This window comes from Eubalaena glacialis, chromosome 5 (assembly GCF_028564815.1).
Source record: "Eubalaena glacialis isolate mEubGla1 chromosome 5, mEubGla1.1.hap2.+ XY, whole genome shotgun sequence".
Taxonomy (NCBI): domain Eukaryota; kingdom Metazoa; phylum Chordata; class Mammalia; order Artiodactyla; family Balaenidae; genus Eubalaena; species Eubalaena glacialis.
Genome location: NC_083720.1, coordinates 105,651,812 through 105,723,900, shown reverse-complemented (window position 1 = coordinate 105,723,900; position 72,089 = coordinate 105,651,812). Strand labels below are relative to the sequence as shown.

At 39.8% G+C, this 72,089-nt stretch overlaps 1 protein-coding gene across 5 annotated transcripts; it reads right to left on the bottom strand.

Annotated features, from left to right (window-relative positions):
* Window positions 1-14,004: 14,004 nt before the first annotated feature.
* Window positions 14,005-70,857, bottom strand: GPAT3 (glycerol-3-phosphate acyltransferase 3). 5 transcript variants are annotated; one of them, XM_061191546.1, is made up of 13 exons: window positions 70,793-70,857; window positions 69,569-69,855; window positions 61,873-61,939; window positions 33,495-33,765; window positions 30,384-30,458; window positions 29,764-29,853; window positions 27,019-27,112; window positions 22,455-22,570; window positions 21,540-21,595; window positions 20,906-20,991; window positions 19,904-20,032; window positions 19,322-19,401; window positions 14,005-14,952 (listed from the first exon to the last, which is right to left on the bottom strand). In XM_061191546.1, the coding sequence occupies exons 2-13, from the start codon at window positions 69,707-69,709 to the stop codon at window positions 14,841-14,843; spliced, it is 1,317 nt and encodes a 438-aa protein (XP_061047529.1). In that variant the 5' UTR covers window positions 69,710-69,855; window positions 70,793-70,857; the 3' UTR covers window positions 14,005-14,840. The 5 variants fall into 5 exon arrangements, with proteins under 5 accessions (XP_061047529.1, XP_061047525.1, XP_061047530.1 ...); XM_061191542.1 differs by lacking the exon at window positions 70,793-70,857 and adding an exon at window positions 70,450-70,597; XM_061191547.1 differs by lacking the exon at window positions 70,793-70,857 and adding an exon at window positions 70,470-70,597.
* Window positions 70,858-72,089: the final 1,232 nt, after the last annotated feature.

The following is a 72,089-nucleotide window of genomic DNA, read 5'->3' as shown; positions in this document are numbered from 1 at the left end:
AAAAGAAATGAAATTGAGTTATTTGTAGCAAGGTGGATGGACCTAGAGACTGTCACACAGAGTGAAGTAAGTCAGAAAGAGAAAAACAAATGCCATATGCTAACACATATATATGGAATCTAAAAATAAAAAATAAAAAAAGTTCTGAAGAACCTAGGGGCAGGACAGGAATAAAGACACAGACATAGAGAATGGACTTGAGGACACAGGGAGGGGGAAGGGGAAGCTGGGACGAAGTGAGAGATGGCATGGACGTATATACACTGCCAAATGTAAAATAGCTAGCTAGTGAGAAGCAGCCACATAGCACAGGGAGATCAGCTCAGTGCTTTGTGACCACCTAGAGGGGTGGGATAGGGAGGGTGGGAGGGAGACACAAGAGGGAGAAGATATGGGGATATATGTATATGTATAGCTGATTCACTTTGTTATACAGCAGAAACTAACACACCATGGTAAAACAATTATACTCCAATAAAGATGTTAAAAAAAAAAAAAAGAAATGTAATCAGGATTAAAAAAAAAAGAAATAATTCCTTCCCTATTTACATCTTAGAGTTTTCTGTGAAGATACTATTAACACCTCACATTAGCATAATATTTTACAATTTAGTAAATGTTACAAACATATTATTTCATTCACAACAAATTTATGCCCATTTTATAGATAAGAAAATTGATGCTGTATTAGGGGAAAGGCAGGGCTATAATAAATAAGCTGCAAAAAGTCAGTGGCTTAACACAGTAAGGTTTGTTTCACATTCATGTAACAGTGTAAGGCAGGTGTTCCTGGTCACTGATTAGTTTTCCAGCATGAGATGATTGAAGAGCCTGGGCTCCTTCTGTCTTGTGGCTCTATAAAGCCCTAGGACCTTGGAGTCTCCTGCCTCCAGCTAGCAGACAGACAAGGAGAGAAAGGAGAAACTCACCCCCTTCTAAGCAACCTCTTCCTGGCAGTGACTCAAAGGAGTTCCACTCATATCTCATAGGTGAGAACCAGTTAATGGCTCCACCTAGAAGCAAGGGGTCACTGAGCAATGTAGCTCCTGGCTGGCAGCCGCTTCTCAGTGATGATGCCATTCGGTGGAAGAGAGAGCATAACTTTATGGAGAATAATCATCTCTACCATGAGAGAGAGGTTATGTATTTACCTCAAGGCTGCACAGCTAGTAGGTAAGTGCATTAGCTATCTATTTCTGCACAACACACTACAACAAACTCAGTAGCTTAAAGCAACACCCATTAGTTTTCTCACAGTTAACTCTGGGTAAGGAATCTGATCATGGGTTAACTGGTCTCTGCTTCAGAGTCTCACTAGGCTACAGTCAAGATGTCAGTCTGGGCTGTGGGCTCATCTGGAGGCTCAACTCGGGAAGGATCCACTTTCCCACTCACATGGTTCTTAGCAGCAATTGGTTGCTTCCAGCTGCAGGATTCATGGCAGCTTCCTTCTTCAAAGCCAGCAATGAAGAAAGACTCTAGAGTAAGTCAGCTAGCAAGACAGAGTGATATACAATGTAATGTAATCATGGGAGTAAAATCTCATCACCTTTGCTATATCCTACTGGTTAGAAGCAAGTCACAGGTCCACCTACACTCAAGGGGAGGGGATTACACAAAAACATGAATATCAGGAAAGGGAACATGGGGGCTACCTTAAAATTTGTCCATCACAAAAAGAAACTCAAGCCCAGATTTCCTGACTACGAATCTAGTGCTCCTTCCATTTAATTATGTGTCCAGCTTTGGATTCCAAAGTTATTATCTATGATAATGTGGATAATATTTGCATATAACATACCCAGCTGTTATGAGGAACAAATGAAATAGTGGATGTGAATACACTCTATAAGCTATAAAGTACTCTGTAAATTTAATGGGTATTTATTACTATTTTATCCCCTTGACTGTGACGTTTCTTTGCTCTTCTTATCTGTTTAAATCCTACTCTTCCTTCAAAGACCCTCTAAATGCTACCCTATGTCTTCCACAAAGCATGCGTATCAGTTGGTACTGGGTTCAGTTTCACATAACAAAAGAACAAAATGATGGCTCAAATAACATTGAAAGCTGAGCTCATACTATAGATCCACAAAGTCACTGGAGATCCAGATTCCTTCCAGATCTCTGGTCTGCCTGGTCTAGAGTGTGGCTCTTGTCCTCAAGGTCCAAGATGGTTACTAGAGCTCCAGGCATCACATCCCCAAACTAGGCAGCTAGAAAGAAAAAATTTCTTTTATAGGTGCTTCCCAGAAGTCCCACCCAACACTTGGATTGATGTCCTCTTAACAAGAACTCAGTCCCATAGCTATACGTGGTTACAACAGAGCCTGGGAGTTACAGTTTTCAGTTGAGTATGCTGACATCTTGAATAAAAGTGGGGTTCTGTCACTAAGAAGGAGGAAGAAAATGAATGTGGGGACAATAAATAGTTTTTGCTGTGGGATGTTTTGGGAACATCAAGTATACACATCCACCCAGAGGAAAGACGATAAATAAGAATTTTGGTAGTTTGGAACCATATTGTGGGGAGCCTAGAATTTCAGGCTAAGGAACTGGTCTTCATTTGGCATCTAATAAGGAACAAGGACACGATGAATAGGGTATTTTAGGAAGCTGAATCTAATGGTGACTTCATATTTGGAGAATTTTATTTCTAAGACTGTTGTAATCTAGCAACAGAGTGAAAAGGTCTGAACGCTCCCTGAATGGTGATGACAGAGAAGAAGAAAATAAGGGAGTGATCTTAAAGGAAGGATCCAGTTGTGTGTAGAGGGCAGGAGAGGGTAAAGAAGGTTCAGATGTTGCCAGCCAAGTTGATGGGGAGACAAAGGTGAGACAGAAGAACCAAAGGACATACAGTATCAATAAATTAGAAAAGCAATTAGAACTCCAAGGCAAACCACCAGAATTAAGGAAAACAAATGATGAGGAGGGTAGCAAATCTGAAAAATAAAGCAGTTAAATATGTATGAGAGAAATATCTTAAATGTATACCGTCTCTCTAGCTGTGGGGCCTTAGATAGGCCCCCTAGCCTCTGTGGACCTCACTTTTCTTCACCTGAAAATAAGGATAATAATTCTTACATTGCAGGGTTAGAGTTCCTGGTATACAGAATTCACAGTAGCAATGACACCTACTTTTTCAATTCAAAAGGTTAAGAGAGGCACATCTGGCAGGTGACCACATGCCTGGCTGTGTGGCTCAAACAGACACCTGGCGAAGCAGGTCAAGTTCCTTTCTCTTCCAGGAAATTAATGAATCTAGTGGCTTTAGCGGGAAACCCAACACTGGGGGACAAGCAAAGAGAAACACAGTCTCCCTCACCCCTGTTTGAACTCAGGAGTCTTCCAAAGCCAACCACTTCCACTGGCCCCCGACAAACATGTCAGTGTGTGTCGGCCAACCACCAGCATGGCTGGGGCCGCATCCAGTCCCTCCATGAGAACACTACTAGCCAGACTCACAGAACATGCTCCAACCACCACAGTGAGGGGCTGGGGACATCTAGCCCAAGACCAGAAAAAGATCTGCAGGCAACCTTAACTCCTACCCCAAGGCCACACCCACAGACCAACAGGTGAGACACCCAACGTGGAAAATTAACATTTGTTTCTGTCCAATCAGAGGGTTGTCAGGAAAAGTTCTACTTCAGTGACCACTGAGTGAATGAATGAATCAATGTCTCCAAGCTTTTGTTCAGAAAGTTGAGCTATAGATATAGGACAGGTGATTAATCCACAAAGTATTTTGAACTGTCACAAAATGATCCACTCTCTCAATTTCATCTGTAAATATAACATGACAACAGCAGAATAAAATCTCCTGAATTGGAATTTATTAGGAGTCGAGAGAAGGAAGAAATTTAAAACCTTTTGGCCATGTTGCAATTTCCCATTATTTAAAAAAAAGGAAGTTGCTTATATGACATTACTTACTTTCTTAGTAGAAGACGAAGTTGAACTTTTGGCCTCAGACTTTGGCTTGTGTCTATGAAACTGGATTTTCTTCTAATGATGTAAGCAATTATTTGATGAGACCACTTTAGAAGGAAATGAGATCAGTACTAGGAAATAAATGCTTCTTGCTCCAAAGCAAATCTCACTAGAATTCACATAACCGCTTGGAAAACGCTACACTTAAAAAAAAAAAAAAAAACTGACTTGGCGTCATTTCAGTGATGACTATGCCTTTTGTTAGCTGAATGACTTGTGCTGCCAAGACACATGATTTCCATCCAAAACTACCTCAACGATGTGCTAAAAATAGCGAAGCAAAATGAACTGAGCACAGGCAACCAAAGCCAGACTGAGTGTTGGGGTCACACTATAAATAGAAGAAAGAAAAGATGGAGAGAAAACAAGGTCAAAGAGAAAACCAAAATGTTTTTCTTTAATACAGACTGAGATTCCCAGGGTACAGTGAGGAAAAGGATTACTTCTTACATTGCTTTATGGAAAGCTGTCATGGTTTACACATTCTGAGATTTTCTGAGAGTTGTATTCTTGCAGATCAGCATTCTCTCCTAACAATAGGGGTTTGTTTACAGAAGAAAAGCACTGATACCTGCCTTCTCACTGGTCCCCCTCAAAGTGTAACTACAGCATTGTGGAACCTCTAACTCCCAGTATTATTAAACCCCTTTGAGAGTCTATTCAATCACCCCTTTTATGTTCAGATGTCAGAGTGTTGTGTTCTACCCCAAAATCTGCCACTCTGCAGCATTAGAAAATGTGTGTGTTTACTGTTGAACATGGGGACTTGCCTCAGGCGATAGGGGTGGAATCAGGTATAGATTAACAATGAGGGATATTCGAGGCCTCAAACACTCTTTTACTCCAGCTCACTCCAAAAGGGGAGAGGGAGACTTCTGGAACGTCTTTCTCTACTTCCTGTGAGTTTGCGATAACTCTGCCCTGCCTCAGAATGGCTGGCTGTCTGCCCTGGCCCTGACCAGAGATTTTGTGCTCTGCAGCTGCTGAAAGAATCCATGCCTCGGTGGCCTCCATTGTCTGGGGTAACACCCCACACTGGCTTCTCTACCTCAGACAGGAGTTCTGCATCAAGCAGGAAGCTGCCAGAAGCTCCTGGGCACAATTATCTATCTTAGCTAGACTCAGGTTTAATTATGCTAATATTTAATTAGCTCAACAGTTGATGCTGTCCAAAAAAGTACTCTGAGGGAGACATTTAAATTCTATAAACATTGTCAGCAAGGTTTATTGTACTAGCTTTATTTTATTTATTTATTTTTAATACAGCAGGTTCTTGTTAACTATTTTATACATATTAGTGTATATACGCCAATCCCAAACTTGCTTTATATTTAAACCATTAAAATTAGGCCCTACTTGCAACTATACCCCAATAAAAAATAAAAATAAATTAAAAAAATAAAAATTAGGCCCTACTTAATTGAAGGGGAAATTCCTTAAAAATGCGTATTCAGGGGCTTCCCTGGTGGCGCAGTGGTTAAGAATCCGCCTTCCAATTCAGGGGACACGGGTTCGAGCCCTGGTCCGGGAAGATCCCACATGCCGCGGAGCAACTAAGCCCGTGCACCACAACTACTGACGCCTGCGCGCCTAGAGCCCGTGCACCACAATGAAGAGTAGACCCCGCTCGCCGCAACTAGAGAAAAGCCCGCGTGCAGCAACGAAGACCCAATGCAGCCAAAAATAAAAAAAAATAAAAAAAAATAAAAGCGTATTCATTGCTCCAAGCCTGAGCTTTCCTTTTTGTCTTGCAGAGCCCTAGGGTTTCCCAGGGTTGTCCCAGACTATCAATGGAGGCAAAAGGAGACTGAGTGAATGGGGCTCTGGGTATCTGGAATCCCATCCCTGATCCAATGAAAGTATTATCTTTTGAAGTTCTAAGGGCAATTTCAGTTGGGGGGAAAAAAAAGAATTCCCTAGCTAAAAAAAGAAAAGTGCTTGTGTATGTACATGTATACGTATAAATACTATACATACATTTTTATAAAACCATTTGTTTTAGGACTGTTTCATTTTCAACATACTATAGCTGTAAACTTGAACTCACTCTAAATGTGAACCCATCTAGCTTAAGCAGAAGGAAAAGATTTTATTGACTATTTATCTGGAAATTCATAGGGTTTTCTGGCTTCAGGCATGAGTGAATGAAGGGTATCAAACTATACCATCAGGATGGGTCTCGCTTTTTCTCTCCACTTTCCTCTATGTTCGCTTTATTCTCACAAGGTACTTTCCATGTGGCAGCAAAGAAGATCCCCAAGATCTCTAGATCTGCATGGTTCTTTCTCCAATCTCAGAAAAAATAAGAAGCTATCTCTCTATATCCCTTTTGCTCTTTCAAAAGACTCTCCTTGACACTTGTAGGTCATGTGTCCACCCTGGGAACAAAGGAAGTCCTCTAACTGGCCAGCCTTGGGGGGATGTACAAATCTCTGTGGCAGAAGAAGTCGCTTGCCCTATACTGTAACATGGCAACAACAGGAAAGAATACGGGTAAAAGTAGTAACATTTACCCTCTGCATCGCAGTAATATCAGACCTCAGTTTGTTTCACAGTAATATCAGACCTCAGTTTTCAAAAGAAAGCATAGTCCTAAAACATCTTTAATATTCTTTGTTCATTAAAGCCAAATTAGAATTTATCTAGGAAAGTGACCCAGTTATTTAAAGAGACATGAACTATGTATACTTATGTATGTGTAATTTAAAGAAACATGTAACATTGAAAGTAAAGGTTGAAAAACGATACAATATGCAACCACTAAGCAACCCCCCACCGTCCCAAAATTCAAAAAGATGGGAATGGCTCTTCTACTTCCCCTTTCTCTGCTTCTCCCTTTCCTGAACCCTTCAGTCCTAAAGCCACAGGTGGTGCAGAGTAAGGTGGGCCCCATGCTGGTGGCGGGAAGCCTGCGGTAGACCAGAGCAGGTGTCAGAGCCTGTGCAGGGGCCAGAGAACGTCCATGGAGGAAGGACCCACAGGACTCATTTTAGGGGGAAGTGACATGATTCAATTATGATGCTAAAGGATCAGACCAGCTGCAGTTCATCAAATAGACTATTTTGGAGAGAAGAGCAGAGGCAGATTAATCAGTTGGGAGATTGTTACTGTAGCCCAGGAGAAAGACGATGATGGCTTGGGCTCAGGTAGTAATGGTGGAGAAAGAATACATGGCTCCAAAAATAAGAACAGGAAACGTTTCAGAGGCAAACAATTCTGTGGTTATAAACAACCCTCTCCTATTGAATTTTTTGTTTTGTTTGGGCGGTGGGGAAGGGAGGGCTTGGTGCATGTAGGTGCACATGCGGAACAAGGAATCCAGTCACCTGTATTTTCCCTGATTTCATCAGAGAGCACTTACTCACCCTCCATAGCTCGCTGCTCAAATGTCCTCCCTTCCACACCCCCTTTCATCCCCTGCATTAACCACTTCTTCAGACTCCACAGCATTTTGCTCCTGGGCCAGAAAAAAAAAAAAAAAAAGGCCTTGCCTTGCCACTTCCTCTTGTGGTTAGTGGTGTTCGTCTTCAGTTCCAGATTCTAAGTTCCTGCAGTGTGGATTCCTGTCTTGGGCAGCACAGAGCCTCAGTACCAGCAGAGTGAATCATCATATGCATTTCATAAAGTATGTGTTACATATCTAAACAAAATCACTGTTTAATAGAAGCATTTTCAAAAGAGAGGTATTAAACCAACGGATTTATTGGGCGAAGCTACAGTATCTCATTTGTCACTCTACTGGTTAACCAAATTACTGTAGAACCTGCTGGATAAGTCCTTCCTCTGTCCCATCGTGAACAAAATTCTGGCTCTTCAGGAACAATTTCAGAACCTGCTTTAAACAATCAGCCCTGAAAATTCCTTCCAGTTAGGAAGTTTGGAACTCTTTCACTTGTGCCTGATTTAGTAACAACCAGATGTCAGGGCTGCCTGTATCAGCAGATGGTTGCTATAATAAGCAAGCTTTAACCAAGGTCAAACCTTCAGTCTGCTCAGCACTGAGCACTGTCAGGTGTGCATTCCACAGAGATTAGGCTCCCCCCTTCTCCCAGTCACAGAGCTCGATTGCACTGATGCTATACTCTAGCTGTAAGAGAAGTATACTTTCCTGTAAACTCCTTCTGAAGAACGCTTAGGCATTTACTATCCCAGGCTTATATAAAAAAATTGAAGATCACTCTGAATTCCTTGTGATGGTTATGTCCAAACAGGTTTCTTGATTTTTTTGTTTTCCACCTGCTTTAGTGGATTTCCATAAGCCCAGCAACTCTGTCTTCCTTTGTCATTGCTGTGTCCCCAGACCCAGAACAGCCACACATAGCAGTCACCAAATACAGGTGTTTTACTTTATAAAGCTTGAGAAACAGTAATGTGAATGCTTTCCCAAGAAAGCTTTGGTTCCCAGTTGATTTTTACAATTGGCAAGGACTTAAGGGATACGATTTTCAACCTACTCAAAAAAAAAATAAATTCACTTATTTTTAATAGTAGTATCATATTTCACCTTGCGAAGAGACTGACTCTTTGGTCCCAGTCTTCCAGGCATCTCACACCCTAATCATAGCTTAGAGCTCAAAGGGATTCAAAATATTTTATTTCACCAAGACAGAGTATAAATATTCTATTTTCAAAGCTATCTTGGGCATCTTTTCCAGACATGGAACCAAGAGGCCAACAAGCAGCCAGAACTGCTATATGCTTCCTACAACAGTAGGGGGCACCCATAAGGGGATTTTTGACTCCCATGAAGGGCCATGAAAGGCTTTGATGGGACCTCAGCCCAGGCTGTAACATGGGCAGAGAACTTGCCAGTCACCCAAAAATGCAGAAAATACCACTGCACCTGCTTTCAGCTGCCTTCATGCTGTTAGGCTTTAGCAGTATGGATGCTAAAAACCTCATAACTTTCCCTGTGTTGGTCCATATCTTCCTGTATATCGCGTCATCTTATAAAAAGCCTTCAGCAGAGTATTTAATTTTCAAAGTTATAATTCTAAAGAAGTATTTTCGCTCTTTATATTAAAATAATGACTCAGAGAAACTATATTTTTTTTGAAAGTTGTTGCTTTCTAGAACTTTTATTTCTACCAACATGTACCCACCCTCTTTCTATGTGATAAAAGACAATTATTTTGACGGCTTCCATAAACTAGCAAGAAGGTTATGACTACTCAAGCCGAAGACTGAAGGAAGATAGGTTATCCCAGTAGATAAGCAGAGCAGAGAGGCCAGCTGTTGGTTTTCACCTTGAGGGTGTTGGCTGAGCCAAGCAAACTTCAGTAGTGGCTTCCAGAGCCTCAAGGACCTAAGGGACAAGAGACAAAGTTGAAGGCCAGCCCAAGGTGGGAAGTCTAACTAGAAACCCTTCCCTGAAGGGTGGGATCTCAAAGGGCTACACCCTTTAAGTAAGAAGAAAGTAGAAATCACCCATCCCTCGCTCCCAGATGCCAGCCTGATAAATTGTCTGTGTCAAACCTTAGTGCTAAGTGAAAGGGAAAAATAATTCCCCCTAAGGATTTAAAACCACTTGGCAATTAAAAGGAAAGAACTACTTATAAACATAACAACATGGATGAATCTCAAAAACATTATGCAGAGAATTCAAAACCACCAGATGGCCTCATTTGGGTTTACAGGCTAAATTCTCACTATTTACATGGTTCAATAAACCTCAAGCCAATAAGTTAGTTTAAAGTAGTCCTGGATTGACTGTGCCCTGGTGCAGGGATAGGCGAACTGTGAATAGTTTAGGCTTTGTGGGCCATCCAGTCACTGTTGCAACTACTTAACTCTGCTGCTGTAGCGCAGAAGCAAACACAGACAGTGAGTGAACAAATAAGTGTGGCTGTCTTCAATAAAATCTTACAGAAACAGGCAGAGCACAGGATTTAGCCTATGGGCTGTAGGTTGCTGATCCCTGATCTAAACGCCTGAAGGCAGATAAAATTCCAAAGATGACATCATCATAAAAATTCTCTAACCACACAAAGAAATGACTCCATTAATGAGAAGCCACAGGGGGAAAAAAAGACTCAGACTCGCAAAAGATCGAAGACTTTGGAATAGTAGGAAAAACATATAAAATCAATATATGTAAGATGCTTCAAAACTTATTGAAGAGTAAGCACTTTCGAAAAAGAATCAAATACTCAGGGAACTATATTCAATATCTTGTAATAACCTATAATAGAAAAGAATCTGAGATAGCTATCTATATGTATATAGCTATACTGGGTTGACCAAAAAGTTCATTTGGGTTTTTCTGTAAGATGTTATGGCCAACCCAATATATGAATAACTGAATCACTTTGCTATACACCTGAAACTAACACATTGTAAATCAACTGTACTTCAATTTAGGGAAAAAAAAAAAAAGAATCAAATATAACTCATAGAAATGAGATATATAAAAACTGAAATTAAAGACTCAATGACAGGACAGAACAGTAGATTAGAACTGAAGAATTAGTGAAATGGTACAATCATAAGATTGTCCAGAAAAAAGTCTAGCTAGAGGCAAAGAAATGGAAAATATAAAAAAGAGATGAAGAGCCAGGTAGGATACAGTGAGAAAGTCTAATATTTGTTTAAGCAGACTTCTAGAAAGACAGGAGAGGGCAAATGGGAAAAAGACATCATTGAAAGGGATATCTGAGAATTGATGAAAAATACTAAACCACAGATGAGAAGCCAACAAGTCACAAGCAAGATAAATAACAAGAAATCCACACCTAGATACATCATGGTGAAGTGGTAAAATAACAAAAACAAATAATCTTAAATACACTCAAAGAAATATTACCTTCAATGAAGTAATGCTTATGCCTGGTAGCTGACTTCTCAGTAGAAACTATGGAATGATCCTTAATGTGTTTAGAGAAAAATAACTGTTGATATAAACATAAACTTCTATGTCCAGCAACAACTTTCAAGAATGTATACAAAATAAATAAACTTTCAGAAAACAAAAACTGAATTTGCCACCAGCAGACTCTCAATCAGGAACGTGATCCCAGATGAAAGGATTGAGATAAAAGAGGTAAGGAATAAGAAAGAAAGTGGTCAGCGTGTGGGTAAATGCTGACTATATAAAATAACCAAAATGATGATGATGACAACAATGACTACAATATTTTGTGGGATTATATAAGTAATTAAAATGCATAATATCATATAAATTGGCAGGAGGAATGAATGACTGGAATTCAAGGTCCTTGTATTATTCAGGAGTATAAGGATAGTGATCAATTTTAGACTTTGATAAGTATGCAAGTTGAAATTTATAAAGTAACCACAGAATAAAAACAAATTAAGACCATTAAACTCCAATTTAAGTAGAGAAAATGGATAAAGTAATAAATCCAAAAGAGGGCAAGAAGAAGAGAGAGATTTTTAAAATGGAAGAAAGAGAAAGCACAAAACAAGATTAAAAATAAATCCAGATATGTTATTACACTAAATGTAAATGTTGCTCTCATACACTGCTGCTAGGTTGTGTAAAATGGTACAACCCTTTTGGAAATGTTTGGCTGCTTCTACGCTAAAGGTGAAATGCTCATACCCTATCCTGGAGCAGTCCTAATTCCTCCTATACAAACAACTAGGGAAACTCTTGAGCATGCCTAAAAAGAGATATGCAAGCATATTTACAATAAGCTAAAAGGAACCCTACTGTCCATTGACTGTAAATGGAATAATAGTTTGTGATTTTTCATACCTTCCAGGATCCAGTCATGTTCTACTTATTGGCCTGGTAACAAGCATGCAGGTATCTATTTTTATCATTGCCCTTAAAGTGTACCTGCACACCTTCATATACATTTGTGTGTGTTCCAGAATTTCACAATAAGTAGAAAGAAGACAAGTGAGAATCTGAGAAGTAAGTTGTCAAAGGCTGAAAAGCTGATGAGTGCTAGAGCCACAATTAGAAAATGTCTTTATGACTCTTATCTCATCTTCACCATTACTCCAAAAAAACATCAAACACCAGTAGCATCAATTCGCTAGAAACCAGTGTTAAAAAAACAAAAGCAAGCATATAGCTTTTGTCAAGTTCCTAATAAGGCCCCTAGCTCTCGGTACCAATCCCAGATCCCATCCTCCCCGCCAGCCTCCCAGCACAAGCTACTCAGACACAGCAAGAAGCAGGTTAGATCTGCAGTACCACGTTTAAGAAAGTACCATATTTCAGAAACAATGACTGAGAGCAACTCTGGTCAAGAGGCAGCCCTCATGACCACAGTAAATTTTCTGTAGTCACGAGAAACCAATAGCCCTTATCATGTATTTGCAGGTATCACTAGAATAACCCAAACGCAGCATGTGCACCGAGGGGATGATGGCAAATCACCAAGACAAAGTTGAGTTGGCCTTGGAAAGTCTGCTTATACAAGAAAACTTTCCTTGCCACTGTTCTTTGTCCCAGGCTGTGATCCAGGACTACTCCCCCTATGCTCTGAGTGTATTTGCTGATTCAGACATGGCTGCTCTTCCAGTCCTGGAATGTGCCAGGACATTTCAGAAACCCTTGGCATTCCTGAAACTCGATGTCTATAAATGTCACCAAGACAAAGGGTAGGACTAAAAAAAGGCAACCTCAAGGCTCAGTGAATGAATCTGTACAAGGGTTAGATGAAAGTTCTTATCTAATGGGATTTTTCTACCAAATCCTGCCTACCCTTGATATCCCAATACAGTTACAGAAGACTCAGGAATACACACAATATTTTGGGCACAATATTTCTAAAGTGGGTATAAAATAATATTAGGGAAGGCAAGTCCAAAGAAGGAGTTCTAGGGAGCATAAGCTAAATCTGAGCAGTATTTGCTTTCTAAAAATATGTTTTCAGTAACATTGTAATTCCTAAAACAACCTGAAAACTAGTTGTTAAGTCAAAGACTTACAAGAAGGTTCTGATTAAAATAGCATTAGATTTTCTAGTGAATTCATGACAGCATTATTACTTTCACAGTGCCCTTGGAAAGATACATATTATCAGTGTCCAAACAAAACAGCTGTTAGTTGTTCTATCAGCTTTTCTGAGAACTGACCCAATTAATAAAATGGATTTATGAATTCAAGCTATATTGAATATGAAAAGGAAAAAGGAAAAGGAAATCTTCTGAGAAAAAACAAATAAGACAAAGAGTCACCCCAACATGCATATTTGGATTTGTCAAGCTCACCCTCAGGAGAGTTTTCGTTTGTTTGTTTGTTTGTTTGTTTGTTTGTTTTGGGTGGGGGCAAAGGTTAAAGCAAGAGCAAAGGGAAAAGATGGGAGGAAGTGAGAAGAGAAGGGTAGCTGACCAAGATGGTCACCTGTTTGCAAATCTTCCCTTGGGATCAAACCCCTATAGCTTGATAAGAAGAATACACACTGATAGCGCTGGGGCAGGCCTACCTAGAGTCAGTTAAGAGAGAGTTGCCTGAGTTCACCTGCAAAAGAATGGAATCCAAGGGTCAGAGTCCAGACAACTAGGCTAAAAAAGAAAAAGAAAAAACACACCAAAACCAGCGGTTCATGTTTCTCATTTCCCAGATGTTCCAGTCCCAGAAAATCTAACTCTGTCATTGAAATGAAAAACAAACAATCTTTGTTTGTAATGAGAAAGAATTTAACTTACTCAAAATCAGAAGAGGGTAAGAGGGTGGAGGTGCAGGGAAAATAATGCAACAGACGTTTAGAAATATAGAATTTATTTATATTCACCGTAAGACAGTGTCACATTTTGTACATGGTTACCAGAAGAGGAATAACACTCTGATTGCATTATATTGCTATCAACATTGCTTATGCTGCGGAGTCGGGAAACACTTATTCTCCCCTTTAAAAAATTTAAGGCTCAGTTTCCAAAAGGTAATTTTACCACTTATTTTCCTGTTTAAGGAACTGGGAAGGTTCTGAAATAAAGGACAAAGGGGTGGAGGGGGAAGGACAGTGCCACACACTTCACTCCTCCTACCCCCCCCCCCCCCCCCCCCCCCCCCCCCCCGCTGAAGACACTCAGTGTGATCTGTGGTTTTGTCAAAGGCTCCTCTTATCTGAAATGTGTTTGGTTACAAGATCAAACAAATCAGTAGATGGGAGAGGCCTTAGGTATGTACCTTTAGTAAACAAACGGGAAAACTAAAAACTTTATCACTAGTTGCTGGCTAACATATGTTTATTTGCAAGTTGCCTGCAGATAAGTGTGCACACATAGTCACGTGGACTCACTTTCCTTCGGAAAAGCTCACCAAACAGGATGTCTCTTCTAACACACTAGTAAAAAATATTTAATTTCCTTTCAACTTTCAGATCAGGTGGCCACAAAGCTGTCCTTTCTCCTAAACACTGTCTTCCACTTTCTTTTCAACCTTGTAGTAGAACAAAACCATGATAGTAACTCAAACTGGTGTGTAATCCCTGTTTCAGTGATTAAAGGGAGTGGGAGGAAAGAGCGTGAGAAAGCTAATCATGAACAAAGTTTGGGGTATTTTCTTGAGAATTACCATATCAACGAGTTCCAAACACAACGAGTTCCCAAAGTGTTTTAGAAGCACGTTTTCCTGTACAAATATTTCATTCAATCTACAATGACATAATCATTTTACAAAAGAGAATCTGTTCAAACGCAGTAAACTACCTTACAGTTCATGAGGCTAATGCTATAACAACAACAAAAGCCAAAAAGGGCACCGTGGGTTCTGCCTCTGGCATAAAGAGGTAGAGACAATCACTGGGTAGAAAAGATTAACAATAAAAAACAAAAACGGTAAAACGAAACAACATGCCCTCCCCCCCAAAAAAATACTCCACCACATTCCATTTCTAAGGACTAGTTCTGGAAAGCCTGGGTGGCATTCAGTCTAATTCCGAGTTGAGAGATCCATTGCCCACAATCATCTTGCTGTAATTCTTCTGCTGCTCTTCCTTGTAGGTGTCCTTCACTTTGGCTCTCTTCAGCCCTCCATCCCTGAGAACAGAAAGACAAATAAATAAAAGATACTCCCAGCAGTGATTTAAAAGGGTTACCTATTAATACATGCTGCACGGTGCCATGACATTTAGCAGCTGGTCAGCGATTAGGCAAAAAAAACACTAGATTTGGAAGCAGAAGGAACCAGATTTCAATCTCTGCTCTGCCACTCAACCAGACCTGTGTTACTTTAAGGCAGGAACAATCTCTCTGATGTTTGATTAAAATAAAACAATCTCTCTGCTCAGTTTCTTTTTAGAAGTTAGGGCTGCTATATTCAATATTTGGATACTGTATTAAAACTAGGATTGTTTACCTATCTTTTTCCCCAAGGAAAGTAAAGTACTAGGTATTTTTAATCTAAATCGACCTATATCTTACCAGAAAGCCATATGGAAAATTTTAAATAAACACACAAGAAATGGTGAGGATACTGAGTATGTGTGGGTAAATTCCTTAAAGAGAAATGGGTTCATCATTATTCAAACCTAATCCTACGTATAACAAGTCATGTTTTGATTCAAACCACTATATTTCAAGTATTTATAATCTTCCATATTCCAAAACAGACTCAAAATAAAACAAGCAACAAAAACATAAACTGCATTCAACCAATAATAGTGCCTATGTAAGCAGCATTCCTTAATTCAGAGCCTGTGAATCTTTGAACTCTCTCCAGGGTGGAGAAAACAGACCTGCCTGGGTTATAAGTATTCTGTGTGCCCTTCCTTCTTTGGACAACACAAAGAAACAACAAGCTGGAAGAGCTGGAAGGGGAATGGACTGTCAGGGCCACTCTCTCTCTCCTAATCTCATGTTTCAGATTTTAACTCCTAGGAGAGCGTGGACCAAGAACTTGCTTACTTTATACTCTGCCTGTTTAATTTTAACCCAGCTAAGCATGAATGTTTACTAAGTGCTCTCTAATGATGATGAATGGATCATAGGTTAGCCAGTGAACTCAATGCCATGAAGACAGAACTTGACCTACAAACAGACGGCTGCCTGAGACAACTGCCATGTCCTGGCCTCTAAAGTCAAAACTAAGACACGGCCCACCAGGAGGTCCTCAACTTAAAAACAGACTTCGGTCCACAAATCTTCCAGGGGGTCAGTTGTAGGAAATTTCCATGAAATAAGGTTATAAGTTGTCGTTAGGTCTCCAGAATTGTCCACAAGAGCCTCTTTTATCCACATGAGCTGTCTCTTAACTATCAGAGCATTTATGTGAATTCTGAATAGTAAGAACTAGGGAAGGGAGGGAGAGACAGAAGAAAGGCCATTCCTCCTTTCCTGAGGTCCAGGCCAAAACAGATAAAAATTCACAGTCGGCAACATTTGTCCTTGAGCATCCTGACATTATTTTTACACAATTCTCCCTCCCAAGCATTCCAGTAAACCTCACGCTGCTCTGGGCATCCCAGCTGTGACTTGCCACCCCTAGAGACTTTAAAGTTTTACCCAATTCCCCTTTGCAATGACAGCAGATCTTAGTTCTTAAGGAGGGCAGCAGCCGTATATAAAAGCCACTTTAAGATGACACAATTAAGTTCTCATTTAATCTAGGGGAAAAAAAAAATCTAGACATGTTAATTCATATCCAAATGACAAACACATCTGGAAAGGCAGTGAGCCTATTTTCTTTTTAAAGAAGAGGCCAGGTAATTAAAAGTAACTTTTTATTATAAAACTGCAGATGGCCTGATAAAAGGAAATTTTAAAACTCTGAGGATCATTTCTGCCATTCTGTTCAAGCCAATCTGACTGGGAGTCTGTCCTGGAGCTAACTCCCTTAGGCTATTTTTTTTCCGCAAGGCTTTCCTCCTTTCCTTGGTATCTGAGGCTATAGATCCAAAGCTCTAAGCTTTTCATAATGGCTTCAGGGCAGGAGCAGGGCTGGGATGTCAGGTAAGAGGAAGGGGGATAAAGAGTAGAAAACAATGAACAAGGAAGAGGAAGCCCGATACACATATGAACATGGGTCACTAGGACATCTGTAAACTAGGACATTGGTAAGCCTATCATTTCATGATGGTAGGATGTCTGCAATTTAGTTTCACATATTCCAGTTTAGAGAGTGTAATACAAATATTAGTGTTAACCTGTCTTAACCCTAGTCTTGACTTTAGGGCCCTAAAGTGAGTTGCCCTACATCAAGAACGCATACTCCCGGAGTGGTCAACTAGGCATTTAATCAGAAGGCCACCCTCCAGAGGTGCCACTATAAGGTTTCAGCTATCTTGATCTCCCATCAACTTCCCAAGGTTTGTTAATTAGCATAATGAATTTTAGAAATGGGTTTTCACTGTAGAAATTAGTAGTTTGTTCATTAGCATGACAGATGCCAGAGACAGGCTTTCCTAGGTGAAATTAGTTGTATTCAAGGTATGTGAATGGATAAAATATTTTAGAGACATTCCCCACCCTTGCATTAAAGGGTACATAAGAATCTAGCCAGGGCTTCCCTGGTGGCGCAGTGGTTGAGAGTCTGCCTGCTAATGCAGGGGACGTGGGTTCGAGCCCTGGTCTGGGAAGATCCCACATGCCACGGAGCACCTGGGCCCGTGAGCCACAATTACTGAGGCTGCGGGTCTGGAGCCTGTGCTCTGCAACAAGAGAGGCCACGATAGTGAGAGGCCCACACACCGCGATGAAGAGTGGCCCCCGCTTGCCGCAACTAGAGAAAGCCCTCGCACAGAAACGAAGACCCAACACAGCCATAAATAAATAAATAAATAAATTTTAAAATGAATGAGTCAAGTTTCAAAAAAAAAAAAAAGAATCTAGCCAGCCCTTCTTCCAGAGGCTTAATCCCTAAACAGTCCTGCGTCCCTCTGCGGGTTCAGAAGGCTTTGGTTGCCTGGCTGACAGCCTGACTTGGTAAGCCACATCCTGCTCCTACAACATTGCCAAAATTGCCTCCGATGAACTTTTCATGTCAAGTGTTTTCAAAACACCAAAAAGACAGCAGGGACTTTATTACACTTACAGGACTTGAAGTATGGACTATTTTGTGCCAGTTTGCAAATCCTATGTCTGTGTGTGTGTAAGAATCAATCTCCTATTATAACCCTCACTGATACAGACTAAATGTTTGTGTGCCCCCCGATATTCATGTACTGAAGCCCTAACTCCCAATAATATGGCATTTGGAGATGGGGCCTTTGGGAGCTAATTAGGTTTAGATGAGGTCATCAGGGTTGGGCCCTCAAGATGGGAATAGTACCCTTATAAGAAGACACACCAGGGCTTCCCTGGTGGCACAGTGGTTAAGAATCCGCCTGCCAATGCAGGGGACACGGGTTCGAGCCCTGGTCTGGGAGGATCCCACATGCCGCGGAACAACTAAGCCCGTGTGCCACAACTACTGAGCCTGCACTCTAGAGCCCGTGAGCCACAACTACTGAGCCCATGTGCCACAACTACTGAAGCCCGCACGCCTAGAGCCCGTGCGCCGCAACAAGAGAAGCCACCGCAACGAAGAGTAGCCCCCGCTCGCTGCACCTAAAGAGAAAAGCCCGCGTGCAGCAACGAAGACCCAACGCAGCCAAAAATAAATTAATTAATTAAAAAAAAAAAAAAAAGACACAACAGAGAACTTCCAGCCTTCAGAACTGTGACAAAATAAATTTCTGTTGTTTAAGCCACCCAGTCTATGGTAGCTTGTTATGGCAGCCTGAGCAGACTCATACTCCCATCTACATTCAATCTTGCTCAAAGAAACAAAAAACTGAAGCCATAGATATCCATACCTAAAATATTTCACTTATTTCCTGTCAAGTTTTTAAGTTTTCTTTAATATAGTTATAGCTGGAGTTAAATATGAACAAGTCTGTAAGTTGCCCCTTGCCTCCCAGGGTCCATTCCTCTAAATCCATTCCCACTTTCTTCTTCAGTGAAAGAACCCTAAATTTTAGCTTGACACATGGCCATGCAGAACAAAGACTACATTTCCCAGATTCCTTTGCAGCAAGGTGTCAGTTCAAACAGATACAAGTGGAAGTGGCTTGTCCGACTTCCAGCCTGTGCTCTTAAAGACATGAATGTGCCCTTCTTGTTTTAGTTCTTCCCTGCTAGCCATTTTGCTGTACTCACTAGGTAGAGGTGGAGCAGCCATCTTGGACCCTAAAGTAGAAGCACACGGAGGATGGTAGACAAATACAGAATGAGCTGTTACAGCAGTCTAGACTGCCTATGTTTACGTATGGGAGATGAAATTCTATCTTAGTTAAGCCATCGTTATGCTGTATAAGCCACTGTCAGTGTCAGCTAAACCTCCAGCTAACAAGCCTAATAAATGACATTATTAAAAGCTGAGTTTTTTTAATTTAAAAAAAAGTGATAGTACTTCTGAAAAATTTCTTACCAAGGAAGCTCAGTCAACCCTCCTTGTATGGCAATAGCAGACTTAACCCGGTTAGCAAACTGGACTGCATCTTCTCCTTCCTGGAGAAAAACAATCACAAGTACTTCCTTAAGATAGAGTTTTCAAATAATGCTTTCAAATGTCTCACAATCATTTAGATTTGTTTTAAATATAAGATTCATATTTTAGCTCAAATATGCTCTATTCTGAATCATAGCAAATATCATTTGCTCTATCAAGAAAATGCAGTGCTGTATTGTTTAATATTTTTATCACGTGTATATATGTTTATTATGCTCTATATTAGCCTTATTCAAGATACAAAATTCCACAATATCTGTAGGTTCAAGAAACCAACGGCAATTGTAAAAACTATTATGGAAAAGAGTCTCTGAATATAAAACCAGCTTGATTTTGAAGACAGCTAGGTATATATACTTTTTAATGACTAATGCTGAGAAAGCAGAAAGTCCAACTGTAGCTAATGTAAGGAAGGGAGACACCCAGGTTTTCAGGTAAAGGTTTTCTTGCCTTTATCTGACTAGATAAAGCACCAAAGACCAGCTGTTATCTATGGCATACCTCTCTGGTCATGGGGGGCATGTACCACACATCACAGACAATGGCCCAGCTGGTCATCACTCGAAGCAGGTAGCTCACCATGTTGTATTTACTACTGTTCCAAAATGCGTCACCAAACTGAGGATTATACTGAGAAAAGAGAAAAGAAAATGCATTCCAGTTAGGAATTAAGTGGCAGTTTCTCTTATCCATGTCAATGGATGATAAGCCAAACATCTCTATCAGACCCCCCAAAAAAGAGAAGCTACTTCACTTGACAGAAAGGATCCAAAGAGCAAACCAGATGTAGAAAACAAATTTATGGTTACCAGGGGGTAAGAGGGGGAGAGAGAAATTGGAAGATTAGGGTTGACACATACACACTACTGTATGTAAAAGAGATAACTAATAAGGACCTACTGTATAGCACCGGGAACTCTACTCAATACTCTGTAATGACCTATATGGGAAAAGAATCTAAAAAAGACTGGATATGTGTATTTGTATAACTGATTCACTTTGCTATACACCTGAAACTAACACAACATTGTAAATCAACTATACTCCAATAAAAATTAAAAGAACAATTAAAAAAACTATACTCCATTAAAAATTTAAAAAACAAACAAACAAAAAAAACCCAAAGAGCAAACCAGGCCATATAACTCCCCTGACTAGAGCCAGAGAGCACTGATACAGGAGGGCTATTGACATGACTCTTAAATATCTGTCTCCTCACTTAACTGGAAGGTGGGTGAAAGGAGGAACAGTATCTGTTTTGCTTATCATGGTGTCCTCAGTACTCAGACACTGGTCTGGCACACAGTACCACCCCACATATCTATATACATATCTCAACAGAGAGAAAAAGTGATTAAGCAAATGGGGCAACTGTAAACAATTGGTCAATCTGAGTAAAGAGTACACAAGTATTCCTTATTCTTGCAAATTTTAAGTTTGAAATTATATCAAAATAACATTACCAAGTCACTGCCCTCTTTTGGGGGGGTGAGGGTGTTTTACCTTAATTGCAACTGGATATATGGTTCCTCCAATTTCAAAGCTTCCCTTTTTAAACATCATGACTGAAGTATTGTTGATGCAAGTTCCTATAAGGAAATGGGAGTAGAGGGTGAATATTTTTTAAAGCAGTCATTTTTAAAAGGAATCATTTCGATATAAAATAATTTAAAATATTCAAGTCATATCAAATTACAGATTTTTTTTAAAAAAGAAAAAAAATTACAGATATTTTACTATCATTTTACAAATCAATTCCTGCTTAAGTAGTAGTAATTCGACAGTTCTAAGCAGGTTTAATAACGAACTTTTACTTTATTATTGTCTACTCTAAAGATACAATTTCCTCAAAACAGGTGACAATTTCAGCACATCTTAAAATAAGGACTTTAAAAAGTTATGGACAATACCTTTCTAAGTTCATTACCCAGAAACAACTTCTAAGGTCAAAAAGGTACGAGGACTTCCATCAAATCTCAAAAGAAAGCAGGGAATTACTAGCTCAGAGGCCGTCCCATCCCTACCAGACAGCATAGATCTGAACTAAGAATGCCAATTCTAGAACAATCCAATTCCTCATATACTTTTGGTACTTGTTATCAACTATAGCTTGGTAATAAGCACTGCCCCTTCTTACCTTCAGGAAAGATTAATATGGGTAATTTTTTCTTATCAGCAATATGTTCTCTTAGTCTGTGAAGAAAAATAAAGGATCAAAATTATACCTTAAAAAAGAGAGAGGTGGGAATCCTCTTTGGTATTCTTTACTCTCTACTAACACAGATATACTTGTAAAGCAATAAGGAGGAAAGAAATAAGATACAAGTAAAGAAAATAAACTCAAGTTGGTCCCTTTCTAAAAAAAGTGTAAAGGCTGGTAAAGCTGAGATAGAGAGATCACAGCTGCCAGAGTATATACCGCTGCTCAGTAATCTCAAGATGGGGAAACCATCTTTTAAGTTTTCTAACCTTAAAGAGATTTCAACAGGTACTTTCCATTTTACTTTTACAAGCATGGCCCACCTTCATCTTTACAGCAATGATCAGAGTGCCTTCAGTTAAAGGCCTCAGGCAAAAAGCTGTTTCCAAACAAAGGTTTCTGGTAAGCAACTGTACCCCAAGCCCCAGAAGTTCCTTCTCCTGTTCCATAAATAGCATTAGCTCTGTCTGTCTCTACATGGATTTAAGTGATAACGGTCATTCAGCAAACACTTAATCCACCATCTATTTATTCAGCCAACTGTCACCAGTTATTTACCTTCAAGGTAGTAATTTTCAACTTTAAAAATTCAGTGACTGGACTATATCTAAGTCATGGCAATGTAAATGTATGGGCCTTCTAATCTCATCATCTATCCCACTATGACTACAGAATTCAAAAATTTTTAAATCTAGCTAAGACAGGTGATTCACCAGAAAAGGCCAACCACAAATAGAGCTCCATATGTTTTAGTTTTAACCTTTAGTACTGCTCTGCCTTCTTTGGCAGGAAGACCAAGGCTTAAAAGATTTTATGCTACCCCAATGGATACTGTGTAATGACACTGCTTACCTCTTAGTAACCAGGTGTCGGTCCTTCATTTCTGAGCGTTCAAACCAGACATGTGGACAAGCCTTGACCATAGCTCTCTGAATAATTCCCATCAATCCACCATGAACCTGGCCAACCTAGAAGGACCATGAGAAAAAGGGGAAAATGCAAAGGCATAGCTGTCCAAAGAAAGCCTTTTTTTCTTTTTAGTACCAGTAAGTTCCTATTCCCCACTCAGAGAAAAGATTGGCCTTCTTCTACTGATTGAAGTTCTTAGTCTGTTCAAAGGACATGACTGGCCAAATAAAAGCACAAAGTATTCTTTAGTAGTGCCTTTGAATTTTAAGCTATGTTGCTATACTAGCTTCACTCTAGCTTTAAAAAGTAGAGGTCTTTCAACTCAGTCAAGATAAGGGAAATACAAATTAAAACTACACTGAGGGACTTCCCTGGTGGTGCAGTGGTTAAGACTTCACGCTCCCAATGCAGGGGGCCCAGGTTTGATCCCTGGTCAGGGAACTAGATCCCACATGCATGCCTCAACCAAGAGTTCACATGCCACAACTAAGGAGCCCAAGTGCTGCAACTAAGGAGCCTGCCTGCTGCAACTAAGACCCGGCACTACCAAATAAATAAATAAATATTAAAAAAACAAATAAACTACACTGAAATACGATTTCTGACCCATCAAATCAACAAAGATTCAAAAGCTTGACAATGCTCTCTGAGTCAAGGCTGTGGGAAACAGGCACTCTCATACATTGCTTGGGATGAGGAGATTATAACACCGATAGCAGGAAATTTGGCAAATTTATCAAAACTACATATACATTTATCCTTCAACTCAATAATTCCAGTTCTAGGAATTTACCCTGAAGATATAGCTCCAACAAAATGGAAATATATATGCACAAAGTTATAACTGCATTATTTGTAATTGCAACATATTGGAAAATACCTAAATGTCCAAACATAAGAACTTAGATGAATAAACCATGGTACATGCACACAATGGAGTACTATGCAGCTAGGAAAAGAATAAGGTTGATCTCTATGACTGATAAGGAGTGATTTCTAGGAGATATCATTAAGTGAAAAAAGCAATTGCAAAAGAGCAAATAAAGTATGCCACCTTTCGTGTTAGATGGAAGGGGAAGTATACACATGTATTTGTTTATCTCTACAAAAAAGAAAACATATGCAAAACCAATGTAGTTGGAAACCTACAAGTATAGGAGGGAATGGGGTAGAATGGACATGGGTGGAGTGACTTCTATGAGTGTAGTTTTTTGTCTAGTTTTGACATTTCAAAGCATATTAATGTCTCACAAATTTAAAAAATAAATCAACAAGGATGCAACTAGCAAAGTGAAAGCAAATTTAAACAAATGAACCCAACTGTATTTCAAATGAATAAAAGAACACTGAAGGAAGGGGGAAGAAAAAAAAATCTAAGAAATTTACAAAGATAGTATTTGACCACATCTGCTCCATCTTGGATGGGGTACCAAGAAATGCAAAATACCCTGAATTCTTTTTACAACATTTTTTTCTTTTTGTAGTAAAACAGGTGAAGCAATTCTGAAGCAATTTTAGATGTATTATAGGATTGAGAAAATGAGTAAACATGTTGATATTGTTGGGAAAAAGGGTATTCACTGTGAAGAAAAGGGAGATACAAATATAGGTTGCGGAAAACTAAGAAAGAACTTGATGAATTGAATGAATTGTTACAGACTCAGATTTCTAATATTATATTAGCATTACACATAAATATGACATATAAACATATTAAAAATAGAAATATTTTACACACATTTTTACATAGAGAGAGAGAAAGCAGCACATGAGAATGTAAATAATAAAGCAAATGGCGCAAAATGTTACCAACAGGTAAATGTGGATAAAGGGCATATGGATGTTCCAGGCAACATTCTTATTATTACAATTTCTCTCTAAGTTAGAAAATATTTCTAGATTTTAAAAAAAAGTAGAGAGCTTTCTTTAGGAAGGAAAAAAAAAAAAAAAAACCTCTGAAAAGCCACTAAGAAGAGATCTTGATGTATAGTTTATATTTAGCCAAAAGAGGACAAATACAACCTCTGGAGGTTAGCTGTACAGTTCCTCCCACTTCTGCCCTCTGCTGCCTCTGATTTAAATCTGGTTGGCTTAGAAAGGATGGAGACGGGGGGAGGGAGGGGGGGACAAAATTAGGTGAAGAGGATTAAGAGGTACAAACTTTCAATTATAAAATAAGTAAGTAATGGCATGCAATGTACAGCATAGGGAATATAGTCAATAATGTTGCAATAACTTTATATGGTGGCAGATGGTTACTAAACTTATAGTGGTGATCAATTCATAATGTATATGTGTTGAATCACTATGTTGTACGCCTGAAACTAACATAACATTGTACTCAACTACAATTAAAAAATTAAAACTAAAAAAATAAAGAAAGAAATCCAACTGGCTTTTGGTTTCTATCACTCAACCCATCAGAAAGTTCGCAGGTTCTATGCTTTTCTAAGCCTTGGCTAATACTGTAAATTATACAATTGTATACTGCACCTGTAATTGCAGTTATATACAATCAAGAAGCATGGAAGATGCTAACAAAATTCTGAGGCCCTCAGTCACAAATGAGTTATACTCAACTCTTTGTTGACCAGGACAGGGAATGAATATTGTATCAGAAACACAAAATCATGATTAGGCAAGTTGGTTAAGGTGCTTGAACCTCTGCTTTCTCAACTACAACATCTCAGCCCTAACCCCTTTGGATTACAGGGAAGGTCAAACACAATGGATGTGAAAGTGCTTGTCCACATAAATGCAAGGAATTATTATATACACCCAGAACTGGGTGGGGTCTATCCAGGATTGTTAACATGAGGGCTTTCTGGCGTCTCTGGATGGGCTTTCTGGGATCCATAAACATCTTGAAATTATACACAAAATTTTGTTTGTATGATGCAAATGTATGTTGTTGTTTTTCTTAAAAAAAGGATACATAAATATTAACTAATTGCTAACCTAAAAAAGGTTAAGAACTACCAATTCCCATTAAGTCTTTTCAGAGTGGTGGTTAAAGCTTCCTTAAATTCAGAAAGAGCTCCACAACTTAGAGAAATTTAATAAAGTGTTAAAATGTGGTTGCCCAAGAGTTATACATCTGAACTTGTATCTTAGACAGATTAAATATCTGGCAGTGAGCTAGGAGCTTCTACAAAGGTCTTTAAACCCCCCTCAATGACTGTATAAGCCATGGATTGTCAGCTACCAACACACATGCCAGCATTCCCTACTTGCCTATCTGCAGCAGACACTTAAATCAACAATGGCTCCCTTCATATGCCTTCCTTTCCAGGAAAGCACACCAGAACACGACTATCAGTCATAGGAGGAGGGGACTCAGAGGCACAAACTACTATGTAGAAAATAAATAAGCTACAAAGATACGTTGTACAGCACAGGGAATATAGCCAATATTTTATAATAACTATAAATGGAGTATAACGTTTAAAAACTGTGAATCACTATGTTGTACACCTGAAACTTATATAATACTGTACATCAACTATACCTCAAAATAAATAAGTTAATTAATTAAATAATGGCTCCCTTCAAATGCCTTCCCAGGAAAGCACACCAGACCATGACTATCAGTCACTGGAGCTGACACGTGAAATAAAATTCATCTGTTCTCTCTGAAGCCCAAGCCACCACCATGAGATATGAAAAGAAGATTCCCCAGGATTCCTCTCCCATTATTCTATTCACATGCCAGCTTAGGGCATATTTACCGCCAGCAGGAAAGAACATCTTTAGTGATCCTCCAAATTTTACTTGACATATACATAAAAGAGAGGAAGGAAATCTTGACAAGTTCTTCAGGGTGACAGAAAACACCCTTTGAATTGAAAACATGCCAGAAATGCCACAAAAAGTCTTCTGAGGTGTCTGATTTTTACTGTGGACTTTGTGGTTTGTTGATGGGTTTTTTTTTTTTTCTTTTCTTTTGCGGCTGTAGGCAAGAACTGAGAAAGGCAATGTGGTATAAATATCTGCCTTCCTTGCTTGATCTTCATTAAAGGGACAGGTTTTTTTTCTTTAATTGCATATGACTCCCTGAAGGGAGACAGAACTAATTGGCTGGTAAGGGATTTGTACAGCTCTAAGGAGGAAGACTTTAACATCTCAAAGTGTCATTAAACATTGCAGGGATTTTTTTTTTTTTTTTTACTTTTTTTATTGCTTATTAAACATTGCAGGGATTTTACAAGCAAGATGGAATCAACTTTATAAAGTCCAATCATGCTCAAGTATGTCTATATTTCATTAAGTTAATTTCTTACTACTTTAAATATAATGGCTGTTTTCCTTCTTTTTCTTGCACTATATATTCCTCATGTAAATATATTAATATTGATAACTTATATACTTACATAGTATAACCCCGTCACTTTCTACTATAAAACTAACTTTCTAATTTGTGCCAAAATAAAACAAAAGTTTGAACAATCCACAACACATGCAATTACTCGAAATATCAACGCTTGAAATATCAACGCGTTGTTCTTACCATAGCATAGCACCCATCCGTTGTCAAGATCAAAACATCTATCGGTGAAGTATGGTTGGCAACACAAATGCCTCCCTTCTGGGGTCTGTACTGCCTGCAATTACAAACAATGGTTAATACTAAATCTTGAAAAATGGCCACTATTTTGCAGAACAGCATGTAGAAATTCATGCTATTTTGTTTTTAAAAGTACACTAAAAGGGCTTCCCTGGTGGCGCAGTGGTTGAGAATCTGCCTGCCAATGCAGGGGACACGGGTTTGAGCCCTGGTCTGGGAGGATCCCACATGCCGCGGAGCAGCTGGGCCCGTGAGCCACAATTACTGAGCCTGCGCGTCTGGAGCCTGTGCTCCGCAACAAGAGAGGCCGCAATAATGAGAGGCCCGCGCACTGCGATGAAGAGTGGCCCCCGCTTGCCGCAACTAGAGAAAGCCCTCGCACAGAAACGAAGACCCAACACAGCCATAAATAAATAAATAAATAAATAAAAATTGTATAACTTAAAAAAAAAAAAAAAAGTACACTAAAAAAATAAAGTTTCAAAGTATACGGGCTCATCTTAAAAAGGTTGTCTCCAGGCAGTATGATGGGAGGGGGGTAAGAGTATAGGAGGAGGGGTCCATGATTTTCCCTTTACATACATTTATATCACTTTTCTGTAATGATCATATTGTCCTTTTATGATGAAAAAATAATTTTAAAACATTAGACTGAATTACAAAGATTCCATAACTTTAATAAACTTTGTGATATGTAAGTTTTACTTATTTTACCATAAGTGTTTTCACATTATTTCAATCTTCATAAGTATCACTTTTAGTGGCTTCAGGATGATCCAGAGTAAATTCACTGTAGTTTCCTCCTTCCTATCCCCCTAAAACAGAGGTTGGCAAACTCTTCTTATCACAGGCCAGAGAGTAAATACTTCAGGTTCTGCAAGCCAGCCAATCCCTGTCAAAACTCCTGGACTCTGCTGTTTGGGCACAAAGGCAGCCACAGATAATACATAAATGAATGAGCGTGGCTGTGTTCCAATAAAACTTTATTTACAAAAATCAGATGGCGGGCCACATTTCGCCTACAAGCCCACAGTTTAGTGTGCCAACCTCTGTCCTAAAGTTCAAATGGTATTTCACACTAATGAAGCAAAGTGGTTTTCTTTGGACCCATACAGAGAAGAAAGGGAACCAAATGCATAACAACTTTAGTATGTTTTCCTTAAAATTAGAAGCAATTCTACAATAAGCTGTGAACTCCTCTCTATGTAATTAAAGCTCCTTTTCTGTAGAAGATGTTTCCTCTAATCACACTTTTACCAAAACATTTTCTTCTAATCCTCACCCCAAAACTCACAGCCCAATCACAAATCCTGTAATTTTAGAAATTTAAGGGGCCTTTTATGTTGGTAACACATGGTAAAGCCAAATGATGAAATGTTTCCCTTCTACAAAAAAGATACAAACATCCAGACACACAGATATAGAGAGCAAACGAGTGGTTAAAAGTGTGTGTGGCAGGGGCATCACAGGGGTGGGGAGTGGGAGGTGCAAACTACTGGGCGTAAGACAGGCTCAAGGACGTGCTGTACAACACGGGGAATGTGGCCCATATTTTATAATGACTGTAAGTGGCAAGTAACCTTGAAAAGTTGTACAAAAAATTTTTAATTTTTTAAAAAAGATCCAGTCAGTAAGAAAAGAGACGCTTGTCCTAGAACTTTTAAAATAATGATATTAAATATAAAAAAATAAAATTTAGTTTCCAGAAAAGTAATTCAAAAACAATCAAAATGATCTCCATGTAGCTAATAACTTCACTTACTACCTTTCTCCTCTCTGATGAGGGGTGAGGTAAGCAGAATGCTGGGTTCTGTTTTAAGGCTCAGTTGTGGGATTTTAGAAGTGGCAGAGCTGAGACTAGAAACCAGACTCAGGATTCCCAAGTCTAGTCTTCTTTCCACCATTCTGCAGGCCTGTCACCTTCACCATTTAAACATTTTTACATGGATCCAGTTTAAAACCTGACTCTCCCATTTACTAGCCACGTGACCCTAGACAACCAAACCCAGAGCTTCCATTTCTTCACCCCGTAAACAGGATAACACAGCGCCTTCTCAAAGGGATGACCTATGAGAAGTACGGGCCTGGCCTGCACACCATAAATGCCTATTTATTAAGGTCATTACATGTTTATTATTATGCTCCCTCTGCAAATGGATTGCTTTTGAAAAGTAGGGGGTTTTTTTGTTTGTTTTTTAAACATCTTTATTGGAGTATAATTGCTTTACAGTGGTGTGTTAGTTTCTGCTGTAAAACAAAGCGAATCAGCTATACGTATACATATATCCCCATATCTCCTCCCTTTTGCGTCTCCCTCCCACCCTCCCTATCCCACCCCTCTAAGTGGTCACAAAGCCCCGAGCTGATCTCCCTGTGCGATGCAACTGCTTCCCACTAGCTATCTATTTTACATTTGGTAGTGTATACATGTCCATGCCACTCTCTCACTTCGTCCCAGAATGTCCTCAAGTCCATTCTCTATGTCTGCGTCTTTATTCCTGTCCTGGCCCTAGGTTCTTCACAACCTTGAAAAGTGTTTTTGTGCACTGTTATGTCTGTGATGCTCTAAGCAGTAGGGATGAACACAATGGAAATACTCTTATTTCACCTGCTTCCTCCCACCCACTACTGTCAATCACACGCTGATTTACCTAGAGAAAGGCTGGCAGGAAGCCAGCAAACACTTACTTGTTATGATAATGAATGGTGCCAGAGAGGGCACGAACACAGATCCTGCAGCAAGTCAGGTGGACCAGTTCACTCAGCCGGTTTTTGAGGCTGAAGGAATGAGAAAACATTTTATTGTGCAGCTCTGGGCACTCCTAAGAAACAATACAATAAAAGCTTCAATGTGCTCCTTGACAGCAGCATACTGTTCAATTCTCACTGTCTCGCTGAGGCATTTAGGACAAAACTCTAATGGAAAATAGCTTCCACCCTGACCAACGATAAATCCTGACCAAGGACTCGCGTGATAAATTCCTGCCCAAGATAAGCTGAAGCTTCTTTGGTCTCAGCCTCATGAGCTTGACAATACTACAAGACTCTCTTGCTTTCCTTGAGTCCCTCAGTCCATTTGCTTCCTTCTCTTCATTTCCCCTTTTGAAAAGCAACTTCTGTCAATTTAAATGTAAGCATCATGGGAAATCAAATAAAGACTATGAAGATGAAGTGAGCAGCATTTTAATACGAGTGCTGAGGCCATAAATTTGACACAGTACCTAGGAATCACACAAATATTCTCTTTGTGGACACAGCTAAGAAAACGGACAATCCTATTAATGGCTGGGAGGAAGGAAACATTTCACCTGCTTTCTGGCAGCTGTCCAACCAGGGTAGTTCCTATAACCAAAAAACTGATCCCAATGAAAGCCAAGGTAACCCTGAAAAAGAAAAGAAACAGTAATGCAAAACCTAGTTGAACAGTAGGGGGAAAAGGGAAGGAATATAAAGTTCATAAAAAATTAAAATGTAAATAATTTGAGGAGCATCTACGCTATGCAATATGATGCAGCCATTCAAAGAATCGGGCAAATCTATAGATTCTGACATGGAAGAATGGTTCTTTGTACATTTTGAGAAAAAAAAAGAGTAAATTTCAAAATAATGTGTAGAGTATGATACCATTTTCAAAATAACAGCAAGCACATAACCAGTCTATAGATGCATATAGCAGGCCTGGAAATTTGTTCACAAAACTGCCACGTTCAATCTATGCAATCAGCAAAGGGTTAAGCGGGCTAGTGGAGAGAATAAAAGTCTTGCCCTTCTGCTTTTCTGAAGTATTTTTTAAAATTTTAAAAAATATACACGTATTAACTTCTTATATAAGATAAGAAAAGAGTTTTATGCTGTATAAAGGAGTCATTTCAGGTTGAAAGTAGTTAACTTATTTTGTTCGAGATACTTTGGTGTGGCATGGTGAGGCTGTAAAATGAAAATACCTTGCAAAGGTCTGAAAATAACTTGTTTTTCTATGCTTTTTAATGACGGGGGCAAAAGGGCACAATTCAATTTTTTTTCAAAGAAATTTACAATTTATAGCAAATGACCAGAAAGTTTTCCTTAAAGGCTCTTTCATAATAAGAGCACCAAGTTATATCACCATGTAGGAATCCTTCCATGCAAATCTAAGTGTGGTTCCCTTGTGTGGTTCTAGATAGCTCAGAAGTTAGTAAATAAGGTGACAGACAATACCTCTCATTTCCACAGACACTTTCTCATTTTTGAAAAGTGCTTTTACTTTTGAAAAGGAAATAGTTATTTTTAGAAATGTAAATAGAATTCCTCAAAAAGAAAAAGCTGAGCTTTTATACCTTTCAAAATAAATGGGGCTTCCTTATAAAGACTTTGTTAAGTTGTTAAACCTTGTTAAAGTCTTGGTTTAACACCTTTTGACACAGCGATTTGAAGGTCCGATTCAGTTTTTCTTTGGATGCCATACTTTCATGTCAGTCACTAATGCAATAACTAAATGACTGCTTAATCTCATCCAATGATCACACAAAAGTTTCAAAATAATGTTTTGTGCCATCTTGTCCTAATGAGAATCACTTGTTCCTACACATTAAATCAGAAGAGGTTATATATTTTAACATGTTTAACAACTGGGTTCAAAACTACTGAACATTTTTATTTGCTAAATTAACAGAAAATTCTGTTTTCCAGTCTCAGTGAGCCAACATGAGGGTTCTCACAGATGACACAAGTTTTCTGCCACAATCTGTGTTGCTTAAGAGCTTTACTGAGATACAATTCACACGTCATACAATTCACCACTTAAAGTGGCAATTCAATAGTTTTTGCCACATTCACAGAGTTATTCAACCATCAACACAATTTTAGCACAATCTGTTTTTTAAATGCTCACTTTGTAGCAACTGCTTCTTTTAAAAAGCATTTACAAAGCAATTCTTTCCCATGAAGAGTATGTACTAAGAGTAGGAGCCTCAATTCTGCCATTTTCTTCTTGTTCTTGGGTGCTTATATTACTGGATTATCCTAAATCTGTGGTTTCTTTGCAAGAATCTTTTTATGTCATGTATCTATTTTACGAGCATTAATTTAAACTAGATAATAGAATCATATCACTATTTGGTGGGCACCCCCAGCAAGTGAAAGCTAACCAACATATGAGGGCATCTCAAGTACTCTGGGCTGTAAAATCCTCACTCTTTCTTCAGGTTGCCTTGGATACGGTGCCTGACCCATGGACCAAGTGAAGATGTAAGAGCTCGTCTATATATTCAACTTTGCTGAAATTTCATTTCTTTATAAGAATAAAAATAAAATCAATGGAAGCATTAATTATAAATAGACTAGAAACTTCTAATAAATAAAAGCTGAAACATTTCCCGAACACAACAATGGATAATCTTGTGCACCCCAGAGTGCATGAACCCCACTTTGGGAACACTGGCTTAACGTTCAAGCAAGTGTGTCCTAATTTCACTTTGTTATCACAGCTGAAATGATTCCCCAAAGACATACCCCAACATCTACACAGTGGCAACACGAGCACAAGAAAAGAGAAAGAGCTTCTTAGAAATGTGCCTTTGCCTACACTTAAGCAATCTCTTCCCGCATAATAAATCTGAATGAGGCAAGGATAGGCCACCCTAGGGATGGTAAAGAGGTTTCAACTCATGTGCCAATTTTAGTCGGCTGGAAGCAACTGCCTGGAAAGCTGTATTGAGAGCACACCAAGGTCATGTCCAGGGAAATGAAGCAAGACAATCAACAGCAATATCGTGCCTGGCACCCGTGCTACTACCTGCCATCACCACGCTAAACAGACCGTAACCACTTCATCCCACTGCCCGGTGTCACCCCTTCAACTCACGATCCACACTGTGGTTCCAGTAAACTGGGCTTTGAGGCTACTTCCTCATGAGGCAGCATGCAAACTCAGAACCAAAACGGGGCCCAACTGGTGAACTTTTAATAGGAAAAGTGAGTGATCAAAATGGAACTAGGTGGAACAAATTCACCCTTCCAAATATTTCTCTCCCATGTGGTAACCCCTCTGAGGAATTTTTTTTCTCCTGTGCAGCTATGAATGGCTACAGACCAGCAAAGAGAGGCAGTCACAGTTTGGATGACGCTCTGGTGAATGTGAAACTGTAAATACTCGCTCTTCTTTTTTCTAACTTCCCTTTTCTATCCATCCTCAAATTTTCCATGACTGAAAGAGCAACACGGATGCAGTTAATATATACTGGATTCTGAATACACACTTTCATTTGGGAAAAATGTGAGAGAATAAATAATATGTTTTGGTGGAGGTCACGTTTAGTGGTGTTTTCTAAATGGGAAGGGGTGGGTTATTATCATTAATACTCTCATGTGGCCATTCCATACATGATTTAAAAAGAAAGCTGAACCAATTGTACCATCAAGTTACTGGGCAGGAGACGTACCTCAGAGGTAGTAGGACACAGTAGCGCACTATGACGCCCAGCACCCACACCATGGTGAGCTTCGGACTGATGTACTGGAAATTTACATTGGTCCTTGTGAGGAGATTCCATGACACTAGCTCCTCTGAGGAGAACCTCTGGGTCACTTCGTCTTCCACGATGGCTTCCAATCCCTTCTTGGAGAAATAAAACACGTCAGACAGCTCAAAGTCCCTTCCTCGCAGACCAGACAGCCCTTTTTCCATGGGTGACTCATCTCTTTGGATAATACCTTAAAAGAAAGCATCAGGACATGAGAAAATGCCATAGGACAGAAGAACAACTGATCAAAGAGGCTACTTTAACTTGTGCAGAAGACAAATAAATAAATCGAATGGGTAACATGAAGCAGATTTCAGAAATAAAAGACAAGCAACTGCAGTGGGAAAAGAGGTAAAAATCCCTGAGTCTGCATGAAACGGCTTCTACCCAATGATTTCAGTTCATTACAGAGGAATTTGGTCCTCAATAACCCTTTTGCTTGCACCTTCTCCCTACGAATCATTAGCAAAAGAACTCACAGAAACAAACTCTCCCCAAGTATAAATCTAGACTGTGTAGAAACAAAGATTTATGTTTTCCCCAGATAAAAACTATAAAGCCAGAAAGCAAGCAAAATGGCAAAAGATATTTACCACAAATAGCAAAAATTTGAGTTTTTAATATGTAAAAATTATTTAATAAGAAAAACATAGGCTCCTGCAAAAAAGTAAGCAAAGTTCATGAACTGAATTCGTAGAAAAAAGATAAATAGTTAATAAATATTTCAAAGCCTTTTTACTTGTAATCAAAGAAATGTGAATCAGACAAAGAGTGGCCTATTTGCATGATCAAATCAGCAACATGTTTGTTTAATGACAAAGTTCAAAGACAGAAATGACACAGGTACTCTCATACTCAATTTGTATGAGTGTGGAACTAGGAGCAATTTTGTCAAAATCTGTTTGGCATGAAGAAACTAAAAATAGTTTTGCTGATGATTCAGTAAAATTCCAATTCTAGGAATCTGTCATAAGAAAATAATCAGAAACGCAGGCAAGAGTGTTCACTGTAGCATTTTCATTATAATAGATCCAGACAGGGACTTCCCTGGTGGCACAGTGGTTAAGAATCCGCCTGCCAACGCAGGGAACATGGGTTCGAGCCCTGGTCTGGGAAGGTCCCCCATGCCGTGGAGCAACTAAGCCCATGCGCCTCAACTACTGAGCCTGTGCTCTAGAGCCCGCGAGCCACAGCTACTGAAGCCCGCACGCCTAGAGCCCGTGCTCCGCAACAAGAGAAACCAACACAGTGAGAAGCCCTCGCTCGCCACCAACTAGAGAAAGCCCGCGCGCAGCAACGAAGACCCAACGCAGCCAAAAATTAATTAATTTAAAAAAAATAGATCCAGACAATGAGATATAGTATATCCATTAATCAAAACTATAATGTTAAGTGAAAAAAGTCAGGATCTAAAACTATGGTTTACTCTTAACTCTATGAAATATATATATAGTAAAAATGTCCAGAAGGAAACATTAAGTGGTTATCTCTGGGCAATAGGACTAGGTTTTCCTCTTTATACTGTTATTGTATTTTCCATAAAGAAAATAATTCAAAGATTTTTTAAAGTAGCATAAGTTTGGTAGATTGAAAAATGACTACTGCCACCCAGTTCTACCCACTGAATAAAAATAATAGATGAGAAGATCTTCAAAATAAAAAGTAGCTATATACACAGTGACATGGCTATCCATTTGTCCCTATGGGGCGTATCACAAATGAATTTACTTCTTACATTAATTAGAAAAGTCAAGACTTAAGACGTTAAGTTCCCTGAAAGAAGATCCCCTTTGATTTTCTCATCTTTCAGTTTACTAGGAAATCAATGAGGAAAGTGGAGACAGCTATGTGATCTGCCCTCTGGAGAACTTGGATGTGCATCCGTAGGAGGAGCTGTAATACACCCGTTTTTTTAAGGGATGGCAGCATAATGCACTGGAGTAGAAAGTGAAGAGGATCTGGAATCCAAAGTCAAGTTCTGTTAGGACAACCACCAGCTTGCTCTATGACCGGGGGTAACCAATAAGTCACCTAACTTGCTGTCCTCCTTTATAAAATGGGGGGCAGGGGGCTGGGAAAGTCCTTACAAAGGCTAAAGTTTTCTGATTTCACTTTTGAGTTTTTTGGTGGGTTTTGTTTGTTTTTGCCCACATGCAAAGCTAATACCTAACCACCTTAAGAATGAGAGCACTAAAGTAAGTTCTTGAATGATCATTAGATTATCTTTTTCAGTAGCGTACTCCAAGTGGTTTAATCTTTCCTCATCTCTGCAAAGGGTTTAATCAGTATTAGAAAATGAACCAAATAGTTTTGCTACTGAATTACCCTCTTGCTCTGTAGGTACTGCAGTACCACTGAGAGCAGGTTACTCAATCCAAGCACTGGCCAATATTTAGCAGTGCAAGAGTTTCATTATTTAGCAATGTATAGACTTTTTTTTATTAAGTCTAGAAGGGAAGAGATGAACAGTTACTTGGGAAATCGCTGAATGAAATACACTGGAGACAAGAGACTGCCCTTCTAAAAAATAACCTTTTTCAGAAGGACCAGAGATAAAAATACAAGTTCAAGTTGCCTCATATTATTTAACTGAGCCAGGAGAGAAGAGATCTGTAAACAGAAGCCAACCCCTTAGCCACTACACATTTGATGTGCAATGTTTTCTCTGCCCTCTGACCTACTTTATTCTGTGTTACTCAAATAAAATATAACTCAATTTTATATTTTCCTTAAGCCTCTTTCGAAAGTATGTGGGTAACTGCAATGCATCTAACTGACAAAGGATTCATTTCCAGAATATATTAACATACAAAAAATTCATAAGAAAAAGTCAAAGAACTCAGTTAAAAAAATGCTTAAGTATATGGCGAGGAATTCATAAAAAGAGTAAGCCTTAATGACTTACTTACTTTTAAATAAACATTTAAAATGATGTTCAGCTTCCCTATAATCAGAGAAATGCAAAAACCACAATGAGATACTATTTCATACCCATGAAGACCGATAAAAATTTTTAATTGAATAATATCAAGTGTTGGTAAAGACCTGGGACAATGGAATGTAATTAGCACAACCACACTAGAAAACAATTTGGCACTGTCTAGTAAATTTAAAGATATTCACAGCCCAAGACCCAGCAACTCTACTTCCAGGTACACCGCAGGAAGATCTGTGTTTAATAATTGCAAATATACAGAAAAACTGCAGTGATGGTTCACTTTACCCAGATCCACGAACTGCCAATGTTTTGTCACATTTGCTTTACTGTCGTATCTCTGTATGTATAAAACAATACTTTTTTCTGAACCACTTGAGAATAAATTGCAGACATCATGCCCCTTACCCCCAAATATTTCAGCATAGATTTCCTTAGGACATGGAGCTTCACTTATTTAACCTCAGTACTTTTTTTTTTTGGCCTTGCCGCGGGGTTTGCAGGATCTTAATTCCCCAACCAGAGATTGAACCAAGGCCACGACAGTGAAAGCACCAAGTCCTAACTGCTGGACCACCAGGGAACTCCCATAACCACTGTACAATTATCAAAATGAGGAAAGTTGACATTACTGCAATACTAGTATCTACAGACCTTATTCAAATTCTGACAATGATACCAATATCTTTCATAGCATTTTTTTCCTGGTCCAGGATTCAACCCAGGATTGTACAATACCTTTACGTGTCGTCTCTGTAGTCTCCTATTATATGAAAAGTTTCCTCAGCCTTTCTTTGTTTTTCAAGATACTGACATTTCTTAAGAGCACAAGCCATTTATTTTGTAGAATGTCTCAATTTGGGTTAACGTGATGTCTCTTCATGATTAGATGCAGGTTGTACACTTTGGGCAGGAATACTATGTAAGTGATGCTGTATCCTTCTCAGTGCATCACATGGGGAGGCACTGATGTCAGTTTGTCCCATGATTTGTGACGTTTAACTTTGACCACTTGGTTTAAGGTAGTCAGTGCTTACAGGGTTCCTCCACTGTGAAGTTACTATTTTTCTCTTTTTGATTAATAAGTAGATAATTATTACCTATAAGTATCTATAAAAAAGGAGATGCTTTGAAACTACAGAAATATCCTGCTCCTCACACTTTCACTCCAAATAAATTGGTACTATGTGTCTTTTAAAATAGTATTTTCTCTCTCCTTCATTCCCTCCACATTTATTATTTGGTATTCCACTTTAAGGAAGAGCTTTTTCCTTATATTCTAGAGAGCTTCTTATAAAATTGTGCACAAATAGGCATATATAAGAACATCTTGCCACATTGTTTATAATAGCAAAATAGTGGAATCAATACAAAGGTTCATTCAATAGGTGGATATACAGCAATATATACAAATATCGGGACTTCCCTGGAGGTCCAGTGGTTAAGATTCTGCGCTTCCACTGCAGGGGGCACGGGTTTGATCCCTGGTCGGGGAACTAAGATCCCACATGCCACCCACATGGCGTGGCCAAGAAAAATTAAATTTAATTTAATTTAAAAAATATATATACAAATATCGAATCATTATGTTGTACACCTGAAACTAATATAATGTTATATGTCAATTATACGTAAATAAATAAATGGCAGCTCATATTTTTGAAAATGGATATATGAAGTATATACTACATAGTAGTTAAAAGAAATTAACTAAAATTTACCAAATTAGATAATTTGCAATCATCAGAAGGAACAAACAATTCAGAGTAATATGTGAAAGGTGATATTTTTATAGAGTTTGAATAATGCAAAACAATAAATACTACGTATTGTTTAAGAATACATACATGTATAGGGGAAGTATGAAAATAATAAACATCAAAATCAGAGTAGTAGTTTCAGGTTTGGCAGGGCAATGGAATCAGGGAGGGATAAACAGGAGAATTTGTTTTGTAAAGTTTTATTTATTAAATTAGGTGGTGGCTACACATGTGCTATAACCAAGAAAAAAAAAAAAAAAGTTACATGGAACTGACAATTGTTCCCAAGATGAAGCTCTATATTGTAAGAGAGCAGGTACTAGCTTAAGAGCTCTTTAATAAGGCACACAAAATCTGAAATTAGGTATTATAAAATTAGATGTCAAAAGAAGCACTACTGAATTTATAATGTTACTTCCTTCCTGAATATTGACTACTGAGGGTCAGAAATACTGACTGAATTCACCCTAAGGATGAACTTCTAACAGGAAAAAATATTCAATTCAATCCACGTATAGGGGATACTCACTATGTATCAGGCATCAAAATACACCTTAGAAAAAGAGGAAATATTTCTTCTGACACCAAAAAATGTTCATAAGTAGACCAAAAGTCTTCAAAATATAGATATAAATACATATCAGCTTTAACTAGCACAGACAGTTTCTATACTGGTTTTATTGTCATTAAGGAAACCTCGTTATTATTAATAAATTAATCCTGATCCTTCAGAGAAACCCACAGTTCTTAAATTGGTAAAACCCTGATTCTAGAAAATATTTCCTTTTGTTTCGCAAGTTAACCTCAAAAAAGGAAAGCCATAAACATTTGAACTTTGTCCTTACACCAATGCTTTGGCCAACACGACAAGGTTCATGCTTGGATGAAAATAAAATTAGAACAATTATATCTAATGCAAGAGATGAATTGCACAAGCTGTCTGTGCCACCTGCCTTGAGCAAGTCACTGGTACATAAATAATACCAGCTATGAAAGGCCTGTTAAAAGAAATGGAGGCTGAACTTAAAACCATCTCAAATGTAATTAACTCTAAATTAGCTGAGTGAACTCTTGGAATAACTGCCCATTTATAAATCACGCTAGTTTTTCCATCTTCCAGCTGTAAAGTATGCTTTCTAGGTCAGCAATTACGGAAAATCAGGGTCCACCACAGACCAAAAGTGGATATAGAAGGCTTATGTATAGAAGTTGATCCTTAACCTACCAATAGGCTATATTCCAAAAGTCAGAAGCTTAGAGTTTAAGACACACTCTCTCATGGAAACTTTGAATTAGTCTGTTTAGAGCTAGAGTCCTATCCAATCATAAGCCTAATTAACCCAAAATATACGTGATCATATAGTAGCAGTACCATGAAATAGAAATCTCCTTTAGCACTATTTCCACAGGAAATTTAAAAATTAAATCTCGCTTGGAATCAACAAAAACAAAACAAAAAACTTCCTCGTCCTATAGTGACTTAGAGGGGGCGTTAGGGGCACTTTCTGGGACACTGTTAATGTCCTATTTCTTGACCTAGGTGAGAGGTCCATGAGTACATTTACTTTGGGAAATCCACCAAGTTGTACATTTATAATTTTACACTCTTGTCTATGTATATTATGCTTCAATTTTGTAAAAATTGTACTTGAGATCTGCTGTACAGTATGGCCTATAGTTAACAATACTGTATCGTACATTTAAAATTTTGTTGAGAGGGTAGATCTTATGTGAAGTGTTTTTACCACAATTTTAGAAGAAAAAGAATTGAAGGAGACAATATCTGTTAATCCCCTATTTCCATGATTTACCTATTATAGAATTAAATAAATACTATGTCCCTTAAAAAAAAAAGTTTACTCTATATCCCCCTACCCAATTATTAAGCAACTGGGCAGGAAGGAGTTTACCTGTCCCAGCACCAACTAGTGGTGGCAAGGTCTTTTTTCTGCTATGAGAATCTCCTCTGAGGGTCTCCGGTTCTTGGCAAGAAAGCCAGGCCTACATTCTTCCCTCCCATGCCCCAATATCCTTCCTGATCCATAAATGTGATTGGCCTGATTAAAGAGACCAGGGTAAAGTAGCTATAAAGATTAATTGTATGCGGGCTTCCCTGGTGGCTCAGTGGTTGACAGTCCTCCTGCCAATGCAGGGGACATGGGTTCGAGCCCTGGTCCAGGAAGATCCCACATGCCCCAGAGTAACTAAGCCCATGCACCACAACTACTGACCCTGTGCTCTAGAGCCCACGAGCCACAACTACTGAGCCCGCGTGCCACATCTACTGAAGCCTGTGCACCTAGAGCCCTTGATCCGCAACAAGAGAAGCCACCGCAATGAGAAGCCCGCGCACCACAACGAAGAGTAGCCCCCGCTTGCCGCAACTAGAGAAAGCCGGCGCGCAGCAACAAAGACTCAACGCAGCCAAAAATAAGTAAATAAATTTATTTTTAAAAAAAAAGATTAACTGTATGCGGTTGGGGCTGGGGAGTGGGGTGGATCGGAGCAGTTGGGATTAAAGAGCGGAAATATTCAGTGCCAGCCTCCGGAGAGATAAGACCCATGTTCAATCTCTAGGCATAGTTCAAGGTCCTGATACAATTCTAACAAGCCAGAGCGAAGGACAGATCCCTGAACAAACCACTGAGCTCTGTCCTCATTCTTCTCCAGTTCATTAATCATCACAGATATTCACACACTAATGAGCGCATCAACTACGCAGTCACCCAATTGCACAGGTTTCCAGCCCACTTTTTGCCACCTTTTTTCAAAATAATTTACCATCGCAAGGCTAAGCTTGAGATATACCATGTGCAAAAAATTCCCTGGGCCGTTAGTCAAGTTACAATTTCCAGCACATAAATTAGGCGATTTGACTATGCTTATTTCACAGTGAATCCTTTGTGTTCCTGATTACCACTGCTCTCCTTCCTAAGGACTTTTTAAAAATCCAGTTTACTGTTATTAGCTTAGTTAAGTGTAATAATGGTATCCAGATTATGCTTTTAAAAAGTCAGATTTTTGAGATTCATACTAAGGTACTTAGAGGTAAAATGACATACTATCTAGTTTTAAAATACTCCCATAAAAGGACATTCATTAAGGTGAGAGTACAGGGGGTGGGGGTATGGGATGAATTGGGAGATTGGGGTTGACATATAACACTATTGATACTATGTATAAAATAGATAACTAATGAGAACCTACTGAACAGCACAGGGAACTCTACTCAATGCTCTCTGGGTACCTAAATGGGAAGGAAATCCAAAAAAGAGGGGACACATGTATATGTATAGCTGATTCACTTTGCTGTACAGTAGAAACTAACAGAACATTGTAAAGCAACTATACTCCAATAAAAATTTTTAAAATGAGTCACTACAATTATACATTAAAATACATGACAGCACAAAAAAAAAAAGTGAGAATACGGTGTTTCTGATTGCTTATCTGTATTCTCTGATTTTCGACATTGCTCACATACTACATCTGTAATTAAACTTTTAATTAAATAAAATACTTCCACAAAGGAAAAACTGAAAAAAAGGATAGATAAAGCAAATTCTTGTTGAATTTGGGTGATGGCTATAAGGGAATTAATTGTACTATTCTCTTTACTTTTTAAAACTGAATACTGTATTTTTTTTTAAATCTGTTTAAGAAGCTCATTTGAAAAGTCAGTTTAGCTGGGAATCAATTTCCTCATCTAAATCTCATTCATTCGTTCATTTAGTCATTACAGAGAGAGTGCCAGGCCAGGCACTAAAATATTGAATACACAGATGGGAGAGGGAAAAAAAGAAGTTGAACTAACTCAGTAGTTCTCAAGCATGGCTGCACATTAGAATATCTCTGGAATCTATAAAAGTAAAGACATCAGGATCCAACCCCAAATCAACTAAATTAAAATAACTACACTTTTTAAAATATATAGGAATGGGGGAAAAACTATAAGGAAAGATATCAAAATATTAGGTCTTTTCTGAGTAATAGGATTTCATATGGTTAACTTTTAATTTTCTTATACATCTGCAATGTCTAATTTTTCAATAAAGTATATGTATTATTTCACATAGTGAGAGAAAAGTACTAAAAATGCTATTTTTAAAAACCGAAATGAGATACGTACTACTACTTACCCACCACAATGTCTATAATTAAAAGGGCCAAAAATACCAAGCACTGAAGAGGCTATGGAATGCAGACACAGTTCTGAGAGTGTACAACCATTTTGGAATACCATTTAGCAGTTTCCAAAGGTTAAACACACTTGCTTACCCTATGACCTGGCAATTCCGCTCCAAGGTGTGTACCCAAGAAAAACAAGTAAACAGGTTCACAACAATGGTCATAGCAGCTTTATTCCTAACGGCTAAAAACCGTAAAATAACCCAAATGTCAATCAACACAATAACGGGTAAATAAACTATTATGTATTTGTATAAAGAAATACTCCACAGCAATTTTTAAAAATCCACTGATTCATGTAACAACATGGAGAAATCTCATAAACATTATGCTGCTTGAAAAAAACACAAAAGAGCCCATCCTATATGATTTCATTTATGTGAATTTCAAAAAAAATAGGAAAAACTAATTGATAATGGCAGAAATCAAAAGCGAGGTTACAATGAGGACTGAGGGATGAGTCATGCCTACTAGGCAGGGCCTGAGAGAACTTTGAGATCATGAATATGTTCTTCAGCTGAATCTGGGTGGTAGTCACATTGGTTTACAAGTACGTAAAAATTCATCTTGCTGAACAGTTGATATTTGTGCAGTTTAATGTATGTTAATCATGCCTCAATTTTTGGGGGGAATCAGAAAACTGTTACAGGGACTTCCCTGGGGGTCCAGTGGTTAAGACTCCACGCTCCCAATGCAGGGGGCCCAGGTTCAATATCTGGTCAGGGAACTAGATCCCTCATGCTGCAACTAAGAGTCCGCATGCCGCAACGAAGATCCCGTGAGCTGCAACGAAGACCCGGTGCAGCCAAAATAAATAAATAAATAAATATTTTTTAAAAAGAAAACTGTTACATTTAAGAGTCTCCACAACTTTTAGCTATAATCCCAATTAGAGGCTCTAGCCAATCATACCTACCCTTCCCACGAATAATTTTGTCTTCCTTCCTAAACTAAAAAGACAACTGACATTTATTGAATGCTTCCTGATGCCAGACTGTGTGCTAAACCCTTGACATGTACATTCATGTAATCCCCATAATCCTATGAGGTATTGTCTATTATCCCCATTTTACAGACTAGGAAACTAAGGCTCAGAGTGATTGGGTAACTTACCTGGAGCCATGGGGAGAGAAAGGAATAGAACCAGGATTTGAAATCAAGTCTGTGACTCCAAAACCAAATGTTCTCTCATATCCTAAACCTTCAAATTCCATGCCACTCTGTCCAACAGTTGCTCTTTGACAAACCTCAAAGATGTAAGATCTTTCCCATCAACTCCACATCAGCCCCAGTTCTTCCTTGCTAAAGAGAAGCCCTGAGTAGCAGTTCTACTAAGTATCTCTCCTACCTTTGAAGGAAGAAATGGAACTTTGATATGGGAAAACCTATAAGTGGCCTCCATCTGTCATTAATCTGGACACGCACTTGTCACTGACTGACTTAGGCTTAATCATCCCTCCCAGGAAGCAGGAATTCAAGTCACTGTTTTTTTGTTTTTTTTTTTTTCATCTGGGCCAGGAATCTTTTACAGCCTGGAGCACATCCCATTAGGTCTTCCTACAATAAGCCCAATAAAAAACAGCCCCTGGGCAGTGGTCCATTTAATACTCCCTCAGTTTGTAGTTCAGCCAGGTCTGAGTTGCCCCAGGAGGCTGTTCTGTCCAATTTGTGATTCAGCACACAGATGTCCTGCCGGTATCCTTCCTCTTCAAGTCCTCTCTGAGGCAGAAGCAGCTGCCCCAGGCATCTTGCAGGTTAGTCAAAGTTTAGAATGGATAATAATCACCCTTGATGTTTTATCGTTGTCACTATTAGGGTTTATTCTAAAGTCGTTTACCTCCGTTATATCCTCATCAACCTGGACGGTCACCCAGCCAAGGTTTGTAGAAAACAGCCTCTATACAACCTGCTGTATCCTCAGCCATGACTCTACATTGAGTTCAAGGTCTCTGAGCCAAAGACAGAGTGACTGTAAAGCTAAGAAGGTTAAGCTTCAGTCTCCTCACCTGCACGGCCCCTTCCGAGCTCCCACACCTAACTTTGTGTATTCTTTTTCTTAAAGAGAGTCTCCAAATTGTATAAGCTTCAGGCCCCCACAAAACCTGGATTGGTCCCCACCTCTGAATCAAATCATCATTTTGTTGCTACGAGTGACAGATCTATGTTAACCCCTCACCCTACAACCTAAAATGATTTAGAAGAAGAAATGCTTAGGATGAGAGAAACATGTTATTACCAGTAACTATTAGAACACTGAGAGTTCACAGACACACATTAACAACTTTCTGCTTAGTTTCACCTGTTATTGATAATATTTTATCGATTTGATGGTCAAATTAGCAATATACTTGTAAGAGGGGTTGCTGTTGGCTAGGTCATTTTTTGGTTGCTGTTTTAAGTTTATCTCTTCTTGGAAGTAGAGAGATCGGTAAGGATGAAAAACAAAAATATGAATACAATGCAAACTGAAGAAAAAAAAAACTCACTACATAAAAGTTTCACAAGTGTCCCTGCTTTAGAATGAGATTCGTATGTACCATATAATAGGTCCATAAAAGGAAAAGGGGGCAAAATCAGCAGAACTATCATGACCCATGATATACATGAAATGTGCTCAAAATAAATGCTGACTTAGCATCTCCTTTGGTTCCCTAAGAGCTACTCAATCACGATTGCCTAGTTTTTAAAAAAGCTTTAGAGTTATGAAACTACTCGTGCTCCGCTCCCCCCCAGTAACGTTTCCCCAGTTGGCACATTTAAGAGTCACATTCAACTTTTTTTTTTAACATGAAAAGGGTAAAGTTTACTTTAAACACCTACACATCCCACTAGTTAATCCAAGTAGGAAAAACAAAATAAGGACAGGGGAGAAAGTCCACATATAATACAAAATAAGAATTTACAAAGGAGAAATAACATAAACAGAAAAGTATAAAAATCATAAGAAACAACTGTGCATAAAGTCCTATGCAAATGAATATAATAAAAAGCTAGGCAAAATGGATAGCTTTCTAACTAAGAAAACATTACTAATACTGACACCAAGAGATGATTGCTCTAAACGATCGGGGGGACAGTTCAGGAGGTAATGTGAGCGCTGGGGAGCAACAGATGAAGCTTCGCTCGACCACCACTAATCTCCTGCTGTGCGGCCCAATTCCTAACAGGCCTCATACCCGGGGATTGGGGATCCCTTCTCCAAAGAGAACCATTTGCACAAATGCAATAATGTTGTGGGGAGTAAGGAAACTACCTGTCCCAGAACCGAACCGTTTTACAAGGAATTTTACCAAACCTTTAAATCTGAGAAGAAAGGGCATAAAGGGGGAAGGAGGGAAGTAAGTAGGTAGGTAATACACTAATCTCAAATATAAGGATCAGTTGCAAAAATCCTAACTCCAATTTTGGCAGACAGCTTCCAGCACCATATTATGACCAAGCAATGTTTAGTCCATAAACACAAATATGACTCTAATATTAAGCTATTAATGTAATTTACCATAATATGCCTAAGGGGGTGGGGGACATACTCATCACCAAATGTGCTGAAAAGCATGACAAATTCAACATTCATTCTTGATTTACAAAACAAGCATCAAGAAGTATTTACCATAAGATGGAAAACTAGATCAAAGCCAACCTGATGCTTACAGGGAAGACGCTACAGGCACTACAGCCCGTCCCCAGCAGGAACGGCAACTAACACCACTGCTAGTCAGTGCTGTATTGGAGTAGCAGCCAGCACAATTAGACAAGGGAAAGAAATGAAGTATAAACTGGAAAAGAAATAAAACACAAACTAAAGTTGAATAAGAAGTGGTAAAACTATCACTACTAAGATAAAATAGCTGCATGCCTGAAAAAAAAAAAAAGGAAATCTGAAACCTACATAAGTAGAATTCTCACTTTTTTATATCCTTCTGCCTTACTAAAATCAAAGCTTTCCAATATACAAACAACAATCAGAAGATATGATGGAAGAAGAGGCTCCATTTATAATATCTACTGGAATTATAAACTTAAGAGGAAATGTACACTGTCTAAGGAAAACTTTCAAATACCTCTGGAGGGTACAAAGAAACACCTAAACAAATGGAAAGATGTAATGTTCTTGGAGAAGAAGACTCAACACAGATAAGGTCAAACCACCCTCAGTAAATTTATAAATTTACCACAATGCCAATAAAAATAGATAGTTGTATTTCCTCTGGAACATAGACAAGCTGAATGTCAAGATCATACCGATCATAAGCAAGAATTAACAAGACAGTTCTGTAAGGAAAAGCAATGAGAACAACAATCCCTGCCAGATATTAAAATGTCAATAATTAAAACAACGTACCAGTACATGAGAAGACAAGTAAACACTGCAGAATAGAAAGTTCAGGAATAGATCCAAAACTATACTAGAATTCAGGAAATTATTAAGGTTGCATCACAAATCATTTGGGTAGAGATGGGCTTTTTAATAGACAGTGTTGCAACATCTGGGTAGCCATCTGGACAAATACACCAGAATAAATGAATCAAAGATTTAAAAAAAATTTTTTTAAGCCATAAAAGTAGTCAAAGAAAACACTGGAGAATTCCCTTAAGACTTGGCAGAGGGAAAATTTTTCTACTAAAAAAAATAAAAATCCACAAGCTATAAAAAGAAAATATTGATAAATTTGACTACATAAAATTGAAAAATATCGGACTTTCCTGGAGGCTCAGTGGTTAAGAATCCGCCTGCCAATGCAGGGGACATGGGTTCGAGCCCTGGTCCCGGGAGATCCCACATGCTGTGGAGCAAATAAGCCTGTGCGCCACAACTATTGAGCCTGCGCTCTAGAGCCTGCGAGCCACAACTACTGAGCCCGCGTGCCACAACTACTGAAGCTCGTGTGCCCAGAGCCCGTGCTCCACAACAAGAGAAACCACTGCAATGAGAAGCCCACGCACCACAACGACGAGTAGCCCCCGCTCGCCGCAACTAGAGAAAGCCCACGCGCAGCAACGAAGACCCAACGCAGCCAAAAATAAATAAATAAATAAATTTATTTTTAAAAGAAGAAAATATCTGCATAGTAGGAAGCATGATAAGCAAAGGGGAAAATACAATTGCAAACTGAAAGCAGTATTTTTAGCTCAGCCCAGACAAAAGCTAATCACTTTAATATATGAGAAGTTCCCAGAAATCAAAGTGAAATCGCGAGAGAGAAAAATCGGCAAAAGAAAAGAATAGAAAAATTGCCAAAAGAGAGTTTCCAGAAAAAGAAATACAAGTGGCCCTTAAACATAAAACGTGTACCAAATCACACTCTCTGTAAAAGAAATGCAAATTAAGACTAACATGAGTTTCCACTTCTCACCTATCAGACCGGCACAAACCCAAAAGTTTGACATACATTTACACCATTGGTGAAGCTGTGGGGAAAGAGGCACTTCCATACACCCCTAGTGGAAGTACAAATAGTACAACCATTAATGAAGGGTGATTTGGCCATCAATCAAAATTCCAAATGCTCTCTGACAGAGCAATCCCATTCATGTCACAGATTTATGTTACACGTAATTCATGTTACAAATAGTGTGAATCGCCACATATTTTTTGATAGCAAAAGGTGGAGAACTACAGGTAAAAAACCATTTTCATTGATGTAATGAAATTTCTTGTAGCTGTTAAAAAAAAAGAAACTTTCTAAGTAATAATATGGAAAGGACTATAGGCTATAAGTGAAAAACTGGCTCAGAGTAGCGTTTACTGTACATCATCTTTGGTATTAGCAACTCAAGAAAATAACAAACATTTCCATTACAATAGCATGTTTGAGGTCGCATAAAGAACCACTGGAACATCCATAAGACACTAACATGGCGTAGAGGTAGAAAATAACGGCTGGAAGCTACACTGATCAAAGCACATGTTTTAAAATTGCTATGATTTTTGTACCATGTGAATGTAAATACTACCTATGCCAGAAAGTTTTTAAAAGATGTGTAAACCCAAATTTAAAATGTTTACACAAGAACTTGCACACACATATCCTTTGTGTGTCATCTGCTGGCTCTCCCAGAATCCCATCAGTCTGATGGCTCAGCCTCTGCAGAACTGCAAAGATGCAACAAAGTGAGACCGTACTATGATCACTTTCCACATAAACCAGTGTCACCCCTGCATTTCAAATCTTACCCTAAAATACGTAATTTCTACGTTAGCTTTAAAAGTCCCTAATAACCCCACCACCACCTCACGTGTGTAGACACTCACATAAAAGCAGTTTACAGAGAAGGTATTCACTGTTTCTTTTTCTGAAAAAGAGTTGATAGAAAACATCTATCGAAAAATACAGCACAGAAGAGTATCAGTGGGCAGGGGAATAAGGAGAGAGAAAATATAAAGTTAGAACTCTCTCTCCTCTGAGTTTCCACTCTCTCTGCTCCTATTCTTTTCCCTGGTTGATACTCATCTGGTTCATTTATCTCTTCCTGCCCCCCTTTTTTCTCTAGCCTCTATAAATGTTTTTCACTCAGTGAGTTCATTCAATCTACCATTTCAACTTCCACCCTCTGCAAATAATTCCCAAATGTACATCTGTAGGCCTGACTTCTTCCCCAAGGCTCACATTTTTATATGGCTGCACAGACCCTCCACCTCTGCACCAGCCCCATGGCTCTGGTTCAAGGCCCCAGTACCTTCCAGAATGGCTTTCCATCTACCACCCTCCTTTCTCCACTTTCCCCACCCTCTTCCTAACTCCGTTTCCAAAAAGCTACCAGATTTGTCCTGAATTTAATTAAGTAATTTCTTGGCCTGGAATTCAAGGCTCTTTAGGATTGAAATATCCAATCTCAACACTTTGCACCTCCAACTCACCTTCACTCATCCTAGCTCCAACCAGACTAAATCAGTTCTTGGGCCCCTCATATCTCTTAGGCTCTCCTACTCTCCTGCCTTTGCTTACAATTTCTTCCACCTGATACCCCTTTTTCTAAAATTACTCAAGATTCTTCACATCAGCAGACCTCCATTTTCCCCTTTTTCATTTTCCTTGAGCCCATGAACCACCAACCCCATTCATTATATGATGCAGGAGTTGTTTTAACTGATTATCAGCAAAGACAGGAAAAAAAGTACATGTTACACCAAACTTACAAAACATCAGTTATAAGTTTCTAAAACTAAATCAGGCTTACACTAAAAGACACAATGGATGACTTGTCCTATGAGGGTGAGGGTGAAATGGCAAGGCAATGCCCTCCCTTAAAAAAAAAAAAAAAAAAGATGTTAGTTCTTTTTTGTTGATTACAAAATGCCTGTTTTTCTCTTGTACACACACCCTGATACACACGCCTCTCTATTGATTAGCAATCTTGGGCACAGGCTCACTGAGGTGAGCATCAGAGGCTGAGCAACCGTCACACGCTGGGATTTCACAATGCCTGCTGGCATCACATACGATGTCTGTTGTCGAGGGTCATGTGGGTTGACCACTGACTGGCAAGGAAACTCACTGTTTAGAACATATGAGTCACTGAAAATGAGGACGTTCATTTAGTCAAATTTGTGCTAATGTTGTTGCAGAAGCAGGAAGAGGAAAGGATTCATCTGCATGATACACTAACAGATACCAACTTAATTTAGTAAACAAAAAGCTTACCACACTTTGAAAAAAAGAACATACACCTACCCTTTGCAAAGGTTTGGAGTACTTTACATAGTCTACCAAGCAGGTGAGTGCTTGAATTAATCACACATAGCCAACGTCTGTACTCTCTATCCAATCTTAATCTCATTTTCTCTCTCTCTTCTTTTTTTTAAGGGATGGTCTCTGGAATTCATTATCAACTTCCCCTCTGCTAGTTAGCTATTTATTTATTTATGTATTTATGTATGTATGTATGTATGTATGTTTGTTTGTTTATTTGGCTGCACCGGGTCCTAGTTGTGGCACGCAGGATCTTCATTGCTGTGTGCGGGATCTTTAGTTGCGGCATACGGGATCTTTTAGTTGCGATGTGCGGGCTCTTAGCTGCGGCATGTGGGATCTAGTTCCCCAGGGATCAAACCCGGGCCCCCTGCATTAGGAGCACGGAGTCTTAACCACTGGACCACCAGGGAAGTCCCTCCCCCCTGCTTAAATCAAGAGAATGCCACTGGTTTTAAAGGGATACCCGAAATCACTGTCCTTAACGCTGTTTTCTCTTGCAACTTGAAGAAGGATGTCATTTGTTATGTATATGCACTGTCTCCAGAGTACCTTAAATTTTGTAAAGGCCTGAAGCCATGTTCCTCCAAGTTGCTGTCCTCTGCATACAATGCATTTTTCCAGGTATCCAAAAGATAATAAGGCCAAATGATCCACCGACAAAATTTGTCCATGGCATCCCCTGCACCCTCAGGCATCAGGGTCCACTTCTATTTCCCAGGTGAAATTAGCAGGTGCAGGCTGCCCAGCGCTCAACACCAGAGAAGCACAGAGGCAAATCCTGTTTCCAGAGAGAAACACCTGGAAAGGAAGAAGGCTCTAAAGCCCTAACAGAAAAGCGTCCCGTTCTTTACTCTTGTTCACCAGGTATCCCAGAAGTTACAGGAGACGTAAGCGGTCTACTAGTTCTGCTCCCTGAGGAACCTTCAGAAAATGGGCTAGGGCTCCAGGGTATAGAAGCTCTTCTCTAGCCAGCCCAAGCTTTGGGGGAAACAGAGCTTTTGAGGAAGAGAAGCAGAGATACCAGGCACCTGGCCTAGAAAAGCGAGTGAAGGGGTCCAGAGTAGAGCTTTTCATCACACTGTTCTGAGGTTGGCACACCAAGGAGGAGGCCCCTGCCTAAGAGTTTGGCTCACCCCCAGGGCATCCAGACATCACTGGCTTCTTCCTACCCCAACCCAAGAAAAAAACTATCTAATCACAAGTCCAATGGGATCTCTCCCTTCTCTGAGCCCAAGAGCCTCTTCTCAACAAACGTAGAACCCACACTATCTGCTCCCTATCTCCCCCACCTTCCGGGTACGAGGCATGCTTTGGTGCCCTCGCCCCTCACTTTCTTGTTGGTTCGAAAACTTATGCTGCCCCGAGTGCTTCAGCAAAAAAACAGAAAATTGGGAACTGCTATTACAAAATCTCTTGAAGAAAGGAGAAAAGGTGAAGAGGGCTTGAGGAGTTGTTGCTACTTGCTGGCAGAATAAAAGAACTGATGAAGAGCTTTCTTGCTTTCTCTGCCCATAGAGCCAGTGACCCACAAGCAGACAGCGATGTTACAGAGATAAACACCACATAAAGACAGATTGAAAACTGAAATACTTAAAACATTTATAGGGAATTTGTTACAACCAAGACAACAAGGCACGGCTACAAAATGAAAAGAGTTTTGTTATATAATTTATACCTCTCCCAAAATTCTCAATTATCTATCCAATTTGCAAAAAATCTCTATGTAATCTACCTACTAGCCTGGTCCAGTTTTCGTATCCTTTTTTGCTAACGAGAAGTTCTTTCTTACATCTATCAATTTTTTTACTTCAATTTAAGCCTATCTTTTTATTCCATCTTTTATGGATATGGAGGAAAAGTGCGATGGCTTCCTCCTTCTAATAATTAACCAACTGAAAAATGTATAATCCCTCAGTTTTGGGGTTTTTTTTCGTTTTCTAAATTCAATAATCAACCCTCACAGATCTCATTCAACCCTTTATACGGGCTTCAGAATTTCCTCTTTACCACCCTTAATACAAACAGTAAACCTGGACTTACCTGTGCCTTTATAACACATCTAAACTGCTTTGCATTTGAGGCCCTTCATAACCTAATCTTATTTCTATCTTTTGCCTCTTCCATAAACTAAGCTCACTCCCACTGCTATTTAAATGATTCCCTCATTTTCCCAGTTTAGAAAGCCATCACCTTAGTTAACCTCAATCCACCTCCACACGGCCAGTTCAACACCAAACATCCACAAAAAACCCTCTCTGATGTCCCCCATCCAAAATGATCTCCTTTCATGCTACGCTCATTAAGTTTCTTCCTCAAATTAATTATATTTATATGTTTGTGGACTTCAATAACACCAGTGCTGCCTGATTCTCAACTGCCACATGGATATCCGGATCTTGGTGATATCTCCTTAACTAGGCTAAGGGTTGCTTGTGGGCATAGTTCCGAGTATAACGTAAGCACACGGAAGACACGCAGGAATCACTGTTCATGGCCAAGACCAGGGCTAGTGATTCAAAGCAGCGCATCACTGTGTAGTTAAACATGCTGGCTCTTTTATGCACTGCAGCATCAGTCTAGGTTCTGTGCCCTGCTTTCCACTGCCTGCTTATCTAAAACTCTGCCTGTGGCTTTCTGAAGGGGCCAGTTCCTATCATGCATGTAACCAAGCCTGGTTTTTTATCCCATTTTGGAGCATCCTCCTTGGGTAAAGGATCTTGAATGTTTTCCCTCTCTCTGGTGGCTCATTCATCAAAACCATCAAGGTTACTTTAAACTCTATTCCTGTTTCCTAGGCTGTTTAAAACCTGACTAATTTAAGAGCATTCAGTCCACCATACTGCACTTCAATGATGTCAAAGTCATCAACGTAACCTCAAACAATACAACCAAATCTAAGCCAAACCCAATTACTCAACAGGTTCCCTTCCTTTCAGTTAGTGGTCCTCTGATCAGCAGTGTGAGAAACCCCATCTAATCTCCAGATCAGGAGTGTGACAAGGTTTCATCAGGAAGGCCAACCCCAGGTCAGATGGTGGTGAGAAGCTGTCTGCAGGTTTGTGCTAAAGAGGACTTTTGAGGCCACATCTTGGTTCAGTGACAAAAGACGTCATCAATTAGTGATGTCTGCCAGGGTCATGGGAAGGGTAACAGGTAGAATGGATTTGTTGACCCTGTTATTTGGGATTAAGATAAAACCAAAAGCTTTACTGAAATAAAGCTTCTATTTTCCTGATTTCTACATGGTTTATATATCTATAATAGAATAATTTGCCTTTTTTGTATTGTGAGTAATTTTCTATTAGTGTCTCTCAGTTATCAAGACTAAAAGTACTAAGCTAGAAGTACTGGAGATGTACTTTTAGTCTCTTGAGAAAGGTGGATGAGAAAATCTACCTCCTTTTTCATCATTATTTACCCCAGTAGTTCTCCAGAAACTTATAAAATAATCAATGCTGATTATAAAATGGGAGGATTTTAGCCCCAGATATAAATACTAATCACAGAATTAAATATGTGTTTATATCCATTTTAAAGCATAAATGGGGTGGAAGTATGGACATTGAAATCAGTTGGCAATCAACACTGCAGAGAAACCAACAGGCATTTAGAATAACAGGCAGAGTTTCATTTTAACAACTAACATTTTAACATCTCATTCAATACACTGTTGACCCATATCTTGACTGACATCCACATTAACTTCGTTTATTTGGACATAAGTAATCTGATTAAACAAGAAATCCCACAACACAGAAGAGTCCATAAACTTCATCATCAAATGAACCATCAATTCAATTAAAATGTCAACCTTATGGTTTGGCATTTATGCACAGTATCTTTGATCATAATGCTGGATAGTCTTAATGAATTTGTTTTCTTTAAAATTTCTGTTGATGATTTAGGATTGAAATGTTATGAGTTTCCTAGGATGTGACAAAAAGCCAACACTCAGCAGAGGAGATTCCATTTGTGGAAGAGTCACCTCAACCTTCAAAGGGAGAATTAGAAGACATTGGCCAGAGGGGCTGGTAAGGAAGGCATGGTTTAGGGTAGGAAGTGGTGGCGAGGGATTCTGAGTAGGAAAGACAAATTGGGATTCCTTTTCAGGCTACCTTTGACTAGCGATGTGATTTGAAGCAAGTTACTTGACCTTCTTCACCTGTAGTTTTCTCATCAGTAAAATAAGGATTAACAAGATGTTATCCTCATGTAAATAATGTAAATTAATTTTGCACAGTGGAGTTGGTGTTTAAGAAATAGTGGTGATTATTATTATTATTGATAGGTTCTTATCTATAAGGCAGAAACAAAATGGAGAAGCTCCGGAGTTTTGATTAGGGTTTTCTCTGTGGGGTAGGGTGGCCAGAAGCGGTATGGTGAATGGGAGGTTGGTTTTGGGAACGCTTTTTTATTTATTTATCTATCTATCTATCTATCTATCTATTTATTTTTGGCTGCGTTGGGTCTTGGCTGCTGTGCGCGGGCTTTCTCTAGTTGCGGCGAGCGGGGGCTACTCTTCATTGTGGCGCGCGGGCCTCTCATTGCGGTGGCTTCTCTTGTTGCGGAGCACGGGCTCTAGGTGCACGGGCTTCAGTAGTTGTGGCGTGCGGGCTCAGGAGCTGTGGCTCATGGGCTCTAGAGCGCAGGCTCAGTAGCTCTGCGGCATGTGGGATCTTCCCGGACCAGGGATCGAACCCATGTCCCCTGCATTGGCGGGCAGATTCTTAACCACTGCGCCACCAGGGAAGCCCCTGGAAACACTTCTAAAATGACAAGCTGGATTTTGAATTTGATGGGCACCTGATGAGATGTCCGCTCCTCCCAACAGTAAAGAGAACTCTAAATAAACAGGGGATGTGTTCTCGAGTTGACTGTCCTATCATCTGATCCTATTATCTTTTCACTCTCAAAGAATCCTTGTGTCTTAGTTTTCACCCAGCTTTTTCAAACCTCCACAGCTCTGAGATGAAGGTACCCTCTTCTAAACTACTGAGGTATTTGGGACTAAGAGAGCTAAATCACCAACAAGATCCCCAACTAGTTACTGCTGAGGAGAGAAAGATTTAAAACCTGCTTATATTAGGTACATTTTTTAAAAAACTAATTTCATAGAAAATAGGGACAGGGCACAGGGCAAGTCATCCACTTTGTTACAGCTGTATGAAAAGAAAAACAATCTGAAAAATAGTAGAGAGTATGTTTTATGGGCTAAAATATACTGGAAAAACTGGTTTATTAGCATGGGAGCCTTTCTTTCTGTGACTTACCTCTTAAATTGCTCTTTTCCACCCATCCCTCACAATGCAGTTAAAAGCATTAGTCTGCTCTGACATTCTGTCTTCCTCTTTCCTGCCAGAAGCACTCCATCCCGCTTACTCACTGTTGGCCAGAATTACGTGCTAAGTCATCTGCTTTCAGAGGTGAGAGCACATACTCATATGCAAGTCTCTAACCCACTCTCAAGTAAAGTTTCCTCCAAAAGAAGCCGTCTATTTTCCTCGGATTGCGAGGTGAAGTTTGAAGGAAGATTCCCTTGTCTCACCTCTACCTTTCCTTAAGGAACATGCCTCCTCTGCCACCATCCAGTGACCCTGTTAACCCTGTGATTCCCATGCCTTACCTTGCATTCCATCTTCCCCCAAACCAGCCACCAAAAACTGTAGAAATCAAGTTCTGCTCCTTCAAGGGGCCATTAGTTAGAAAGCTAGAATAAATTATGCCAGTGAGAGTGGGTACCAATAGATTAATGCATTATTCACTAAGAGAGGTGGTTCCCAAAGGAATGGTCCCAAAGGAGGGAGGGGGGAGGGAAGAGGAGGATTTTGCCCCCAGGGAAAAGTTGGCAATATCTGGAGACACTGTTGGTTGTCACATTAGGGGTGTGCTACTGTCATCTAGTGAGTAGAGACCCGGGACACTGCTAAGCATCTTACAACACATCGGACCACTCCCTGTGACAAAGAATTATTCTGCCCAAAATGTCAGTAGTACTGAGGTTGTGAAACCCAGGTCTAAGAGGTAATATACTTCAATTAACAACGCCTTTGTTCCACAGGTTTAAGTTTCTATTCCAGGCACTAGGCATGCTGACTAGAGATGTATTTTGGAGCATGTAAGCATAAATCACACCCCTGAGACAGGTACCTATTTTCTATTCATATGAAACTAGTTCCATTTATCAGACTACAGACTCTAGCTGAAGGCTTATTGATATTTTATTTGGTTGGTTTTCTTAATGTTTATGTTTAAAATACAAGTTTAACCAAAAAATATGAGTTCAACAAAGAAAAAATTCCATTGTCATATCTGCTTCAGATATTTTTGAAGAAAAAAATTATAGGCAGTTAAAGCCCACCTCCCCATCTATTCTCCTCCCTCCTAGCAGATATATCATTTCCACATGTATTTTATACTTATCTACATACATCTCCATAAATATATAGTATCTGTTTAAGGTACTAAATTTTAAATGAATGTTATTATACTATACATTTCTTCTCTCTCAATGTTTGTCCATTTTGTTTTCTTCATTAAATCCAGTTAATTCATTTTGATCACTGTACAGTACAAATAAAGCAGCTTACATAATTTTCCTCCTAAAGAGTGACTGGGTCGTCTCCACATTGCCACTATTTGTATGCACCTGTAACACGCCTCCTAACACACACATGCTGAGAGATTGGGTAGGTCTGTTATCTTAGGAGAAGTGGAATTGTGTGGTTACAGCGCTATGAATTGCCAAATTGCTCTCCAAAGTGTCGCCGAACTAAGTTTTCATTATATTGCACTTAGAAATGCAGATGACTGATCTTACGGTTTTAAAACAAACAAACAAAAAAGAATCAAACCTTTGCCTTCTGCAGAACTATATTAACATATGAGGATTAAAATACATGGTATGCTAGTGAATTTTTTCAGAATCACCTTCTATCAAGTAATTTTTGTTCCAAGAAGAGAAACTGTACTCCTTATGTCCAATAAAGGCAGTGTCAATAAATAAATAAGCAAACATATTTGTGGACCGTGACTGAATGTCAAATCAAACAATCAGTTACCAAACCATTTTGAAACTGTTAGAGAAATTTATATATGGACTATGTATTAGATGATATTAAGAAAATATTAAGCTTGTAAAAGGGATAAAAGCATTGTGGTTATTTTTTAAAATCCTTTTTTTAAAAATGTATAAAAAGATGAAATCTTATATCTGCACTGAATACTTTAGCAAAAACTGAGGAGTGATAAATGAATCAAGTGTGGCAAAATCTTGACAAAAGTTGGCTATGCGGGTTATCACACTAAGTGAAGTAAGTCAGATAGAAAAAGACAAACATTATATGACATCACTTATATGTGGAATCTAAAAAATAGCATAAATGAACTTATTTACAAAACAGAAACAGACTCACAGACATAGAAAACAAACTTATGGTTTACCAAAGGGGAAGCCAGCGAGTGGTGGGAGGATAAATTAGGAGTATGGGATTAACAGATACACACTACTATATACAAAATAGATAAACAACAAGGACCTATTGTATAGCACAGGGAACTATATTCAGTATTGTGTAATAACCTACCGTGGAAAAGAATCAAAGCAAAAAAGGATAGAGATATATACATATATACACGTATAACCAAATCACTTTGCTATACACCTGAAATTAATGCAATACTGTAAATCAACTGTACTTCAATTAAACAAACAAAAAACAAAAACAAGTTGGCTATATGGGTCTCATACTATTTTTCTACTTTTGCTTATGTTTGAAAATCGTCATCATCATCATCGTCACCATCAGGTACAAGATTTACCAACAGAGACAGACTAATAAAAGCAGGTAGACATTTGGCTGTGATAAAGAAAATCTCAACCTATAATCCTTCCATATCCCATAACTGGATTATTTTTCCCTCTGCAAGTAGTTAGACGCGTTCTAGGATTTTATGAGCAAGATAACCCCATTAAATGCATTATAGTCCATATCCTTGAGGACAGCAGACACTGATTTATATTCAGAGAACTTACACCAAGACAATAGTACGAAATCAACTTAGCTGATTTAAACAGACTATCAAAAACGGCCCGCCCAAGACAAAATGAGTACAGAACATGACACTCCTCAAATTTCTGTTACAACGTATTATCCCACATTTTCTGGGAAGTTCAGAGATCTGATTAATGTTGATGTAACCAATATTGTATTGGCATCAACATGGTTAGTCAATTCTCACAAAAGAATCCCAAATGCAAAAGTAGAGGGAAACGTTAGGCAGCCTGAATTCTCTCTGGACAGGTACAACATCAAAGGCTTCACCGTAGCATTTTGTCCTTTGTGTGTGTTTGAGGGGAGGAAGAGGTGGAGGGGGCTGAGGGCAAGAGATACTGGGCAGAAGAGAAACTTAGCCCAGGGGCTTAATTAACGGTGGGGCACGTGACCCCAAATCCTTGCTGGAACAGGGCAACATGGAGGGCCTGAGGAGGCAAGTGCATTTCCCACTGCCAACGATGCCGAGTCAGGCCAGCAACACATCCCAGGGAAAAACACCGGAAGGACTGAGCCACAGCCTCTACTTATTTGTATTGTTTAGGACTCACTCCCCAGGCAAGGGCACCTGCAGGCCTTAACTACTGCCTGTCGACATTTAGTCGCTAATCACTATGATGTCCTAGCATCATAATGCAATTACAGTGGAATTAATCCTGAGTCATGAAAATGACATAATTAATTACATTCATTTCAATCACAATTAAAATTACTGACTCATTCAAGTCTGACAGCATAAGTTCTGGAAATCAGGTACCCAAAGAGCGAGACTGGTGGCTCCTTAGAGTCAAACAGTCCCTTGCACTAGTTACAGCAGAGTAAAATGAAAGCTGCTAAAATCTCCATCAGACCACAAGCCAGGGTCTGAGAAGATGCATTTGTTCTATGGCTAGAGTGGTAAAAGTACAGCTGATGCAAAGCAAAATACCCAATACCCTTCTCTCTTCTTGTTTTACCTTCTAGCACATCAGCTCTCAGGGAACAAAAACTAGGGTAGAGGGTGACTCTGTATTCTCCACTTAAGTTGAATGCTTACGTATAACACAGTTACTTGAAGGGAGGAGAAAATTTATATTCACCACTGTATTAACAATGAGGAAAAGTCCTTAAACGCAGAAGAGGCAGGTACAATGATAGAGCTTCTTAAAGAGCTTTTATTCATGATCATATCTGAAGCTCAATGAGCTGGACAGTGTTTTAACAGAAGACACGGTAGAGTACAGCCAAGGACAGCAAAGTATTTAAGCACAAAGATAATAATTCCCGAGGTTCAGCTTTCAGTTGGCTTATTCAATAAAAGCACAGAAGAAGTACAACACAAGAGGGGTTTAACTGGAGAGGGAGATTTGAAAACTGTTTCCAGAAATGTGCTTCACCAAGTAAAAGAGCGGCAGAAGGAATTTTCTGGTGCAGAAAATAAACATAACTCTTGTCCCTGTTTAGCTCATCTCTCCCTCTCAATTCCCTAAACCTATCATCAGCACTATATCATTCAGACATCTCAAAATTGCACCCACACCCCTGGGACCCGTGGCCTGCCAGTGACCCTTGCCTAAACTTTGGCCAGCTCAACACTGACTTGTACTCGGTTGGCTGCAGTACAGAGACACGATGCTCTGAGGGTAGGCGACTGCACCAGCCAGGCACACAGGTGCTCAGGGTTTCATCACCCTCTGCCTCTGTCTAGCACTGTGATACTACCTCTCGGCTGACTCTAAACACCAGAATGTACAGGTGTTTAGAGTCAACTGAGAATGACTCTCAACAGGGCACACACCCTGCCACAGGGCGACTCAAGCAGGATGTAAGTCAGGATGGGAGTAGAGGTGCATACCATGTACAGTTGTGGTATTAATACAGATGAAAGCAGCACATAGCAGAGCCTAAATGAGATCTCACCTCATCCTTTGCTTATGCCACTATTTTAGCATTTATCACAGTGGCTTATCGGATGCCTGTCTCCCCACAGGAGCCATGTCTTAATCATCTTGGGATCCCCTGCCAACCTCACAGGTAGCATATGCTCAGTAACTGCAATAGTCAATTCCCAACTGTACAGACTAAAAGGAAGAGCAGCCACTCTGAATGAAAGATGATAAATTTTGTAGGCATTAGCCATACTCTAAACCATTATTATATATATTTTCTCCTCCTGCTCACTTCCACTCTTTCCTGGAGGTACCAAGAAAAAGGCAAAGACCAAAAATAGAAAAGACAGATGCATGATAAAAAAAAAAAATCCAACAAGTGGAAATAGTCACTCCAATTAGGCTGAAAAAACTAAAACAACGCTACAAACACCCTCAGCTAGTGGTTTTTTAATCCTCTTAACCTACCAAATTGAAACACTTTGTGCCCTTTTAAATTCATAGCCCAAGACATGCGCCACCACCACCCCAACCTGTAGGGTCCCGTAGAATTTCACCCAAGAACAATGACAGCCCAAAGTCTCACCAAGTACAACAAAATATCAGCAATAAAGTTTGTTCTCTCCTTAAATCACAAGGGCACACATTTAAAAAGAACCCAGAAAAAAAATTTAGTAGATCTGCTACACCTGAGTGAAGGTATCTCTCAGGTCAATAAGAAGAGGACCAAGTAGAGCCAGAAATATCCAATCTTGGTTAACATGTTATTGGTGCTAACCCTTTGGTGTTTAAGTAGACACCATGAAGCTCTACTAGTTGCTTTAATCATTTGAACATAACAATCTAATTACACAAAAATGCACAGATGTTTTCACTCAGATTCTTTATTTCCTAAATGCACTATAGCATATAATTTCTACAATTCCTCTTAGACAAGCCTTCAGAAGATAAATTCCTTCTAGTGAAGTGTTTGACATTTTGACCATCTTTAACCCTAAATCAGATGGGCACAAAATTGTTTCTATATTATTTTTGAAAAACACATAAAGCCTTAATCTTTTAATTAAATCAAGGGTTTATTTCTCCTTAATTTCACAGCCATCACTTCCATAGCATTCTACTCCCCTTTGAACCCAGTGTCTTAAAAATTCTTAAAATTCTTAACCCAAGTGAAAGGGTTTATTGGGACAAAGGCAAAGCACACATATAGAAGCAGGGATGGCTTAGCTCGGTTGATTTGTTAACTCACTTCTAACAAAAATTAAGTGAGTTTCTTTACTACAGGACTTTTCTGAGCCTTTGTTACTATACATTATTAGTCTCCAAAAGGAATGTGTAGCATGTGGTGATTCCCAAGCTTATTTCACAAGGGAGTTATTTTTTTATTTCATGCATTACTAATTAGTTTTTAGCAGGAAAGAATATTTTGAGGAACATACTTTGAGAACCACAAGTTAGAATAAGGTGCTAATGAAACCTCAAACATAGGTTTAACTTAACCCCAGGTAGTCCGATTAGCCTTTTTTTTCTCAAGACCATTAACTACCATGGGCAACCACCTTTAAATGCATACCTTTAGAAATACCCTATAAGAACACATAGATGAACCAGCACATATTACATCTTCACAGTAAAAACTCATCCAAAACTCAGAAGGCTGCTATTTTGCATGAAGGACAGAATTATGAACAATCCAAGGCCCATAAAATGTACTACTCTATGCATATTTGAAGTTCAAATTGGGTAGATACATCTACCCAATTTGGATACTTTAACCATTAAAATGAAAAGGAAGACTTACCAACAGAAGCTGAGTTTTTAAGAACTGATTCCTTTGAGACTCCTTTTTCAATTCGTAACGTGGCCCACTGTTCAAAAAACAAGAAGTATTAATGTAAACTGTGCCACAGACACAATGCAAAATATTTAAACATGCTTATATGACATGAAATTAATCATTAAGCCCTGGTGCTATGTGAATTGAAGAGATACCCCACTGAATCTCTGATGTAATAGTATTCCAAATCCCAGGTATACTCTTATATTAGTTACTGGTAATGCCCAAATAAAAGGAGGAAAAGATCATGTTTACCCTATTAAAAAACCCTCACACACACCTGGTACCCCAATAAATTACTCCTTAGAAAGGTCAGAAAGCATGAAGGGCAAGAGCACAGACTATGGCATAAAGCCTATCTGGGTTTAAAATTACTTAATCCCTCTCAGCCTCAGTTTCCTCATCTGTAAAATGAGGATAATAGTTCCTACTCCATAGGGTTGTTATGAAGATTAAATGAGATTAACACATGTAAAGACATAAACACAGGGCACAAAGAATATTATTTTCATAAGAAATTAGGCATTCAAGGATGAGACACACTCAAAGATGCCTAATTGCCTGTATCAGACGAAAGCTTTCAAAAGGAGCAGTGTGAGACTTGGAAAGCTGGAAAGGAATCCATGAAATCACTAACTAAAAAGACATCTGCCAGGAGATTGGGATTGACATATACACACTACTATATATAAAACAGATAACTAATAAGGACCTACGTATAGTACAGGGAACTCTACTCAACACTCTGTAATGGCCTATGGGGGAAAAGAATCTAAACAAGAGTGGATATATATATATATATTACTGATTCACTTTGCTGTACAGCAGAAACTAACACAATATTGTAAATCAACCATACTCCAATAAAAGTTTTAAAAACAAACAAACAAAGAGTTAAAAAGACATCTGGGGGCTTCCCTGGTGGCGCAGTGGTTGAGAATCCGCCTGCCAATGCAGGGGACACGGGTTCGAGCCCTGGTCCGGGAAGATGTCACATGCCGCAACTAAGCCAGAGCTCCACAACTACTGAGCTTGCGCTCTAGAGCCTGCGAGCCATAACTACTGAGCCCGCATGCCACAACTACTGAAGCCCGCGTGCCTAGAGCCCGTGCTCTGCAACAAGAGAAGCCACCACAATGATAAGCCCACGCACCACAAGGAAGAGTAGTCCCCGCTCGCCGCAACTAGAGAAAGCCCGCGCGCCGCAACTAGAGAAAGCCCGCGCGCAGCAACTAGAGAAAGCCCGCGCACAGCAACGAAGACCCAACACAGCCAAAAATAAATAAATAACTTAATTTAAAATATATATATATATTATCTAGATGACTACAATTCTAGAAGCTAACAATGTCTAAATTGACTTGATTTGGGGAGGTGGGAGAAGAGCAAAACAAGAGGTAAAAGGCACTATAATAATTATAATTACGACTTAGGCACTCTTGAAGGGGCAAAAAGACAGAATTTATTAAATATGTCAAGGCAAAGACCTCAGTTGTTGCTGGGCTTGAAGGGCTCAAGCAGAGAGGTAAAAATTTTTTCTCAAATAAGTAAGAAAATAAGTAGTAGAAAATAAATAACCTAAAACATGTACACGAAGGTCAAGGAGCAAAGCATGATCTGACTACGTCAGGACCCCTGCACAACATCCCAAAGAGCAAAGTAGGAACATGCCATGGGTGCTTAGAAAACAGCTTATGAATAGAGGCCTAATCTTCCCAGCTTCAAGTGGCAAGTCACAAATGATAATAGGCTCGGAGTCTTAATCTGGTTGCGTCCTTTTCTCTTCCTTGCTGATCTAGGCAGAAATTCTCAAACTCCGGACTTTACCTCCCATCTCTTCTCAATAGAGGTAAAGGTTTATTTCCACAGTTTTTCACTTTAAAGCCTTGTTACCTATTATCAGTTGTAAGGAGACCTAAGACATGATTAAAATAAAATTTTGTAAACAATCAATCATCCTTATCCTGGAGCTCACTTTTTTCATTGTGGGCATGTGATTTTATATTTTATATAAATGGTAATTACCTTAGACCAGGACAATTAGTCCATGCTTATAAGATGGAAAACATTGGTATTCTGTGGCTATTATGGGCTGAATTGTGTCCCACACAAAGCGCCCCAAAAATTCATGTGTTGAAGCCCTAACACCCAGTGCCTCAAAATGTGACTGTATTTGGAAACTGGGCCTTTAAAGAGGTGACTAAGTTAAAATGAGGCCCTTAAGGTGAGGCCCTAATCCGGTATGACTGGTGTCCTTATAACAAGAGGAAGAGAACCAGGGGCATGTACAGGGAAGACAGACCATGTGAGGTCACAGCAAGACAGCACCATCTAAAGCTAAGGAGACAGCCCTCAGAAGAAACCAAAGCTGCTGACACCTTAGTTTTGGACTTCTATCCTCCAACACTGTGAAAAAATAAATTTCCATGGTTTAAGCCACTCAGTCTATGGGACTTTGTTATGGCAGCAAACTAATATGGGGGCATTTCTCCAATAACATGATGTGCTCCAAAGAGCTCCCTGTGCCATCATCAGAAGTTTCTCCTGAAATGCTAACTCTGAGGTCTATCCTCCAAAATGCAGTTACAATGTTCACGATTAGCAAGTTTTAAGGTTGGAGGAGAAGTCACTTAATGCCAAAGGCAATTTGTACTGGAAAATGGTTTTCTTCTTTGGGCTAACTCTCCAGTGAAAATGACCAAGTGCCTATGCTCTGCAGCTGGACAGACAGAAGTACACGTGAACTGCAGTTCTGCCACTTCCTTGCTGTAATCATCTCAGACAAGACTTTAACCTCCTGGGGTCAAGTTTTATCATCTCTGAACAATACCAAGGGTTGTTGTAAAGATTAAAGGAGATAATCTATCCAATGACCGTCACACAATCAGCCACAAGGTAGAAAAACGTTGGCTTTCTCCTCCCTCCCTACATCTATATAGGTGCCAAAATGATCAGTTTTTTTCCAGACCATCAGTGCATCTCCCAATAAATAGCTATTTCTCTTTCACCACGCCAGCTTCTCTAGCTGATCAGGTAAGCCCAAATACAGAGGAAGAATATCTCTTTAGAGGTTCTAAATCTCTTGAGGTATCTCAGGACACATCTACCTCAAGGCACCAGGAAAGATGCAGCTCTGTCTGCAAAGGGCCCTGAAGATAGCAGCTTCGAACAATCCCGGCTACCACTCCCCATCTCACTACCCCTACCAAGAAGGGTGACAACTTTCAATCAGGTTTTCACCCCCACTTAATTTCAAAATCCTCTTGGAAGAGAATAAGTAGCTGTCCACACGTCACCAAAATAAAGGGTTAAATGTCATTTTTAAAGCTTAGGCCAAAAGCTTGCAAAAACGTGACACTGTCACCTAGACAATTCAACTTTCAGTTTTCACACTAAAAAGACATTTAAGAATTGACTAAATAGAGGGAAAGAAAAAAGGAAAAATGTAAAAACTATATAAAAATTCAAAATATTAGGCTTACTCAAATAATAGCTGGCCATCATCTGTAGCAAAATAAAAGTCTCTCAGCAGAGTCTGTCATCTTAGCAGAGTAGAACTCAGGCTCTAGATTCAGATTAAAATCCTGATTCTACCACTGACAGCTGTGTGCCACTGTCCAGACAAATCACCTCTCTGAACCTCCATTCTCCAGTCTATCAATGGGAATAATAACAGACCCTAACCCAGAGAGGTGCTGTAGAATTAAGTTATCTGAAAAGCATATTGCTTTGGTAGCTTTTCTTTATTGTTACTTTCTGTCATAAACAGTCATGGCCTTGTAGCAGATTTATTATATTTCCAACACCAGGGATAATACCTGAGTGTTATAATAAGAGGTGTTTATCATCTGAAAATTATTGGCCTGCCTTTTTAAAATGACTGAAAACTAATTGGTGGTTGGAGGAAAACTAATTGGTGGATGGAGGAAATGCTAAGGGAAAGAATAATAACTAAAATAAAAGGCAGGAGTAGGCTGTTCTGAGTATGTATGTGTGCTGACCCATCTGAAGATAGGTTAAATCTTAGCCACATAGGAGCAAAAAAAACCCCAAAAAACACAACCAAAGAGTGTTCCAATTCAAACTCCACTAAGATTTGAGCACCTACTATGTATCAAGTGCTTTTATTCACCTCTCCTCATTTAATCTGCGCAATAACTCTGTGAGGCATATTCCTACATACACATGTAGAAACTAAGGTGGAGATGTTGAGTGATCTGCCCAAGGTTACAATGCCAGAAATTTGGAGTAAGTTGTTCATGCATCCAACTTATTCCTCAAAAGTTGAGGGAAAAATCAGTCCATTAACATCTTATCTGTCTATTGTTTGTATTATCTGGTTAGATTAGATAATTTACATATCATTTCCCTGCCTTCTTCTTCTCCATCAATCCTATATTCTCTTCCCATTCTTTATTTCCCTCTAACCATGAACCTTAGGCCAATGAATAGCAATCCTTAGGTCAATGAATATGAAGCATCATTAACCTTGCAGGGTTGAGAACAGCATATTTCAACCTTTAATCCACGCTCCTGTTTGATAAACATAAAAAATTCACACCCACTCTCCCAGAGATTCAGATATATACACCCCACCATGCAGATGGACTACCCTCTACAAATCCTCTCAGCCAAAAGTTTTACTTTTCATGGTTTGTATTCCTAAAACAATTTTCCCCAATATACTGCTACCATATTGGCATATATACTCCTAAGAAATTGTTATATACCCCTTGAAAATCACTGGTTTAGAGAATCACTACACTTACTCTAGGTTAAGAATTCAAGCCTTATCCTCAAGCAGCTTGCCATATCAGGGACTTATGAATACATCTAGAGATATTCAGCAATGCAGAAGGCAGCATTCAGTAGGTACTCAATAAATAATTATTACCTGAACTGATGAGCTAAGAAGGGGCCCAAGAAGAGCATATAGCTGGCTGAGTTACTTGACAATTAGCAATTACCACAGTCAGCTATTCTGAAGGTACCCCACACACATTGCAACTTCCAGAATTTGAGTTTATGGTCACAAAAAAGCTACCCATTGTCAAGAAAATTTATCAAAGTAAACACATCATGTACCAAACTAAATGACCTTTTAAAATGGTGTGTAAATTGTAACCAAGGAAACCTGTGAATTAGCTAATTCCTATCAAAGAGCCCAAAGAATATTCTTGGGACTGGAATGTAAAAGAAAGAAAGAAGCAAATCAGTTGAGAACATACTAAAGAATAATGAGTAACAGAAGGGCTGGGCCTTGAATGGACTCTACAAAAAGGCAGGGTATGTTTCCAGATCTAAAGATGTTCTAATATTAAACAACCAGCACAATTTTTAAGAGAATTATCCCCATAGTTGGCAAAAAAAAAGCAATCCACTGTACCAACCTCTGCCTAACAGAAATGTCTCTGAAACATCTAACGCTGTTCTGGTTAGAGGATGAAAAACCCTGGGTTGCCATCTCCCTCTCCTGTGCCTAAAGCAGATATCACTATGGAATCATAGCTCTTTCCTGAGGAGCGCAGCTGCTCCCAATCACAGGCACTCCAGGCAGCTACCACCAAGTCAGAGTTGGCTCACAGAATGAATCCGCATTCTAATTCCATATATGCCAAGCATCTCTCTGACCTAATAACTTTGGTCTGAGCAAAGAGGATGGTTCCTTATGCTGTCGTCTACCTGGTTTCCAAGCTAGGTGGTGTATCTCCCACTATAATTAGAAAACTAGCATTCTTGAGAGTTTGATTAACAAGGAGTGCATCTCTAAGTCTCTTCAAGTATAGATGGACAAAAATTAAAACTTGAGGCCCTGCCACACTGAAGCCAGACCCTGGACTGGAGATATCCCTTCAAAGTATAATAGTTATTTGCCAGGCTAACAGCAACTAGCAGGCCTCTCTCCTTGACACCTCTTTAGCTGTATCCTTACTTACTCAAGCAAGCATATAGGAGTCAGCACCTGGTGAAGACAGGGTGTGCAACTTACTTTACTCTATCCTCACTTGGGGTATCAATTCCAAAAGACATTGCTATATGGGAGAAGAGTTCAATCATTTCAGTTCTGAGAAAGAGTGAACACCAGCTGAAGAGGATCAACTGCTACGGGGAGAGTATTCTGAAGATCTAACAGTAAGAGGCAGCTAAGAAATTCACAGTAGAATGTGACCAAGTTCAGAGTGTGACATCAACAAGATAAGTTCATGTGAAATATCTCCCAAGTAGAAACAACAGAACTTTTAAAACACGAGGGCTGAGGATGAAGAATCAAATATCACTTCAAAGACTAGACAGAAAAATAGCCACAAAGAGAAGTACAACAAAAATGTGGGGTAAAACAGGAGATGAGCAGGTAGAATAGATTTGCAGGAGATTAGCTGGTGGGAGATCTGCTGGTAATCTCCAGGTAAGAGATAAAAGATTAGAGATGTATATCTGGGAGCCACCCTCCTGCCTGAGGGAGAAGAGCAAATAAAGCCACGCCTGGGGGCAGACATAGAATAAGGGCAGAAAAATGAGAACCTGTATAGAAGGTACTTTAGTAGCTACAGAAACAAGGATGCTAGAATCTAAGTAATAATATTATTACTTTAATAATAAGAATAATATTATTCTTTTAATAGCAGCAAACACGTACAGATACCATTCTAGGATGCTTGACATATTTTAACTCACTTAAACAACCCTATGGAAATAGTTGTTATTGTTACTCCTATTTTATAGATGAGGCAAATGAAGTACAAGGAGTAGGTGACTTCCCTATGGTCATATACTGAGAAGCAGAGCTGGGATTTTGGTACCAAATCAAAGCAAATCTGCACCCAAAGTCTGCACTATTAACCCATAGCTACAGGCCCTCTCCTCAGTTAAGACTCCTGCCTCCACCACTTAATTCAAGCAAACCACTGAACTTCTCAGAGTCTCAGTTTCCTTACCTGTAAAAGGGGGAATAACACTTGCTCTCCCCACCTTCCAAGGCTTTGGGGAGCATCTGATGAGAGGATCAACAGGGAACCCTCTGTGATTTAATAAAGCCCTGTCTTAAGGGTAAGCTGTAGTTGTTCCCCATCAGGCCCACTTAGAGTTGAGGTCAACGAATATAGATTTTCAATGACATTTCAAGTGCCGTTGGTTAGATTAAATTTCCATGACTCTGTTAAAATATAATCAGATTTCTTTCTACCATCCAGCAATTGGTTTCTTATATTGAGCATACACTAGAACATGATGCCTTTCTGGACAGGATGCCTTAGTCCACGAAAGGACCTCTGAAACCTGGGGCTGTAAAAACTAAGGACACTGAGGTGACAGCTGCCCCGCAGAAAGGATATAAAGAAATTCGGTGATAGAAAAGGCGATTGCATTGATATTCTGATCAGTAAAAATCATAATAACAACAGCAGGGGGTGGAGGTAGTTCTGCCTTCAACCACAGCAACAACAGGGTGGTCCAGTGGTTTTAGCCCGAATCCCTCCAGCTCTGCGGGAGAGGAGGGATGCAGCCGCGGATAAACTAAAACGCACACCCCTCCGGACCACTGACTTTCCTCACTGATCCCCTCGCGTCTACTCGGCTTTCAGCTCTACCCTTGTTTCGCATCGCCCCAGGATCTCCCTAAAGCCCTCGGAGGAGGGGCCGCGGCATGCCCCCATGCACTCACCTCTAAAGTTTTCACCAGGATCTTCATGTAGAGCTCGGAGATGCCCAAAGACACCCCAAAGGCCGAAGGCAGGAGTATGAAGCCGAGCACCAGAGTCAGCCAGGTGTAAACGATCTTCCCGGCCAGCTCCGCGCCATCCATGGCTCGGCGCACCCAGAAGGGGTCCACGGAGGAGGTCCGAGCGCGACAGCTGTCCCTGTCCCCAGGTAGTCGGTTGGCAGCTCCGGGAGCAGAGGTGCGGAGCCCAGCTCCCGGGAGTCAGCGCCGCCGCCGCCTGGCACTCACCTCTGCAGGGAAAACAAGAGAGGACGGGAAAAACTTTCAGAAGGACAGCGATTTCCTTCCTCTTCGGGCTCCACCTCGCCGCGGCCGGTTAACTCTTTCTCGGCTGGAGGCCCAGGCCCCCACCGAAGCTGCTGCCGCTTGCGCAGACCTGGTAGCGCCGGCCAGGCGACCAGAGCTGGGGGTGAGCGTGGAGACACGCGAGCGCAGCGGGGAACGTGTCCCACCCTGTGCCTGATTTCAGTTGGGTGGTGACTGGGGCAACTCAGCGTTGACTCACGGAGGCCCTCCCGGAACGAGGATCCCTGCGGCGCAGTGCACCGCACCACCGCACACCAGCCGCTGGCGGAACTGACGCCTGGTCCAGGACTGCGCTGCTGGTGGGCTGGCTCGGACGCCCAGCGCCCAATTTCTGCACCCTGCCCTCGCCCCACCTCCCCCGCCACCCAACAGGGAGCTTCTAGTAGGGATCTGCACGGAAAGCGCCGCAGCCTCCCGGGCGGCCTCCAGTCTTCCCCGCGCCCCGCCTCGCCAGCACTCTCAGCGGAGGTCCTTTAGGGAACAGAGTTTTCATCTGCAGCACGTTAGCATTTTCTCACCCCCAGAATGAACTACTGACGTGTCCGGAACGCTTGAGAAGGTCCTGCTTGTGTGTGTATAAAACGACCTCTCGGCAGGGCTGTCAAGGAGAGGGAAATACCCACGGCGCTGCTGAGCTGCGGCTTCCTCCGCTTCCAGGTCTCCCACTCCTCCTTCTCCCTCCTCCTTCCCCTCCCTACTCTACGGAGCTGCCGGGCGAGATCTTTCTTGCTCTTCCTGAAAGTGGAAAGCTCTCTCCATGAGTCGCCTTCCCAGCTCAGCCGCCGTTTCTTTGGCACAGAAATCCTTCCGCCGAGGGTCGCTCTCTTCCTGGGGCAAGGTTCCAACCACAGCTTCCCCTACCTTTCACCCAACACTATTCTCACAGAAGCCACAGAAAAACGCCAGGCCCCCGCAAGCTGCATCCAGCTGACGCGCGCTTCCAGGGAATTCAGTGCCCGCATCGCTGCCTCGCTAGCCCTTCTTAGAACAGTAAAGGGCAAAAAGCGTGTACGGGTATTTACTTCACTGTGGTTCATGCCTCTTAGAAACCTGATCTGTTTTTAAGAGTAACCATGAGAAGGGATGTTGAGACTGTAGTAGATAAGAAAATCAGGCTCCCAGCGTTTCCAGATCGTCACTGAATGGGACCAAAATCTCGTACAGGTCTCTTTCGGGTGTAACTTCAAGCTAGAAAAACTGGGACGGCAAGCAAACTGAATTCAAAGAGTGTTGACAACAAATACTGCGAAAGAGGCTGCCCCGGCCCAGGGTGTGGAGGAAATGGAGAGCGGAAGAGAGGAGAAGCCCCCTGCAAAGAATGTAAATGTTTGGCTTCTGCACCTCCTGCCAGGCAGGTATCACAACTCATTCCCCCACTAGGAAGGGAAAAAAACTGTAACTTGGTCCTAAAAACCAAGTTAAGAATAAAGAAGTTTCAGGCGCTTGGCTTCTCAAAATTAAACCTCTTTATAGTTTGCCATTTTACGAAAACAAACAACAACAACAAAAAACCACACATGCCAAAATTCGTCCAAAGTCTTTGCTGGAAACAAACACATATTTAGCACAAAACCTCAAAGATTATATTGACTCATTTAACACCATACATTCAGGCAAAGCTCTTACCCTCCTTTCATTTCCTCAAAGGAAGATGACTAAGGAATGCTGAATGATTGTACCAAAGTTTACCCAACAAGTCTCAGTGCAGGTAATTTCGTTTAAGGATGGCCTTTTTCTGCCCATCCAGACAGAGGAGCTGAGTGCCCACAATCTCCAATGATTTCTTGTTGCTCACGACCAAATTTCACGAACTAGGTTTGCTTCTTTGGTTTTGGTTTTGGTTTATTCTTTATGTAAGAATTATTGTCCCAGAAGGGACTTCCCGGGTGGCACAGTGGTTAAGAATCCGCCTGCCAATGCAGGGGACACGGGTTCGAGCCCTGGTCTGGGAAGATCCCACATGCTGTGGAGCAACTAAGCCCATGCGCCACAACTACTGAGCCTGCACTCTAGAGCCCGCGAGCCACAACTACTGAAGCCCACATGGCTAGAGCCTGTGCTCCGCAACAAGAGAAGCCACTGCAATGAGAAGTCCACGCATCGCAACAAAGAGTAGCCTCTGCTCGCTGCAACTAGAGGAGGGCCGCGCCAGAAACGA

Excerpts from the sequence above, each read along its gene's own strand:
- GPAT3 (XM_061191546.1), bottom strand. The coding sequence starts at position 69,709 with ATGGATGGCGCGGAGCTGGCCGGGAAGATCGTTTACACCTGGCTGACT. Across the intron at positions 29,854-30,383 it reads GGACAGCTGCCAGAAAGCAG|CCTCAAAAACCGGCTGAGTG; the intron begins GTGAAATGTTTC and ends TCATTCCTTCAG. Across the intron at positions 22,571-27,018 it reads CGGATGGGTGCTATGCTATG|GTTGGCCAGGTTCATGGTGG; the intron begins GTAAGAACAACG and ends TGGTCCTTCTAG.